The sequence below is a fragment of the Cervus elaphus genome, chromosome 22 (genome assembly GCF_910594005.1).
Source record: "Cervus elaphus chromosome 22, mCerEla1.1, whole genome shotgun sequence".
In the NCBI taxonomy this organism is placed as follows: Eukaryota; Metazoa; Chordata; class Mammalia; order Artiodactyla; family Cervidae; genus Cervus; species Cervus elaphus.
The window spans coordinates 27,224,593-27,296,681 of NC_057836.1; positions in this window are offsets into that span (position 1 = coordinate 27,224,593).

Genomic DNA, 72,089 nt, shown 5'->3' on the forward strand with positions numbered 1-72,089 from the left:
GCTAGTTAGTTCTGCGATCAAGAGATACTTAATTTTTAATTATGTCATAGATGGAGAGTTGATTTTTGAGTCAAGGATAACCGGATAACTCTGGACATGAACTCTGTAATGTGGAGTGTAATTTGTCTGCTGGGAAAGCAGAGACTTTTAGCAGAAAGACAAACTAGATTGCTAGAGTTAAGGTGGGCAATTACTTAGCTGTTAACCTCCATGGTTTTAATGACTTCACTGGTTAAAATAGTTGTCACAAATATAAAGTAAGTGCAATTTGTTTAGTCATATTGTGTTGACAGATCGGTATCAGGATATATTTTATTCTCTCTTCTTTCTTGTGTGTTCCATCCCTCATCTCTCCACAAAATACACACATACATAATACATGCATGCATAAGATGAACAACAGTGTGTGCTGCTAATTTCTTCATTTCCAATTCCATCATAAAAGTTACCCTTACCTACAAGACAACATGTCATAGGTTAGTAGGAAAATAACTTTGTTTAAACAAAGTAAAGCTAGAATCCTCTGTTGGGAAGCACTTTGATGGGAGTTAGTCCCATTTTCCTTTCATTGTGTTTTTTTCTTTTTTCTCAACCTGTAATATTCCACTTGATCACTCCTTCCAATCACTGATATATAACTGAAGTGAATTATTAGTATGAAAATGACAAATGTTTTAGAATTATTTATTTGAAAAGGGAAGTCTCTTCAATATAATAAATTAACCTACAGTCCCATAATAAAGAGTTATTGAGGGCATAAGATGATAACTTCTGAGTTTTACTGGTCTGACAGTCCTAGGCAAATTACTACATCGTATTGGAAACACAGAGCTAGATGAGGGTATAGAAGATTGCCAGATTGTGCAAAATTAATTTATCCAAGCCGTTCCAGACAAATGAAAACCTGTAATATAAAAGAGCACTTTGTTGTTGCTTTGTTTTTTTCTAATGGGATTGGACACTCATGTTTCCTGTCTTCGTTTAAATGGGGATCACTGTTATCTGTGTTGGGTACATGTTGGGTGAATATAGGCAGCAAACAAAAAGTATCGGAATGCTCTACTTACTTTTTCAGGTCTGTGACTTTAACACCTCCCAAGGAATGTATTTTTCACTTGAAGTTGACTGATACCATATCCCAATGCCCTGGAAAGAGCCATACCCTCTTAGCACGATTTGCTGAAACTCACAGGGGATGCAGTGTCTCACTTGCCTGGCAGCCACCGTCTTATATTTGCTAGGGTGTGATGTAGATACACGTTATTCTAAAGAAAGCCTCAACAAAATCTTAAAAGAGCATCATTATCACAATACAAGAGATCTAAAAATTTACATGCAAATGTAAACTTTCCCTTGGACTGCGTGAAAGAAGACTCAAACTTTTGCAAGGAGGAATCTCCTGTGTATTTTCACTTAGAATCCGACTTGACTTTTTCTCTTCTTGGTCCTTCAAACTCACTGCAGCCTCTCTCAAGAGTATCAGTCTGGAGACCACTTGCCTTAAAAACCATCTTAATCTCTCCACAGATTTTCTTCCCTTGATTCCTTCACTAGTTTTTAAAAATTCTAGAGATTCTTTGGGATATAGTGAACATATTTTCATAGCCTTCTTAGGGTCTATAATCTCATACAAAGAATGAAGGTAGGTGTGTCAATTTCTGTTCACTATCCTACTAGTAAGTATGAGTCACTTGTGAAAAATAAATCCACTCTTCCAATCAATAGCAAACATTTCCCTTGGAGACAAAATCTTATAATCCACTAAGAGGTGAATGGTTTTCTCCTTTGAGTTGTAAAGCTCCTCCTCAGTATTAGGGAGAGAATACTTGGCTGTGTTTCCTGGGACATGCTTCATTAGTAGCAACCAGCATTTGTCATTGTGATACTTGGGAACAAGGTACTACTCTGATTATGTTATCTTGATTTTTTAAAAAAAAACTACCTTTAAAAGCATAATGCTAGAAAACTTTTTGGCCATTTCCACTATTAGTGATAACAGTCTAGACTCTGAGTCAAACTGGCTGAACTTAAACCTTTACTCTATTGGTTTGAGCACTCTGACTAGTCTCTCTGGGCTCAGTTTATTCTTCTGTTAAAAATATTACATAACCTATATAAAAACCTTGAAATACTGAGTGAGTACATATTTATATAAAATGTAACTTTTACATTATTTTATACACACACACACACACACACACACATATATGTGTTAGTTGCTCAGTCATTTTGGACTCTTTGTGACCCCATAGACTGTAGCCCACCATGCTCCTCTGTCCATGGGATTCTCCAGGCAAGAATACTGGAGTGGGTTGCCATTTCTTTCCCTATATATACATATAGAGGTGCATATATAACATATATAAAGAAGGAGGAGCACTGAAGAATTGATGCTTTCAAATTGTGGTGCTGGAGAAGACTCTTGAGCGTCCCTTGGACAGCAGGGAGATCAAACCAGTCAGTCCTAAAGGAAATCAACCCTGAATATGCATTGGAAGGACTATTGCTAAAGCTGGGGCTCCAATACTTTGGTCACCTGATGTAAAGAGTTGACTCATTGGAGCAGATCCTGATGCTGGGAAAGACTGAAGGCAAAAGGAGAAGGCAGAGAATGAGATGCTTAGTTAGCATCACTGACTCAATGGACATAAATCCGAGCAAACTCCAGGACAAACTGAAAGACAGGGAGACTGGTGTGGTGCAGTCCATGGGATCACAGGGCCAGGCATGACTTACCAAGTGAACAGCAAAAGCACAACAATGAATACACACACATACAGAAAGAGAGAGAAAGGAGACAGAGAGGTTTCTAGAAAAGTGTCTATATGTAGTAATGATTTTATCAAAGACATGATTGAAGATGCGATGGCTATACAATGTAGTCCTAAATTTACATGACCTTTGCAGACAAAGGCTTGTAACCTCATTCAATAAACACTATGTTTAGTTATACTCATTTCTTCGAATCTAAAAAATAATATGAACAAACAAATTTAAAAATAACTTTTTTCCCTAGCTTTTTCTTCCCATAAACTTTATTCAACATTCTGAAGTTTGTGAAGTTTTTCTACCAGAATTTTCATGACCAATAAATCACTTGGACAAGAATACGTTTAAGTTCAGCCCAATGATGAATTTTTCTCACTACAACATTATATAACAAATTTTGTTCTTAAATAGAGCATCATGATAGCTGAACTACTTCCAGTCTAGTTTTTTAAAATAATCTTTTCATATTAGGATCAAAAATGAAGGTGTTAAAGATCAGTAAGTAATAATAGTCATCAACTGAATTTATGTTTGCTGAAAAAAATGTTAAAGTAACGTTAGCATCACGGCAGACTGAGACACTCCCTTTGTCTCTCAGCCTCAAGCTACAACATATAAAACATCCACAACTCGGCAAAAATGCTTCTGCCCAACACACCAGGATGCTGGAGAATTCCACACATCTGTAGCTGTTAACGGTGGGTGAATTGGAGCACATAAGGCAGTCAGAACTAGAGGAACAGTGAAGGTGGTGCTTGCACTCTGGATATAGCAGCTGAGTCTCTACTAGAAAAAGACAAATAAATGAAGCTCAAAGTAAGTAGAAGAAAGGAAATAATAAAGATCAGAGCAGAAGTAAATGAAATAGAGTCTAAAAACACAATAGAAAAATCAGTGAAACTAAGAGCTAGTTCTTTGAAAAAATGAACAGAATTAAAAAATCTTGGGATTTTCCTCTGGTCCAGTGGTTAAGACTTGGTCTTCCAATGAAGGGGATGTGGGTTCAATGCTTGGTTGGGGAACTAAGATTCCAGTAGATATCTATTTTTGTTTTTTAAAGTCTTTAGCTAGACTCACTGCAAAAAAAGAGAGAAGGCTCTAAATAAAATCAGAATGGAACAAAAGGAAATAACAAATACCACAGAAATGTAAAAGATTATAAGAGATATTATGAATACTTAAATACCAACAAATTTGATAACTTAGACAAAAAGGGAAACTTTCTAGAAACATACAACAGCTCAAAACTGAATCATGAAAAAGACAATCTTAATAGACTAATCATCAATACAGAGATTGAAATAGTAATCATAAAGCTCCCCACTAAAAAAAGGTCCAGGATCGATTGCTTCACAGATGAATTCTACCAAACATTCGAAGGGAATTTTATATCTATCCTTCTCAAATTCTTGTAAAAAACTGAAGAGAAAGAAATACTTCCCTACTAATTTTAAGAGGCCAAATCACACTGATACTGAAATCAGATAAAGACAACATTAAAAAAGCAAATTATAGGGAATATATGTACACCTATGGCTGATTCATGTTGATATATGGCAGAAACCAACACAATATTGTAAAGCAATTATCCTCCAATTACAAATTAAATGAGTTTAAATTAAAAATAAAAATAAAATAAATTTTAAAAAGCAAAGATCTCTGATAAACATAGATGTAAAAGTCTTCAACAAAATATTATCAAACTAAACACAATACATTAAAAGAACTATACACTGTATTAAAGTGGGATTTATTCCAAAGATGCAAGAATAGTTCAACATCTGCGAATCATTTAACATGATATATCACATTAACAAAATGAAAGAAAAAAAGTCACATGATCATCTCAATAGATTCAGAAAAAAGCATTTGACAAGATTTAACACACGTTTATGATAAAGTGGGCATACCTCAACATAATAAAGACCGTATATGACAAAATCATAGCTAACATCAAACTCAATGATAAAAAATCAAAAGTTCCTCCTCTAAAATTAAGAAAATGACAAGAATGCCCACTCTCACTACTGTTATTCAGCATAGTATTGAAAGTCCTAACCAGAGCAATTAGGTAAGTAAAATAAATAAAATACTTGTAATTTGTAAAAGAAAGAACTGTCACTATTCATAGATAGAATAATTATATAGGATGTTCCCTCAATGAATCATCTATGTAGATTTCCCAGTAGTAATACTCAACAATACTACATTTATAAATACACTTTTTTCTGTTTTTATATGTAGCAAGGTATATATGTGACCCCCAAAATGTTCAATAAATGTGTGTGCAATTTTGTGCAATCTTCTAAAATATGTTAAAGTGTGTTCTCTTTATGAATACACTACTAACTTAAACATTGCTTGTCAAATTGAACTGGATAATATCTCTACTTTATCAAAATTTATTAGGGAGCAGGAGAAGTGCGGCAGCAGAGAACCAACTTGGTGATTTGCATTTGTGTTTGAGGGAGGATGACCCTGCAAGACTCAAGAGATACAAAAAATGCAAGAATTTAGCATGAGGGCCTTTCAGAGAAGACTCAGTTTGATACACTCACATGCTAAGCTCCATCACATCAAGTCTCTTCTTTCATTAGCTTTAGTGTTCAGATACTCAAGTGATACATTTCTTTCATATTACAATTAGAAGACATTCTTCTTCCCACTTAATAAAGCTGAAAATAATTTTCTATTTTTTTCCCACTCCTGTTAATGAGTATTTGGAAGCAGACTTATCATTCAAAAATTAAACATTTTTTTCTGTTTTTTCAGTTTTGGGAAATATATGCTAATAATGAGCAAGCATTTAAAATTAGAGAAAAATTCTAAAAGTTTCATTCTCCTTTGCATTATAATAATTAAATTATTAAATATTAAATATTGTGTCCTTATACTTCTTGTGCTTCTTAATGGCATATATATATATATCATATATATAATGGCATTTATATATATATTAATGCCATGATTCTATGCATCTGAAATAATGTACAATATCCATCATTTCTGTACGAGCAGAGATTTTGTTTTCATTTTCTTTCTACTTTGTTCAGCAGACGTTTTTGACTCTGTGGTCACACTTTCTCAGTGTAACTTCCATGAATTTGACCTCAGCCATACATATTGTTGGGCTTTCCTGGTGGCTCAGTTGGTAAAGAATCTGCCTGCAGTGTGAAAGAACTGGGTTCAATCCCTGTGTTGGGAAGATGCCCTGGAGAAGGGAAAGGATACACACTCCAGTATTCTTTCCTAGAGAATTCCATGGACTGTATAGTCCATGGTGTCGCAAAGAGTTGGACATGACAGAGTGATTTTCACTTTCATCAGTTCAGTTCAGTCACTCAGTTGGGTCTCTTTGTGACCCCATGGACTGCAGCACACCAGGCTTCCCTGTCCATCACCAACTCCCAGAGCTTACTCAAATTCATGTCCACCTAGTCGGGGATGCCACCCAACCAACTCATCCTCTGTCATCCCTTTCTCCTCCTGCCTTCAATCTTTCGCGGCATCACGGTCTTTTCCAATGAGTCAGTTCTTCCCATCAGGTGGCCAAAGTATGTAGCTTCAGCATCAGTCCTTTCAATGAATATTCAGCACTGATTTCCTTTAGGACTGAAGGATTGGTTTCCTTCACTTTCATACATATTGCTAAAGCATATGTCAAGTAAAGTAGCTTTACTAAATACCTGCGTGAGTGGTGAGCACTTGCTCAGTCGCTTTGGTTGGGTTGTCTCTGCAACCCCATGGACTGTAGCCCACCAGGCTCCTCTGTCCATGGCATTCCCCAGGCAAGAATACTGGAGTGGCTTGGCATGCCCCCCTCCAAGGGATCTTCCCAAGCCAGGGATCAAACCAGCAGTTCTTATATCTCTTGCATTGGCAGGTGTGTTCTTTACTATGAATGCCACCTGGGAAGCCCAAAACCACATTAATAATAGCTAAATTGTACAATTTCTATACATCAGTGCAGACTAGTTGATCTTCATTACTTCATACAGTCTTTATATTAATAATGTTCCTCTGAGGGGAATATGTTTTAATCTATATTTCTATGATGAGAAAATTATCAGTCATAGAAGCTTAGAAATTTCTTAGAGGTCACTCAGATATAAGTAAGCATTCAAATATAAACAGAGAATCAACAAGATCTGCCTCACCCCAGACAACTGTATCCAAATCAATGAGCATTGACTTTCACTATTGTTGCGCAGAAGAATCATGGAAAAAGGCAGCTGGGGTTGGGAGAATAAAGAGAGAGTAAATGTGAAGGTGGAGAGAGGGAATTAGAAATTTTCTCAAATGGAGATACTACGAGAGCTTGGAGGTTGAAGTTTGAATAAGATTTATGTTGATAATAAATATCATATATTAGCACATATATATGGAATCTAGAAAAATGGTATAGATGAACCAGTTAGCAAGGCAGGAATAGAGATGCAGATGTAGAGAACAGACATGTGAGCACAGAGAGAAAGGGGAGGGTGGGATGAACTGGGATGGTAGGATTAACATATGTACACTTTGTTGCTGTTCAGTCACTAAGTCATGTCCAACTCTCAGACTGCAGCACACCAGGCTCCTCTGTACAATATCATATATAAAATAGATGGCTGGTGGGAAGCTGTTGCAGAGCAGAGGGAGCTCATCCCAGTGCTCTGTGATGACCTAGAGGGGTGTGGTGGGGGGTGGGCGTGGGAGGGAGGCTCAAGAGAGAGGGGATATATGTGATATATGTATACTTATAGCTTATTCACATTATTTTACCTTAGAAACTAACACACTGAGAATGAGAATTTAGTCTTCTATAAATTTACCACTCATCATTAAACCAAGGGCTTAATCATCACCCGAGTCTGTTTTTCTGCTCTGGGAAATAAAGGTCTCTTTTATATTGTGCCACGAAAACCCTTTGACACTGACATTTTTATTTAAATTGTTAATTAGTATATCTGAGTCTGTCATTTTTTCTCTTCAATGAATCAATGATGATTATCAAAGCCACAAATTCCACAGTTCTTATAGGTACCTACTCCTCTTTATCTCCCAGATGCACTAGACCAAGTTTTTTTCTTCTTTTTTTAAAAATTTTATTTTATATTGGAGTATATTTGATTTAAAATGTTGTGTTACCTTCAGGCATACAGCAAATTGATTGGGTTATATATATAGTGTAGTAGTGTTAGTCACTTAGTTGTGTCCTACTCTTTGTGACCTCATGGACTGTAGCTCACCAGACTCCTGTATCCATGGGATTCTCCAGACAAGAATACTGGAGTGAGTAGCAATTCCCTTCTTCAGCAGATCTTCCCGACCCACTGGTCAAATTCTTATGTCTCCTGCATTGGCAGACGGGTTCTTTACCACTAGTGCTGCATGGGAAGACCTGAGCCATAGTACACCTGGATTTTTGACCAATAGAACAATGAGACAATGAATTTGTATTGTGTTAAGCCATTAACCTCATGGTAACTTGTTATAGCAGCAACAGAAACTAATATCAGGGGAAAAACTATCTAAAATACTAAACTCATGTTAATGCAGACTGCATACCATCAAATGATTAGGCTACAACAACAGTATATGAAGCATGAACTTCCAGATGTTCAAGCTGGATTTAGAAAAGGCAGAGGAACCAGAGATCAAATTGCCAATATCCACTGGATCATTGAAAAAGCAAGAGAGTTCCAGAAAAATATCTACTTCTGCTTTATTGACTATGCCAAAGCCTTTGACTATGTGGACCACAACAAACTCTGGAAAATTCTTAAAGAGCTGAGACTACCAAACCACCTGACCTGCTTCTTGAGAAATCTGTATGCAGGTCAGGAGGCAACAGTTTAAACTGGGCATGGAACAATGGACTAGTTCCAAATTGGGAAAGGAGTACATCAAGGCTGTATATTGTCACTCTGCTTATTTAACTTATATGCAGAGTACATCATGAGAAATGCTGGGCTAAATGAAGCACAAACTGGAATCAAGATTGCCAGGAGAAATGTCAATAACCTCAGATATGCAGTTGACACCACCCTTATGGCAGAGAGCGAAGAAGAACTAAAGACCTTCTTGATGAAAGTGAAAGAGGAGAGTGAAAAAGTTAGCTTAAAGCTCAACGTTCAGAAAACTAAGATCATGGCATCCGGTCCCATCACTTCATGGCAAATAGATGGGAAAACAGTGAAAGATTTATTTTGGGGGTCTCCAAAATCACTGCAGATGGTGACTGCAGCCAAGAAATTAAAAGATGCTTGCTCTTTGGAAGAAAAGTTATGACCAACCTAGACAGCATATTAAAAAGCAGAGACATTACTTTGCCAACAAGGTCTGTCTAGTCAAGGCTATGGTTTCTTTCAGTAGTCATATGTGGATGTGAGAGTTGGACTATAAAGAAAGCTGAGCACTGAAGAATTGATGCTTTTGAACTGTGGTGTTGGAGTAGACTCTTGAGAATCCCTTGGACTGCAAGGAAATCCAGCCAGTCCATCCTAAAGGAAATCAGTCCTGCATATTCATTGGAAGGACTAATGTTGAAGCTGAAACTCCAATATTTTGGCCACCTGATGTAAAGAACTGATTCATTTGAAAAGACCCTGATGCTGGGGAAGATTGAAGGCAGGAGGAGAAGGGGATGACAGAGGATGAAATGGTTGGATGTCATCACCGACTCAATGGACATGAGTTTGAGTAAACTCCAGGAGCTAGTGATGGACAGGGAGGCCTGGCGTGCTGCAGTCCATGGGGTCGCAAAGAGTTGGACAGAACTGAGCAACTGAACTGAACCGAACCGAATGTAAACAGATTTACTTCTCAATGCTAGTAACTATGTGTACACAGGTAGTTTCATTTCAGTTCTTACCTCTAAGGTAAAAATCCTGGTTTATTCTCAATTTACAATGAAATCTACTCTATATATTCTGAAGTCTACCTTATTCTGAAGTCTTAATGCAATAAGAAAGTTAATCCCACACTTATCAATGAAAGCTAAATAAGGGCGACTTCAATCAGAACTCTGAGGACCTCATAATTGAGTGTGAGGAATTCCCTTATTTCCACACATGAGAATGTTGTTTGTCAGAGAATCTGATTTCAAGAGATGAAGACTTAATCTATATTACCTCCAGCTCCCCTTATCCACCTTGATATTTTGACAGCGTACTGTTTGACTTTCGTTTCTTGCTGTCACTTTTTTGTCCATAAGCATTTTTCCTAATACTAGAATTCACAAGTGTCTTGGGTTTGAAATGACAGTTAAATTCTTCTTTCAGTTTTGGCTTTCATTGCTATCATATTGATCAGATGATTGGATTCAGAAGTAACTAAGCCACCATGTTACTCTTCAGCGTTCCCACATAGTTATCTTCAGGAAATCCGGATCTATACCCAAACGTGAAACCTTGATCATATGGCATTTTGTTATGTATTCGGCACACACTTCAAAAGCTAACTACTTATCAAATCGTATATCTGTGGTTGCTAAGCATTTTTAGAGAACAAAGAAATTTGGTGAATTTAAATATGCAAAATTTATTTTCAATGGGAGTCTTCAAAGGCTCTTGCTCAGTTTCCAGCATTTTTGTGCCAGTAAGCTTTGGGCTTCCCCAGTTGTTCAGACAATAAAGAATCTGCCCTCAATGCCAGAGACCCAGGTTCAATCCCCAGGTCAGGAAGATCCTTGAAGAAGGGAATGGCTATCCACTCTAGTATTCTTGCCTGGAGAATCCCACGGACAGATGAGCCTGGTGGGCTACAGTCCATGGGGTCCTAAAGAGTTGGAAATGAATGAATCACTAACACTTTCACTTTTCTTTCAAGATTTGCTTCTCCTTGTATTTCTGGTAGAAAATTCTGTTCACATCACAAGAGATTTCCCCATCTCTGGTACAGCACTCTTTAAGAACTTTCACTTTTGTAAAGGAGCATGTTGTGTCTACTAATTTCAAAGCAACAATTTTCAAAGCTGCTTGCTTTTTGTCTCATTGAGACATGCCAGTACCCAGTGGAGATGCTCTCTCCTGGTAACCAAGGCAAAAATCCCTAAAAAAGTGCACTTCCCTATTGCAGTGTGCTCTTTTGCTTGTACAGAGAGTACCACAAATTATTAGGAAATAGAGGGTGACAGAAAATATTTGTATTTTAATGAAGAATTTTTGCACTTCAGTTTTGTGAATTCATAGCTCTATAAATATCTATTACATCCACTAGTCTCTAAGATGGCAATGCTATGACAGAACCATATAGACAATCTCTGACTTGCAGTGATATTTTAAAGAGAATCAGAACTCGTCTTGTCAGATCCCATTTTAGAAAAACATAATTCAATAATTGCTTATGACGTTGTAGTCTTAACTAATCATGTGTTTTTGACAGAATTTTTCAATTCAAATAGAATTGAAAAAAATGTTTAATTCACTTAATTAAAAAATCCAAATTATATTTTTTACTCAAATTATATTATTTATTTAAAGTTTCAGGGTAGATACTCAAAATTTCTCTCTCTCTCTCACTCCTTTTTCTTTCTATATGTCTCTCTGTCTCTGTCTGTTTGTCTTGCTTTCTCTCCCTCTCTTATTCACCTGTCTTTAACACTATTCCAAGCTGTTTTATTATCTCACTCACCCTTTCTCTTTACTCTTCTTGGAAAGAATACAATTGTTTCATATTAAATGTGAAAAATAAATAATATCTACCTCATAATTCTTTGAGGATTATATAAAATAATGATGATAAAACACCCAGAGCTCTGCCTGTATCATTAGTAACATGTGTATATGCATATAATATTACATATTCTAAAAACTATATATAAGGTTGCAATTCAATTAAATGTATATTTTAATTAAATATCCTTACATTATATGTAAATGAATTTGATTTGTATGGGAAACAGCTTTATGAGGAAAATTACTTGAATATATCTCAATATTTCAGTTACAGAACAGTAAAACTTATTTTCTTCCAATCTATACTATTTATGGTATATCTGTTATGCATTAAACATGATGTTGGATAGCATATGTAGATGGAAAAGAGATTAAGTACATGAAAATATGGGGCTTTTGCTCCACTGTGTAAAATAAATTATAAAAATCAATAAGTGAAAAAGGCAATAAGTAAACATAAATTGTTCTGTGATAGGGAACATGAATTTAGAATATTCTTAGACAATGTTAAAGTTGAGAACCAAAAATGGGAAAAAGAAAGGCATACCAAAAAATTTTTTTTAATTCACAATAGTGTAATAGATCTTTGATTCAATTCAGGTCAGTTGCTCATTCGTGTCCAACTCTCTGTGACCCCATTGACTGCCTTCCCAGTCCATCACCAGCTCCTGGAGCTTGCTCAAACTCATGTCTATGGAGCTGGTGATACTATCCAACCATCTCATCTTCTGCTGTCCCCTTATCCTCCTGCCTTCAGTCTTTCTCAGCATTAGGGTTTTTACCAGTGAGTCCATTCTTCTCATCAGGTGGCCAAAGTATTGGAGCTTCAGCTTCAGTATCAGTCCTTCCAATGAATATTCAGGACTGATTTCCTTTAGGATGGACTGGTTTGATCTCCTTGCAGTCTAAAGGACTCGCAAGAGTCTTCTCCAACACCACAGTTCAAAAGCATCAATTCTTCGGCTCTCAGCTTTCTTTATGGTCCAACTCTCCCATCCGTACATGACTACTGGAAAAAACAGCTTTGACTAGATGGACCTTTGTTGGCAAAGTAATGTCTCTGCTTTTTAATATGCTGTTTAAGTTTGTCATAGCTTTTCTTCCAAGGAGAAAGCATCTTTTAATTTCATGGATGCAGTCACCATCCATGGTGATTTTGGAGCCCATGAAAATAAAGTCTATTTGCCATGAAGTGATGGGACCAGATGCCATGATCTTAGTTTTCTGAATGTTGAATTTCAAGCCAGCTTTTTCACTCTCCTCTTTCACTTTCATCAAGAGGCTCTTCAGTTCCTCTTTTCTTTCTGCCATGAAGGTGGTGTCATCTGAATATCTAAAGCTATTGATATTTCTCCCCGCAATCTTGATTCCAGCTTGTGCTTCATCCAGCCCAGCATTTTGCATGATGTACTCGGCACATAAATTAAATAAGCAGGGTGACAATATACAGCCTTGATATACTCCTTTCCCAATTTGGAACCAGTTGTTGCATGTCTGGTTCTAACTGCTGCTTCTTAACCTGAATACAGATTTCTCAGGAAGCAGGTAAGGTGGTCATCTCTTTAAGAATTTTCCACAGTTTAATGTGATCCACACCATCAACAATTAGGCTTCCCTCATGGCTCAGCTGATAAAGAATCTGCCTGCAATGTTGGAGACCTGGGTTTGATCTCTGGGTTGAGAAGACCTGAAGAAGGGAGAGACTACCAACTCCAGTATTCTGGACTGGAGAATTCCACGGACTGTGTAGTCCATGGGGTTGCAAACAGTGAGACACAACTGAGTGACTTTCACTCACTCACTCACACAGTCAAAAGCTTTGGCACGGTCAGTAAAGCAGAAGTAGATGTTTTCCTGGAACTCTCTTGCTATTTCCATGATTCAACAGATGAAACAGATCTTAAATTATCACATATTTTCCAAGGGTTAATATTATATAGTTTATTGTACTAGAAATTATAGTGTAAACCAATACTACCATTAACTTAATGGCCTCAGACACTTTTTTGTTTTATTTTATTTTAAATGAAATTAAACTACTATTCATTACTTGTCTTCACATAATACCTTTAATCACCAAACTCTAAATTTTATTCATAGCACCATCTATAATATATACATATATAATATAGAATTATATGATATACTATATGTGTATATATTATATACATACCAAACATTACCCAAACCTGTGCAATTGTAATTGGGGAGTAAACATAGTCCTCAGAGTTTTGGAGATTTTAAGAACATTTTCATGATAATAGTAAGATGGCTTATTTGGTAAGGGGCCTGAGCTGACCTCTAAAAATAGTTCATTATTCACTTGACCCAGAAAACCCCACAAAATCATGCATATCAAAAGTTCAAATCTTCATGTTCATTTTAAGAACACTAATGAAACTGTCCTGACCATTAAGGATATGCATATCCCAAAAACCACGAAGTATCTGAAGTAGTTGTTGTTCCTAGTTTAGTTGCTAAGGCATATCAGACTCTTGCGACCCCATGGACTGTAGCCCGCCAGTTTCCTCTGTCTATGGAATTCTCCAACCAAGAATACCGGAGTGGGTTGCCATTTCCTTCTCCAGGGGATCTTCCCCACCAAGGGATAGAACCCAGGTCTCCTACATTGCAGGCAATCTCCCATGTTGCAGGCAGATTCTTTACCGACTGAGCCACCAGGGAAGCCGTGTATTTGAAGGATGTCACTTTAAGGAAGCAAAGTGAGCCATTCTGTTGTTTCACTGGTGGAGCTGGTAGGTGTGCACAGGCCAGACAGTGGGGCTGAATGCAGGGTCAATGGTCCATAAAAAATGTTGAATTTGTACGGCACATGCTCAAAAATGCAGAGAGCAATGCTGAACTTAGGGGCTTAGATGTAGATTCTCTGATCATTGAGCACGTCCAGGAGAACAAAGCCCCCAAGATGTGGTGCAGGACTTACAGAGTTTGTAGTTGACTCAACGCATACATGAGTTCTCCTTGCCACACTGAGATGATCCTTAACTGAAAAAGAACAGATTGTTCCTAAACCAGAAGAGGAGGTTGCACAGAGGAAAAAGATATCCTAGAAGAAACAAAAACATATGGCCCTGAAATATATGGCACAAAAAGTAAAAGCAAATAAAGTAAAAAAAAAAAAGAAAGAAAGAAAGTGAGATGGGGCAAATGCTATATTAAAATAAGATTTCTTGACACTTAAATATTTCATATGTAAGGTTACTTTTCCTTTCCCCAGGTGGCTCAGTGGTAAATATTCCACCTGCCAATAGAGGAACTGCAGGAGATGTGGGTTTGATCCCTGGGTCAGGGATCTTCCTGGGTCAGGAAGATTCCTTGAAGAAGGAAATGACAACCTGTTCCAGTATTCTTGCCTGGCAAATTACATGAACAGAGGAGCCTGGTGGGCTACAGTCCACGAGGTCCCAAAGAGTCACACATAACTTAGCAACTAAGCACGTAAGCATGCATAATAAATAAGCTAACAAAAGTTGTTTCATTCCTTCATTGTCATTGTGAAGTTGCTCAGTCATGTCCAACTCTTTGCAACCCCATGGACTGTAGCCCACCAGGCTCCTCCATCCATGGAATTTTCCAGGCAAGAGTACTGGAGTGGGTTGCCATTTCCTTCTCCAGGGGATCTTCCTGACCCAGGGATTGAACCCGCGTCTCCCACATTGCAGGCACTCGCTTTACCATCTGAACAACAAGGGAAGGTTTATTCCTTACTCACATTTTTTTTTCCTGTTTTCCTTGGTCAGTTCATAAAATGCACAACTTTTGGGAATTTCTTTTTGACACCCTTCCAGCCATTTTTTCAAGAACCAGCAGTCAATATTTGATTAGATTTAATTTTAAGAAAATTCAAAAGTTATTAGATATAAGGTATCCTGGACAGAAACTGGTCACTGCACACGGGCTTTCTCTAGTTGTGGTCAGCAGAGGCTACTCTTCATTGCAGTGCACAGGCTTCTCGTTTGCAGTAGCTACTTTTCTTGCAGAGCATAGGCTCTAGATGCATGGGCTTCAGTAGTTGCAGCACCTGGGCTCAGAAGTTGTGGCTAGAGCACTGGCTCAGAAGTTGTGGTGCACATGATTAGTTGCCCCGCATCATGCGGAATCTTTCCAGACCAGGAATTGAGCCACAGACTCCTACCCACTGGGCCACCAGGGAAGTCCTCAACAGTCTTAATAGTTAAGCAGATTAAGACAACAACAGCCATGGAACTCTATGGATGATTAAATGATAATGATCTTATTTCTGCCATCCATTTCTCCTAATAAAAATCTGCTCTTTCTTCCATTAATAGATTAATCCAGTTCCCAGCTAAACCTCTCTTTCTTCTTCTCCAACTAGTTTGATAAAAAAGTAACAGAGATTCTATAACTGCCAGATATGAAAAGAATGAAACCAAATCTTTAAATTTCTGTGACATATATCTAACTTGTTTAGGAATACCAGAAATATTTGTTACCCCAGTTTCCTTTCTTTGAAAAACCAGATAGGATAAACCACATGTCCAAGACACAAATTTTAATATTTCTGTAAAATGCAGCTGTAGATGTCATCATGAGTAGGGACTTTTATAGTGCCATAAAAATTCAGTATCACTATAAATTTATGCTGCTGAAAATGTCGACATTTATTGCAACTTCTACAAGGACATATTTTAAAATGATGCTAAAACTTAATGCAGCAACTTTTATTTAGTTAAAAAGTAAGATTATAGAACAGAAACATTTACTCTAATTTTTGAAACTATCAGTATGGATGATTAATTGTTAAAATTCTCAAATCACATCAAGGTTTGATGGGTACTTAAAACTTAGATCACTCAAAATTAAAAGGCATGAAAGCATGTTCAGGTATTATTATTCAAATTAACAGTTAATTACTGCATATAATTATTATTCATTTACAATGCATTTCATACAGACTTTTAATACCTGATAAAATTATTAATGATATAAGCATATGATGATGCTTATTTAAGTATTAAAGATAATCACAGAATTATATTGGCAATCTATTTTCATTCACTTCATATTGAAGAGCAAGCAAAGTTACTATTTGGATTAATACAAAAGAAGAAAATTCATAATAGAATTATCCAAATTCACCAATTCATGCAGAAGGATTTTTCCCTTTTTAGCTACACAAGTTCCTTTGCAATGAGGAAGAATAGCCTCATTAAATGGTCTATTTTTGGCAACTGCAGAAAAACCAAAGACATTTTACATTCAAATCCAATATTTAAATTACAATAGCTGCTGTAGACTAATAAGGTACATTTGACAGTGCTCATTGGTTAGGTGGAAATCTTTGGCAAAGATTTAGAAATTCAACCAGAATCTCTCTCTCTCTTGTTTTTTTTTTCTTCAGTGCAGGAGACCTGGTTTGATTCCTGGGTTGACAAGATCCCTTAGAATGGCAACACACTCCAGTGTTCTTGCCTAGAGAATCCCATGGACACAGGAGCCTGGCAGGCTACAGTCCGTAGTGTTACAAAGAACCGGACACATCTGAGCAACTAACACTTTCACTTTCATAACTGGGCAAGTTGACAACCCAGGAGGCTTAGCCTTATCTTGAAAAATTCTGTCTTGAAAATTAGGGATTCAGAGAGCTTTTGTCTAACCTTCAGAGACAGAAGTGCTGTTTCTTCGGTTCAGATCCCATGTTATAATTCTTGTAATGGAGAGATTTCTGTGTGAGTGCTTCCTGAGGTAAAGTGCTCACATTTAGCAAAGTTATGTTTACCTGGATAATTTCATTTTTCCTAACTCTCTATGTTGAAAATGTGCTCTTGTGAGGTTTAAGACATGATTCTTATAGATAGAATGCCTGGCCCACAAATCAATATGATGCTATAAATGTTACCGGTATATTTTTACATGATTTGCTCTGTAGTCTCATATCCAAATTAGTTCAGAGATGATCTGTCAGATGACTAAGTATCTTATCTATCCTGAAGGGATAAAAAAGTTTCAAGCTAAAAGACAACTTCTGAGGGTGTAGAGTAGTTCAGACTTCTAGCAAGTAATTGTTTATCTTTGTGATAAAAGTAAATCAGGGACTACTACTTCCAGAAAAATGGAAAAGACATACTTTCATTTCTGTTACTAAGTGTGACTAAAAACCTTGGTTATTGTATACAAGACAAAAATAAGACACTGAAAGATGGAGTGAAGAAAGCAGACCAGCTACAAACTTTAGGACACATTGAATACCATGATGAAGAGTTCTGTGAATTTTCTTTCTGCCCTGTATATTCTTTTTTTCTTTATACTTTTTCTTTCTTTTAATTTTTAAAAATTAATTAATTAAATAATTTTTGGGTTACAGCACATGGCATGTGGGATCCTAGTTTCCCCTACCAGGGATTGAACCTGCACCCCTTGCATTGAAAGAGCAGTCTTAACCACAGGCTGCCAGGGAATTCCCTGACCTATATATTTTAGATTTGGGTTCCCAATCTGGAACTGTTAAGGGTGTAGAAAAATAAAAAAATTTCAGTAAAAGGCTGCTTTCTCTAACCAAAGAAATAGCAAAGGGGCAGGCCAGCAAGACAGAAAACATTCAAACAATGATTACTCTGTTCTTGCCACAACAAAACAAAGAAACAACAAAATCGTGGCCCATTCTCATCCAGGAGAGCAAAGGACAAGTGGCAACCCCCAAATTTTTTTCACTCAGCGGAGGCTGTAAGAGACCATCTCAGTCTTTATGCTAGGTTATGTCAAAGAAAGCCTAGTTGGGAAATGTGACTTTCATTCCTACTAGGTGATTATGAAGCCCCCACTTCATAGGTGAGGAGCTGGACTGCCACCCCCAATCTCTTCTCTGCTGTGTTTGGGTGGTATCAGAAAAGGCCTAATGGAGAGTTGAGAAATGAAAACAAATGCTCAAACAAAAACTTCCACACAAATGTTTACAGGAATAGTATTTGTAATAGAAAAAAAGGTAGATACAACCCAAATAGCCTTTAGCTAATGAGTGGGGAAACAGATTGTGGCATATTAATAAAACGAAATATTCAGCCACAAGAAAGAATGAGGCATTGACACAGGCAAGAATATGAATAAACCTTGAAAACATTATGAAAACAAGAAATCAGGCAAAACTTTCACATATACTATGGTTCCATTTATATTAAATATCCAAAATAGGAAAATGTAAAGATAAGAAAATAAATTAGTGGTTGGCAGAAGAGTCAGACATGACTGAGCATGCACACCACACCACACAGGAGCCATGCAATAGGATGATGGTGAATAATTCCCCAAAGAGTATGGATTTTCCTTTTGAGGTGATAAAAATGTTCTGAAACTTATAGTCATGATGGCTGCACAACATCGTGGATTTACTAAATGGAGCTGATTTATATACTTTAAAATGGTTCAAATGATAACTTTTATATGATTATTTTATCACAATAAAAAAACCCCTAAATACATCAGTAATTACATTAAATTTAAGTCTAAATATAACAATTAATAGACAGATACTGAGATAGCAGATAAAAATTCATGACCCAACTATATGTTGTTTATAAGGAATTCAATTCAAATATAATGATATGAGTAGTTAGTAAGCAAAGACTGAAAATTGTATATTGCAAATATTGATCAAAAGGACGCAAAATTAATGTCAGATAAATTGTACTTAAACGTAAAACATTACTGGAGACAAAGAGGTACATTATATAAGGACTGAAGCACTATTTGTTGAAAAAGCTGCCTTTTGTCATGGAATCACCTTCACATGTGTAAAACATTAACCAATCAAAAACGTCATAACTGTGGATGGACATTTAGGTTGCTTCTGTGTCCTGGTTACTGTCAATACTGCTTCAGTGAACATTAGGGTGCATGTATCTTTTCTACTTCTGATTTTCTCCAGATATACGCCCCTGAGTGGGATTGCTGCATTACATGGTAACTATTTTTAGTTTTTTAAGGTACCTCTATACTGTTCTCTTCCCTGATGTCTCACGGTAAAGCGTCTGCCTCCAGTGCAGGAGACCCGGGTTCAATCCCTGGGCCGGGAAGATCTCCTGGAGAAGGAAATGGCAACCCGCTCCAGTATTCTTGCCTGGAAAATCCCTTGGATGGAGAAACCTGGTAAGCTACAGTCCATGGGGTGGCAAAGAGTCAGACACAACTGAGCGAATTCACTACAACTCAGTACACTGTTCTCTACAATTGGCTATACCAGTTTACATTCCCACTAGCAATTATAAGAGGATTCCCTTTTCTCCATATCCTCTCTAGCATGTATTGTTTGTAGATTTCTTGATGATGGCCATCCTGACCAGTGTGAAGTGGTACCTCATTGTATACTCCAAAAATTTTTTTAATGGAATAACTAATTTTGGACTCTCGGCTTTATTCTATTGGTTTATATGTATACTGTTATCCTAGTTAAGTGAAAGCCTCAGTGCTGTCTGACTCTTTGCGACCCTCTACAGTCCATGGAATTCTCCAGGCCTAGTACAGCATGAAATTGTATGGATATACCATAAGTTTCCATGTGTCTTTTGATGGACATTTAAGTTGTTTTCAGTTTTTGGCTATAACAAATAATAATGCTATGGACATTCATATGCAAGTCTTCAATGTGGATATGAGTTTTTATTTCTCTTGTGTATATATCTAGGAGTAGAGTTATTGGATCAAATGTTTACTCCACTTACTCTTTGAAGGAACAGGCAGATTATTTTCCTAAGTGGCTTGATAGTTTTATATGGAGCTTCCCTGGTGGCTCAGGCAGTGAAGATCTGCCTGCAATGCAGGAGACCCAAGTTTGATCCCTGGGTCAGGAAGATCTCCTGGAGGAGGGCATGGCAACTCACTCCAGTATTCTTGCCTGGAGAGTCTCAGAGACAGAGGAGCCTGGGGTCTACAGTCCATTCGGTCGCAGAGTCAGGCACGACTGAAGTGACTGAGCACGCACTCCTCTGGTTGTGAAGTTTTGTGCGTTCCTTGTATCTTCTACAAAGAAGTCTTTTATTAGATATACTGATTTGAAAACATATTCTCCAAGATTGTAGTTTGTCTTTTGCTTTTATATATTATCTTTGAAGCATATAGATTTTTATCTTTGATTAAATGGAAGTGAAAGTGTTAGTTGCTCAGTGGTGTCCAACTCTTTGCAACCTCACGTACTGCAGCCCGCCAAGCTCCTCTGTCCATGGGATTCTCCAGGTAAGAATACTGAAGTGGGTTGCCATTGCCTTCTCCAGGGGATCTTCCCAACTCAGGGGTTGAACCCAGGTCTCCCACATTGCAGGCAGAGCCACCAGGAAAATAGAGATGATCATTTTTTCTCTTTTTTGTATAATCATTACATGCATTTTGATGTTATATCTAAGAACTCTGCCTGACCCAAGATCAAGAAGATCTCCCACAGTTTTATTCTAAAAGTTGAAAATTTTTGGTTTTTACATGTGTGTCTATGACCCATTATAACTTAATCTTTGTAGATACTTTAAGAGTGTAATTTCACATTTTGTTTGCATACATCCAACTGTAACAGCATCATTTGTTGATAAGGCTGTCTTTTCCTGTGGTGTTACCTTGACATCTTTGTAAAATATCATCCAGTCTTCAACGTAAAAGTTTATTTTAGGGATCTCAATTGTGTCCCATTGGTCTGAAGCCCATTGCTGTCTTAGTACAATACTGTCTTTATAACTGTAGCTCGATATAACATTTTAAAACCAGGAAATGTAGTCCTCTGTTTTTTATTGGATGTTTTCTCTCTATTTTAGGTATTTTGCATTTCTAAATAAGTTTTAGGATTAACTTTGTAATTTCTGTAAAAGGGCTTGCTGGGATTTTGATAGGGATTGTATTAAATAGATAAGTCAATTTGAAAGGAATTATTTTATAATTACTGAGTATTCTAATTCATACAATGTATTCTCTCTTCTTCCGCTTAAATATTCTTTGATATCACTCAACAGTGTATTGAAGTTTTGGTGTGCAAATATTGAACTTACTTTTTAAAATACATTCTGAAGTATTTCATTCTTTTTTATTTTACTCTGAAGGATTTAATTGGTAAAGAATTTCAAATTTTATGAAATGCTTTTGAAAATGAAAAATCCAAGCTAACATTTAGTATTAGACCTACACCCACTAGTTAATAGTCTAAAATAATAGGTTGTAAAGAGTAGGTAATAACCCGAATTTGTGCTTGAAATATTTTAAAGAGATGACAAGCATCACCTTTTTACATCATAGGATGGTAATAATTTAACTTATCAAAGTAGATGACATGAAATATATATATATACACATATAATCAAGAAGGTGTGATCACTCACACTTGCCTAGAGCCAGACATCCTGGAATGTGAAGTCAAGTGGGCCTCAGGGAGCATCACGACGAACAAAGTTAGTGGAGGTGATGGAATTCCAGTTGAGCTATTTCAGATCCTGAAAGATGATGCTGGGAAAGTGCTGCCCTCAATATGTCAGCAAATTTGGAGAACTCTGCAGTGGCCACATGACTAGAAAAGGTCAGTTTTCATTCCAATCCCAAAGAAAGGTAATACCAAAGAATGCTCAAACTACCACACAGTTGCACTCATCTCACACGCTAGTAAAGTAATGCTCAAAATTCTCCAAGCCAGGCTTCAGCGATATGTGAACCGTGAACTTCCAGATGTTCAAGCTGGATTTAGAAAAGGCAGAGGAACCAGAGATCAAATTGCCAACATTCGCTGGATCATTGAAAAAGCAAGAGAGTTCCAGAAAAACATCTATTTCTGCTTTATCGACTATGCCAAAGCCTTTGACTGTGTGGATCACAATAAACTGTGGAAAATTCTGAAAGAGATGGGAATCCCAGGCCACCTGACCTGCCTCCTGAGAAACTGTATACAGGTCAGGAAGCAACGGTTAGAAGTGGACATAGAACAACAGACTGGTTCCAAATAGGAAAAGGAGTATGTCAAGGCTGTATATTGTCACCCTGCTTATTTAACTTATATGCAGAGTACATCATGAGAAACACTGGGCTGGAGGAAGCACAAGCTGGAATCAAGATTGCCAGGAGAAATATCAATAACCTCAGATACACAGATGATACCACCCTTATGACAGAAAGTGAAGAAGAACAAAAGAGCGTCTTGATGAAAGTGAACGAGGAGAATGAAAAAGTTGGCTTAAAGCTCAACATTCAGAAAACTAAAATCATGGCATCTGGTCCCACTTCATGGCAAATAGATGGGGAAACAGTGGAAACAGGGGCTGACTTTATTTTTCTGGGCTCCAAAATCACTGCGGATGGTGATTGCAGCCATGAAATTAAAAGACACTTGCTCCTTGGAGGGAAAGTTATGACCAACCTAGACAGCTTATTAAAAGGCAGAGACATTATTTTGCCAACAAAGGTCCATTTAGTCAATGCTATGGTTTTTCCAATGGTCATGTATGGATGTGAGAGTTGGATTATAAAGAAAGCTGAGAGCTAAAGAATTGATGCTTTTGAACTGTGTGTGGTGTTGGAGAAGACTCTTGAGAGTCCCTTGGACTGCAAGGAGATCCAACCAGTCCATTCTAAAGGAGATCAGTCCTGGGTGTTCATTGGCAGCCTGATGTTGAAGCTGAAACTCCAATACTTTGGCCACCTGATGCGAAGAGCTGACTCATTTGAAAAGACCCTGATGCTGGGAGGGCTTCCCCTGTAGCTCAGTCGGTAAAGAATCTGCCTGCAGTTCAGGACACCCGGGTTCGATCCCTGGATTGGGAAGATCCCCTGGAGAAGGAAATGGCAACCCACTCCAGTATCCTTGCCTGGAAATCTCATGGACAGAGGAGGCTGGTGGGCTGCAGTCCATGGGGTTGCAAAGAGTCGGGCACGACTGAGCGACTAACACTAACACTGATGCTGGGAAAGATTGAGGGCTGGAGGAGAAGGGGACGACAGAGGATGAGATGGTTGGATGGCATCACTGACACAATGGATATGGATTTGGGTGGACCCTGGGAGTTGATGATGGACAGGGAGGTCTGGTGTGCTGAGGTTCATGGGGTCCAAAGAGTCGGACACGACTGAGGACTGAACTGAACTGATATACACATATATATGAAAAGATAGAAAATACTCATTGTTATAACAGAGGAAAGGGTAAATATATCTAAAATGGTCAAGAGGCAAAAACATTGTGAACAGGCACACACAACACATTCATCATAAATAAAGTATACTGAATCAAAGTAAAGGCAAATTAGAATATAAAAATCTTGAAAATGTGTGCAATTTCAGAGAAAAATTAAAAGTAAGATGTGAAAAGCTGTGTAAAAAAAGAAATGAAAAACATTTACAAATAGCTAGTACTTTCCACCTAAAAACTATGGTTCCCAGGTGACTTGGAAGGAGTGAAGCAAATCAAGAGCTGTACCTTAGATCATGTTTTTTTTTATTCCTGGCTCCAGCCATTTATAGTATAATCTAGGTGCATGGGTGCTAAATCGCTTCAGTCATGTCAGACTCTCTGCACCCCAGTGGACTGTAGCCTGCAAGCTCCTCTGTCCATGGGATTCTCCAGATAAGAATCCTGGAGAGGGTTGCCATGCCCTCCTCCAGGGGATCTTCTGGACCCTGGGATTGAACCTGTGTTTCTTATGTCTATCTGCATTGTCAGGCAGGTTCTTTACAACTAGCGCCACCTGGGGAGGCCACTATAATCTACACTTTGCATTTTGCCTTTGACAGAGCAGGGTTAAACAAGCAAGGATTCAGCAGGGCAGGGTTCAGCAAGCAGAGAAGGAGAACCCAGGGAAGTGGCACTAGAGGCAAGCTTTCCTACCCAGAGATCTATCACGAAGACTGCCTGGTCTTCAGCCAGATAAGTGTTTCCACCCACTAACTAGATGTTCTGAGGAGACATTAAAGCCAGATTGGCTATGTTCCATTTAGCAACCACCGGGGCAGCAGCATCTTCTTAGCTCAGACATCGGCTGTAGAACTGAGTCCTAGTATTATACATTAAGTAGATATGTGACTTTAGATGAGTTATAGGATCTTTTAAGTCTGTTTTTTTTTTTTAGCCGTAAAAGCATAAAATAGTTTTTAAAACTATTGATATATTCAGAAAAGAAAAGGAATTTTGACAACTCAGTTGCCTTCTCAAAATCAGAGCCATATAAATACATGATTTCTCAAGGCACCCATTTTAAGTTTCCAGCCCTATCAGAGAAGGAGAAACAATTTTTTGTAATCATTTTGATTACGTGTACATTTGTATTAGAATTTCTCAGGTTTTTGTTTAAAATCAAAACTGAAAAACAGCTATTAGTAAAGAAGGTTATATTCATCTCCAATTCTGCAGCATTTTCCTCATTTCCCTGCTTACTGATTCTGAACAGTCCCTTTCATCTCATTGAAGGACTTATTTACAGTATGATGATTTTAACATTTTAGTTTGTATTTAAAAACTTTAAAATGTATCAGTTTTATCTTATTTTCAATGTAGTTATTTGTATGGTTATGGTTATAGTAAGTGATACTAGATTTCTATGCATGGTAGTGACCCACTTGTGATTTAAAATAAATATGTATTGGCACATTTCTGAACAGATGTAAAGAAAACTTGAGGGAAAAAATAGGTGCATTTTGTCAAGGAGATGGTGATGGGTATGGCAAAGTTTTCAAGGATCGTATGCCAAATGACCTAAGTCTGGGGAGCAATGACTAAGTGTGGAAAATTCCATGGACAGAGGAGCCTGGTGGACTATAGTCCACGGGGTTGCGAAAGAGTCGGACACAGCTTAATGACTAAAACAGTAACAAAAAAGGACTCTCTTAGGCTAACATTCCCTGTATTTGATGCTTTATGGTATAAAGCACACAGGATGAAGTCCTTTTGCAACCCCATGGACTGTAGTCCACCAGGCTCCTCTGTCCATTTCCATGCAGGAATACGGGAGTGGGTTGCCTTTTCCTACCCCAGGGGATCTTCCAGACCCAGGATAGAACTCACATCTCCTGCTTCACAGACAGAATCTTTACAACTTCAGATAAATTGTTTTATTGAAAATACGTTTCTCTCAACATCATTTAACATTATGACTATTTATCAAATTTCAAGGCCACCACCAACTTTTTTTTTTTTTTTTTTTTTTCTCTTGCACTTAGACATTGCTCCCCAGACTTAGGCCATTTGGCATACCATCTTTGAAAACTTTGCCATATCCATCACCACCTCCTTGACAAAATGCACTTTTTTTCCCTCATGTTTTCTTTACAACTATTCAGACATGACTTAGAGACTGTGCTCACATACACACATGCTTCCATCTACTGTGTGTATCTGTGTCTATGTGTGTGTTAACCCAAGGATCATGTAAAGATAAGGGTTAACCTACATCTCCTGCTTGGCAGGCAGAATCTTCACTTATCAGCCATCAGGGAAGCCCAACAGAATATTTTTCTGTATCCAAACACATAAAATCATACACTTGTTTGCCTTTTCTAGACCTCAGGTGCAGATTGCTGAGTTAATCACATTCATCAGTTCATGGTGTGAGATCATCAGCATCAAGCCTTTTACATTTTTAAATATTTTACCCATATCTTCAGTTTTTCACAGAATCACTAACACTTCCCCCAAGTAATACTTATTTAATATATTTTAAGTACACCCTTGGATATGTATATAATCATGTGAGAAAAATAGCCTTATGTGTTGTGTGTGGTTATTTAATTTACAAAGACTATATTTGCTGTAAATCACATGCTGCTCTTTAAAAATCAACTGCTACTTGTAGTATTTTTTTCTCAAAAAAAATAAAGAAACATGATTAAAGTCTTTGCACAAAGTCACTTGTCTCAATGTAAAATCAATTTTATCTTAAAAAATTTTAGAAGTCAAGTCAGATTTTTACACTTCAGTAGCATTGTCTCAGTTTCAATTAGTTAATTAATTAGAGGTTGTCTTGAATATTACAAACCTTAAAATTACTAAGTTTTGAAAAATATTTGATCCAAACATTTGCCTGTATTACCCAGCCTGGTAACATATAAATAAATTTCTTTAATGTATCACTTTCTACATAATTTATCAGTAGAAATTATATGTCTTCATCAAACCTGCTTGATATCTATTTAGACTTTGAAGACTTCTGTTGCAACTGGAGCAACATTTATGTGTCTGTCTCCATGTAATACTGTTTACTTTGAAGTCAATTAAGTTAGCAAAACCACAGAGTTTTAACGCATATTTTATTTGCCTTAAGTAAAAACATTTAACGAATACAATTCAAAACAGTGTTTTAAAACAAATTGAAAAAATATAGACTAGTATAGGCAGTAAATTTTATTTTTTTTCTAAAAATTAGCCTTTATTTATTTACACACATTAATTATATATTGCTTATTTGAAAATTTAGCATAGAGAGCCTGTTTGCATTTTACATTATAACATAAACTGGATTTTTATTAGCATTACTGTTTAATATAAGCAAATTATTAACTCAGTTTTTAAAATACTGTATCTTTTTTCTTTAATAAGTTATTGGTTCTGTAGTGTAGGTTTTAGAGCATGGATCACAAATGTAAACCTGCTGTAAGTTGGTCTAAGGAAATGATTATTCCTTATCAGATGTTCAAACTGGGAAAAGCCCCCTACCATCTCTCTATACTAACTTTCCATCTAGAAAATAGGGGAGGCAAGAATATGGTCCTAATAGGGCTGCAAAAATGTTATAATGATGCCAACACTTAGTATAAGCAGAGAAAACTAATAATAAGTATTGTTCAAATTGTGAAGAGTGTGTGGATATACCCATAAAATGTGCAAATATTGTGTTTATTATTTTTCTTTATCTTTTCACACTGAATAAGGGAGATTATGGCCAATGAAAGACTAAAATTTTCCTCAGTTTTTATTTTACCTCATTCACATGTAAGAAACTCATTCATCTAATTCCTACTTTCCTATAAGAACTTAACCATTCAGGAATTTTAGCTTTAAACTACATATGAAGAAAATTCTTTCCAATATTTTTAAATTACAAGTTATTTATTCAATCATTATAAAACATAAAAGTTTAGGTTAATCTGGGTCAAAGATGAGATTAAAGAAGAATCATAGTGTGAAACTATCCCAGATAGAAAACTAATAATTATCCAAATAGTTTAATTATAATTATAATTAATGCCTCAAATTTGAATGCTTATTTTTCATTAATATTTTATTCTTTATTTATAAGCTAGACATTATTCTGAAAATAAGATTATTCCAGGTTAAACCAGGGATGAAGTTTGTAGGAAGCAGGATATGCAAAAAAAAAAAAAAAACCACACTAGCTTATGTCCTCAATATCATGTGGGTCAGACATAAAAACCCACAGCCTATGCTGTTTCTATTATATGCAAGAAGTTGTGGCCACATGAGTGATTATGTAGGACTGGCACAGAAATATTCCCTAACATCAATGAACAAGACTCTGCAACACTTATCTCAGAGTTGTCTTTACATGAGAGAGGGGGTATTTTCCTCATCAAAACTTGGTAGCAACATATAATAGAAATTTCCAAGTAGAAAATTTTGTCTGTTAAAATTGCTTATGACATTTTGACAGAATGTCTAATAAATGTAATTAATTGACCCAGGACCTCACCTCTGATCTAGGGCTCAAATGAGTCAAACATTCTCACTAGATTGACCAGATATTCAAAACACATATACAGTCCCTTTCTTTTTAATAAAGGCCCATAGACTCTACTTCTAGCAATAGTGGGTCCCATGTCAACACTTCTTCTGAGAATAATAAAATTTGTTAAATTTTATATATACGTGTGTATGCTTAGTCTCTCAATCATGTCCGACTCTTTGTGACCCTGTGGACTGTAGCCCACCAGGCTCCTCTGTCCATGGAATTCTCCAGGCAAGAATTCTGGAGTGGGTTGCTATTCCCTTCTCCAGGGCATTCTTCCTGACCCAGGGATCAAACGTGGGTCTCCTGCATTGCTGGCAGATTCTTTACCATCTGAGCCACCAGGGATGCAGGTATGACAGAAACCATCACAATATTATAAAGGAATTATCCTCTAATTAAAAAAAATAAATAAAAGAGGAACAATTAAAAAAAAAAAAAAAGGAACTCAAGATAGGCATTCCCCAAGGAGAAATCTCTTATATTGCAGGTATAGGAAGCTATCTTGTTTATTCTTATTTATACTCCTCTCAAAACCAGAGGACACCCTCTCTCAGGGTTTATATGTCTAAACAACAATGGATTATAAATGAAAGGAAGAATTTCAGAAAGAAGAGATTTTGGAAGATAAAGAGCTTATGCTACAACCCCAATAGAAACTGTCACTTCAAATATTTTTCTACTCTGTCAAAAAAAAAATTTTTTTTTTTTTGCTATTTATTTTCAAGAATGTAAACCTGATCAGTTTTCTTAGCTGTAAATTTGAACACTCAACCAGATAGGAGAATGAAACAGACTGAAGAGTTGCCCATAGTCTCTGTTTTCTTGTTAGTATTACATTTCATACTGAGGATTTCCCAATGCAAGAGATCCAGTTTCGATCCCTGTGTTGGGAAGATCCCCTGGAAAAGAGAATGGTTACCCACTCCAGCATTCTTGCCTGGAAAATTCCATGGACAGAGGAGCCTGGAGGACTATAGTTCATGGGGTCGCAAAGAGTTGGACACAACAGAGAGACTAACACTTTTTCTGTCTTATGATGGACATTGTGTTTATGGATTATGAAGGCTCTTTACTGCCACATTTTATTTCCATACTTCTAGATATTCACCAAAGTAAATATGTAATACATGGGCTTCCCTGGTGGCTCAGAGGTTAAAGAGTCTGCCTGCAATGCAGGAGACCTGGGTTCGATCCCTGAGTTGGGAAGATCCCCTGGAGAAGGAAATGGCAACCCACTCCAGTATTCTTCCCTGGGAAATCCCATGGACGGAGGAGCCTGGTGGCCTACAGTCCACGGGTTGCAAAGAGCTGGACACGACTGAGCGATTTCACTTCACTTCACTTCACTAAATATACAAGATGCAGTGAAATAAATAATTTAGTTAAAAAAAAACCTCCCTTGTGCTCTAGTGGTTAGGACTGTGTTTCAAATGCAAGGGCATAGGTTTTGATCTTTATTTGGAGAATTAGGATTTCACATGCCAAGTGGTATGGCCAAAAAAATTTTTTTTAAGATAACATCCTTGCAATAATATTCTATCTTCTCTGTACTCTGACCCCTTTTTAGTCCTTAATATGGCTGAGGATTTCAAGAGTTCTAAAATCTCCTGTGAAAACTGAGCTGTTTGCACTTCTTTTTTATTCACTTTGGAACTTAATTTTCCTACTTTGGGGCTTTTCAATTTTGATATCCTTTTTCCATTGGCTCTTTCTGCATATTTTTGAATGCTTGGAAGAATGATTACTTTAATTTGGATAAAGGACTTCTTAACACTTGTTTTCTATATCAAATATAGATAATTAGTCATATATGTAAATTCTGACATCATGCAATATGATCAATGTCATTAAGCTTAAGTATGGCAAAATGCTTATTTTAAAGATTCAAATGAGAGTTATGGTCTTTAATTTTACTTACATGTAAATTAAATATGGTCCTTACTTCAAAATGAGTCAAGAAATAGTGAAAAAGCCTGGAAAGAAAAATAGCATTCCAGGTCCTGTCAGAGATAATGGAAGCTGTATCCATCCAAGTATAGAGAAACTATACTTGAGAGACAAAAAGAAAGGGATTTGGTGAAGGTGCCAACTCCAGACCTGTGTCCCAAATTGTGATGCTTATGTAAAGTAAGGCTATTTTGAGTTTTCTCTATTATTATAGTCAAGTAATTGTGACATAGTCTCTCCAGTAAAAAGCAGTTTTGAGTACAGTAAACCTATTTTACACATCAGCGCATTAAAGTGCATACCTCTATAAAATATGATTGTCATGGTTGTCATCATATCAGTGGAAAAGAGTGGAGAAAACCATAAAGGAGAGTTTACTGAGCATATCACAAGGGGTGGGGGAAGGGGAAAACCTTTCCTACTACTGAAGGTATATCCTATAGTTGATCCCTTCATGGGACTTACCTTATGCAATTCTGTTTAACCAGCTAATTTGAAGCAAACAAATGAACCTCCCAAGAAGTCCCTACCATTCTGTGGCGTATATCCTGATATCGACAACTATTAGAGAGCTTTATAACCTGGGGACTCCTGAGCGACTGATGAAACAATGATTTATACATTTACTAACTCTTAAAAGGTAGAAATATAATGTCCCTACAGTATATACTCACTGAAGTTTGTAATTTTAGACTCTAATTCCCTTTTCTTCTGAATCTCTTATCCCCAGCTCAACATTTATTTGAAGGAATGAGAGGTATATGAAACATTTGACATTAAAAAGATTCCCTTGTAATTTTCAGGCCATATGCGTTGTCTTCACTGTGCATTATGAATTTATTTCAATGGGTAAGGATAGTTTGCATAATGAGGCAAAGCTTTTAAACGAGATAGTCCTGTGTATAAGGCATTGTTCTCTTTTTTGAAAGCTTAGCTCTATCTTAGTTACACAAAATGCAAGATTTAGAAGCATGTAAACCAATAATAGTTATTCAATCCAAGCTGTAAGGGTAACTTACTATGGGCACTGGAGGTTGAGATGGGATATTGTATTTGCATATATACAGTATATGGAAAACTATTCTACCATTTTATGGAGCAGCAATCATATTTAGTTTAATGTCTTTTAAGTCCCATAAAAATGATATTAGGAAATTTTGCTATTTGGATGGTGAGCAATCAAAGCTGTGGTGTTAACTCATCATAACACTACTAGTTTGACTCTTCAAGCTTCATTAAATTGGGGATATAAATATGCCAGATCAACCAAATGAAATTAGAATGCTCCTATTTCGGGGTTTAGAGTAGGCTGAATCAGCTTGGTACCTGTTTTATATTTGTGGTTAGGTACTATACTTGCTTACCTGTGATTGCATGGCTATTTCAAAAAGAATCGAGATTAATGTATATCAATAATTCCCAACTTTATACCATGACGCTCTTGAGTAGCCTGTAAAATAGAAATCCCGAAATCATTTCTTTCACGGATTTTCTCATCTTTTGTTGTTGCTGTTTTTTTCCCTTGTGCACCTAACACAAGCCCAAAATGTGTTTTGTGGCTATTCCAAGTAATAGCATTTTCAAACTAAACTATGACTGCATTATGGGGAACTCTGAAATTTTCTAAGAAAAACAATAGGTTGAATCAGCCAATTCTTACCATCTATATTTTGCCAATGGAATATTTGGAGTTTGGAAGTTCTCTGTCATTTCTCTTGGAAGTCACTAATTGGCCCTCAAAATAAGGAAGAGAAAGCTACAATGAAGTTAAAAATACTCAAATAAAAGTAAATTTTCTTTTATAGTTTTAGTGAGTTTAAAAATACTTCTCAAATTTATAAAAATGGGAAATATTTCCACATATTCTGGGGTTAATATATAATTTTAATTTTCTTTATTTTAGGTAAGAAATGGATTTATTTAGAGAGAAACACACTATATAGTGTGGACCATTGCTGAAGGTGGCATGCCTTAATTTTCTATATTTATATGTAACAGGGGAAATTTTGAAATTATATTTCAAAATGTTGAAATTATATTTCTTCCTTATTTAAAAAAATTTTTTTGAGATTTTTGTCTTATTTTGTCCTAACAGAAAAGTCTCTTAGAGGCAACCACAAGACTTATACATGACACCTAAATATTTAAAAATAAGGGCATTAGGACTCTACTTGCTTGTCTTAGGCATCTGTGAAATAATGTGAAGGATATAATTGAACATGAAATGTAAATCCTTATTCATTGTTAAGAATGTTGAGTGAAATTCATGCAATCCCTGAATCCAAAATGGAAATATACACATTAAGAATAAATAAATAAGTAAAGGTCACTAATGCCATAGTATAATGTGTACATTGTTTCATAGTATACACACATTGTTTCATAGTAACAATGTATTTATTGTTACAATATTGTTACAATAAATGTTGCAGTAACATTTATTGCTATGTTTTTATTGTAAATACACACTTGCTCAATTTTATATTAAAAAATTAGGCAACCTAGAAAACTAATGGTTGTTAGCCTAGAAACCTAACTGATATTTGTAATTCAATGAAAAACTGGATTATGAATTCCAAATAATGTACTTATAAATCCCATTCAACGCATGGGTTCCATAATCCTAATTGATCTAAGTAAATTATTTTTATGTTTTTAAAATATTTTCAAATATCTAATAATGCCAAACTGCAGTCAAAGGATACTGATCATACCATTGAATAATAGCAATATGACAGAATTTTTAGAAATATTTTTGATTCTTTACAAATATTTTGAGTTCTTTTCCAAGTAGTTATAATTAAGAAACATAGACATCAGATGAGGAAGTAAATAGTCAAATGCTTTGGTAGAAAACCAACAGCAATTAAAAGTTATGAATAAAAATATATTAGCTTCATTCACTGAAAAATTTTTAGCAATCCCTGGATTATTTTAAATTATGAAATAAGTTTTTCAGAATCCAAAATTTATTTTCCTCTTGCATAGTTCAGATTAGGATTAGCTGTCAAATTGCTGCTTCACTTTTTAAACTAGAATTTATTTCAGTATAAATGATTCAAAGTTACATGCAATTACTGAGAATTAAAAATAAACAATTAAACTACAGTGATTTAATATCAAGTTGGACTTTTTATCAGATTTTTTCTTTTATAGTTAAGTAGAAGACATTCTAAAGAATATTACCACCTCTTTCTTCAGTGTATAGGGCGTTCAAAACCACATATGGTAGAAAATACATTTTACTCTTATTTGCTTACTAGGATCATTTTTAGATGCTTTTCACAGCTCAGATCCATTATGTCCTGGAATGTCAATTGAAAGTTGTTCGCTTGGTTTCCAGTAGAGAGTTGGTTATTGTGTATCTGTCTGCACTATTCTCATTGTGAGTGACAATCATAGGCTATTCGGCTGAATACCACCCCTGTCATTGTTGGTGTTTGCTACTTGACTATTTTGTCTTTTTTTACTCTTTACTCTTTACAAGCGGATAGAAAAATCAAGTAATTCCTTTGAAGAAATACAAAGTTACTCAGCTTTCAAAACCCTGCCTGCTGTCATTTTCTATAGTTAAGATTTTTACCTGAAGAATTGACTGTCTCACCCTGACATCAGACTGTAGTAATTAATCATTAAATAGTGATTGAGGCAGTGGACCTCAGAAAATATCTCCATATACTACCATATGCTGCAGCCAGCTGCAAGCTAGGACTTAGAAGAAGCCTCACAGAGGAGACAGCGTCTGACAGTTTCCTGCTGTGAAGTCCAAGTACAGTGTGCTTCTAACTAAGGGCCAAAAACAGAATGCTTGCTTGTGTTGACCTTCACTACCTGACACCATTTAAAAGATAAAATGTCAGTGTTAATGCACTGGAAGTTTAAACGTTTAATCACATTCTAATGAGTACACCAGCATTTTTCACACTTTACCATTTTTTTTTTCATTTTGTTTCCATAACAACATTAACAAATCACTTTAGCAACACATACCTGTTCTTTAAAAAGTAGAAAGGAAGTTTAAAACTGATCCCTCACTAGTAAACCAAATAAAGCAAATTTAAGATATTTAATTTTTTTTTAATTAAGGAATAACTGGTGGGTGACAAAGATGTTGGCTTCAAATTCCTAGAGGACTAGTTGTATAGAAAACAAAGCAAAAGTCTATTATCCACTTCTGCACAAGCAGTTGATAGAAATTGTGAGTGCAAGTTATTAAAAGATATATTTGAACTCAATTTAATTTTTTATTGACAATTAGAGCTGTCTAACAATGTCACTGCCTCTGTCAAGAGGTAATGAGTTTCTTATCACATTTGGGAACTCAACATTTGATAAAAATGCAGTGATAGTGTTATAAGAATCCCTTGAGAATGTGATTTGGTAGATCACACGATCATACAAAATATTAAGTTTATAAGCAATGTTGACCAACTACTATATACTTGTCATTGTTTTAGATATTTTACAGACTTTCTCAATTTTAAAATTAGTCCAAAATTTAAAATATCAACCTTTCTTGTTTACTGAGTATAGAGGAATATTCATTTGCAATAGGACTTTTATTTTAGTTTTTTTTATTTTATTTTTTCTGAAATGAAAATGAAAAATTTGCTCTGCTTGCATTAGATACATTTTATATACTGTTTCTATTCTTACAACTGTGTGTACCAGCTCAGTTATTAAGTTGTGTCTGACCCTTTGTGACCCCATGAACTGTAGCCCACCAGGCTCCTCTATCCAGGGGATTCTCCAAGCAAGACCATGGTAGCAAGTTGCCATTTCCTCCTCCAGGGGATCTTCCCAACGCAGAGTTTGAACCCTTGTCTCCCGCGTCTCTTGCACTGGCAGGTGGATTCTTTACCACTGAGCCACCTGAGAATCATTCTTACCACATGCAAATAGCATTCATAGATTTTCTTTTGAGCACAGTCCATCAAAGTTGATTGCCAAATTCACACCTGGAGAAAGTTTCTAGATAGGTTTTTGCTATAACTGTGGATTATATTTTTAAAAAACAGAGCTAGAAATCTTAAGCTGGGAAAGATATAAAAAATTGCATGATTCAGGGGGCTTCCCTGGGGGCTCAGTGGTAAAGAATCCACCTGCCAATGCAGGAGACGTGGGTTCGATCCCTGATCCGGGAAGATCCCACAAGTCACGGATCAACTAAGCCTGTGTGCCACAGCTACTGAGCCTGTGCTGCAGAGTCTGAGGACCACAACTGCGGAGCCGCGCGTTGCAACTATTGAAGCCCATGCACTCTAGAGCCCATGCTCCACAAGAGAAGCCGCTGCAATGGGAAGCCTGTGCACCACCACTAGAGAGAAGTCCCTGTTCGCCACAACTAGAGAAAAACCTGCACAGTGACAAACACTCAGCACAGCCAAAAATAAATATATATATTTTTAAATTGCATGATTCAAACCCTCTGATTTGGGGTATTATTATTTCATTCCCATCACATAAATGAAACAACTCATAGGATGGTTAAATAATGGTCCCCAGGATAGTGGATAGAGTGTCTGAATATAGAGTTGAAATATTTGGTGGTAAGAAATTTCCCAGACTTCAGTTGATGAAATTTTCTTGCCAGCTCTTTTAGATATTGTAATGTAGAGGTCAAGCTTTGCTCCTTTCAGATATAAAAAGATGCATAAGAAGATATAGAAAGGTCTGCAATAAGGAGTATATATATATATATATATATTTAAAGGAGTTAATATGTTAAATCATAAAATATTCATTTGATTTCTTTCTCTTTCATCTAGAAATTGTTGCTGTTGCTCCTTTGTTTATTTGATACTGATACCAGAAATGTTTAAATAATGAAAAACATATTCATTAGTTTCCCTCATGGATGACATTGCTTTGTGTTTAGTGGTACTTTTAATTAATGTGTCTATACTCTCATTTCAGGGTATAATTCCTTCAAGTAAGAAATGAAGTATTTAGCTGAGATATTTGAAGTTACTTTTGACTTGCTAAAATTTTATCATCTTCCTTTCTATTGCATTCGAGAATGATTCACAAATGGAAATTCTCTGGTAAGGTGTCAATACAAGTTTTTGTTAGTTAAAGGTTCTAGTCATTATGACCATTAATATATATTTTCCTTTTCTTAAGGATTTAAATATGTTAATTCCTTATGCACAATTTTAGATCTTTACTCCATTTGAGACACTAATTCTCTTCCTCTTACCTCCACTTTTTAAAATAACAGTTGCTTACCTGAGGACTAGGGCTTCCCTAGTAGCTCAGCTGGTAAAGAATCTGCCTGCAATGCAGGAGACCCTGGTTCCATCCCTGGGTCAGGAAGATCCCCTGGAGAGGGGATAAGGCTACCCACTCCAGTTTTCTTGGGCTTCCCTGGTGGCTCAGATTGTAAAGAATCCACCTGCAATGCGGGAGACCTGGTTTGATCCCTGGGTGGGGAAGATTCCCTGGGGAAGGCAATTCTCCAGGTTCTATGGACAGAGGAGCCTGGCAGCCTACAGTCCATGGGGTCCCAAAGAGTTGGACGCGACTGAGTGACTTTCACTTTCACCTGTGGACTAAAGTTAATTTGCTAATTACTGATGTCTGGCTTTACTATTGGGTCAGCCAAAAAGTTCATTTCGTTTTTCCATAACATCTTATGTAAAAACCCAGACGAACTTTTTGGCCAGCCCAACGTATAGCTTCTGTGCCTCTCTTGTTGGGCAGTTGTCTCTAGTTTCCTCATTATTTTTTCTTCAAAATTCAGTTGTTTTTTTGGTCCAACATCAAAAATCAAAAATAATTAAAGGATATTTCTAAAAGCTTAGATTTCCTAGTGCATAATTAATTGCTTATATTTTTCACAAATTTGATTCAGTTTGATATTTCACTTTTATGTATCGAATTTTAGGTTACTCTTTCCGGTCATATAACCTGAAATGTGAATATTTTGACAGAGCTTATTGAAAAAGATATCTTCTAAACTAATGGTAAGCACTAATCTATATTCTTTTTCTAGAGGAATTAATCCTTCTGTCAAGAATAAGTATAGTAAAATTACTCGAGTTAAGAGGGAAACATCTATTTATTTTCGCCATTCTAAACAAAATTTCCTTGAAGTTAGCATTGTGAGTAGCAGCAGGTCTCCTTTTAAAACTGCTTTTGCTGTTTATTTATAATATTTAGTTGAAATTATACATGGGTACGTAGCTAAAAAGACAAAAACAAAAATCAGAATTGTAGAGGATCTCTTTTAGAAAATGCAGTTTGAACAAATTTGGAAAATCATATATTAATGCTTTGAATGAGGTATCATAGGAGGGAAAAACAAAATAAGAAAATGACATCTTGTTTCTGTATCAGCTCCTTTGGCAAACTCTTGAAATAATATGGAAAATGTACCTTTTACAAACATTAACTAAGACATATGTCCTAAAGTGGGCTTATGCCACTAATGGACACAGAGAAAACCAAGCCCTTTCTTTCTCATAAATCCAAATAAATATCAGAAAAAAATATTTTTAATTCCAACAGAATGAAATGAAGCTACTGTACATCTATCTAACTTAATTGTATGTGAAGAATTTTTTTCTTTGGTGGGGGACATCATATGTCTTTCTCAGTATAAAAGTGAAGTGATCAAAATCACTTTTAATTAAGCTCTTTCTCAGTTCACTAAGGAATACTGAGAGAATGCCAAAGGATATTAATGTACTCCAGTATGACTTTGACTATATTTTACAACTTGAAAAATTTTCATTTTTATGGTGCCATCAGCCTGCTACTTAATAGAAAATGTTTTATTGACATTTATGTTCTTTATCTAATGATGTGTATTTAAATGATGGCTGCCATCTTCATTAGAAGTGAGTGTTGAAAGAGTAGTATGAGAATAGGGAAAACTGGTTTCATTCTAATTGTGCAAACGGAATATAACCCTGGGCAGAACAGTTTACCAATCTGGCTACAGAGTTTAGTTAAGAGTACCATCAAGCTCCAACACTGTATGATTGTTTTAACTATGAATTATTATTTTTGCTAATCATTGAAAAAAATGTCCATATTGTCTATTTGTTCTTAAAAATAAATATACTAGTTAATTATTTAAAAATTCTTTTTGTTAAAAAAAATCCAAATTCCTTAATATGGCTAATGATCATCAGAAAAGTATCAGGTCTGGGATAGTAGAAGTCATCTCAAAGATAAAATCCACCAATATGCCAGTATTGATGAGCATATGTAAGTGGAGGTCATTTAGACTTTTATTTGATATTCACATAAATCCTCATTCTTCAAACAATTGGTTAATTATGTTATCTTTATCATTGATTTAGTCAACTTTTATTAGAATTAATTATGGCTCATTTCAACCACTATTTTATCTCCTGTTAACTTATAATTCTTTTTTTTCCTTTTAAAGATTGTTCAGAATCATATTCTTAAATAAAAATTTGTCAGTGAAGTTTTCATTATTCAGAACAAAAAATCTGAAGAACAAACTTATTTAAACATAATCAAAATACATAGCATAGCTTAGCTCATTTTTCTAATGAAGTATAATCTTCCACCTCACTGAAAATACAAACTTGGACATTTGTAATATATTAAATGGTAAACAAGCAATATTTAGTTCTAAACACTAACCATTTATATATACTCTATTTCACTTTGTTGAGGAATTTTATCAGTTTTCCAACATAATTCCAAACTGGAATTTGTATTATTTCTTCAAATAAAATTATGACTTTATTATTCATTTCTGGACTATGTATTTACCATATATATATATATAATATTACTGTCTAATATATATATTAATACATATATATATTACTGTCTATATATATATATATTACTGTCTAATCAGTACAGTTTTTTTGTAATGATTTGTTTTAATTCCTATTGTAGGCAGCCTCCAAGATGGCCATGATGGTTCTTGTCTCTTGTGTAGCTGGTTATTCTTGCATAATAAAATGAATACAAAGCAATTGATGTGTTTGACTTCCTAGGATAGTTCATAAAAGCCAATACAGCATCAGCATTGTTTTCTTCAATTACTCACTATGGGAAAAAGTGACTGTCATGCCATGTCAAGCAGCCCAGTAGCAAGGTCTAGATGGAAAGGAAGTCAAACTCCCAGTCACGAGCCATCACTCACTTCCATGTGAGTGCATTCTCTCAGTCACTATAGGGGGTCCTCTCAGTCGCTCTGACCATGAGTTTACAGGACACCCTGAGTCAGATCCACCTAGTGTAGCTACCATTGACTTCCTGACACACAAAACCCTTGAGATATAATACATGAATACTGTTATTTTAAGTCATTGCATTTTTGGAATCAGTTGTTAAGCAGTCATTTGTTGTGGTTCAGTTGTTCAGTCGTGTCCAACTCTATGTGACCCCACGGACTGCAGCATGCCAGGCTTCCCTGTCCTTAACCATCTCCTGGAGTTTGCTCAAACTCATGTCCATTGAGTCAATGATGCCATCCAAGCATCTCATCCTCTGTTGTCCCCTTCTCCTTCTGTCTTCAATCTTACCCAGCATCAGGGTCTTAGCAGTCATAGGCAATTAATATAAAATTTTCACATCCTGTAGGAAATTTCTTGACTATTTGGGCTGTGATTTTCCCCCCATCTATATTTCAGATACTTAGCACAATGCATGTCACACAGTTGGCTGATTATAAATTAACGGATTTAAATGTGATCCTCCTCTGATGTCATAAGTTCAGAAAGAGCTTAAAAGGCCTGAACATTTGTTATTCAAATATTGTGAGGAAGAAGAGATCAACATCAACTTGGTCAAAGAAACAAAATATTATTTTAGGCAGATATAATATTAAATAATTTGATTCATCAGAGCTATTCATCTAGTTACCCTGAGTGAGAATCTGTTAACTTATCTCAACAATCTAGCCATAGAAAGGTTTCTTCAAAATTATACATTTTCAAAGAATCGTCTGGGCGCCCCTGGTGGCTCAGTAGTGAAGAATCCAACTGCCAAGCAGGAGACATGGGTTGGATCCCTGGGTCGGGAAGATTCCCTGGAGAAGGAAATGGTAATCCATTCCGGTATTCTTGCCTGGGAAAGCCCATGGACAGAGGAGCCTGGTGGGCTAGTCCATGAGGTCACAAAGAGTTGGAAATGACTTATTGACTAAACAACAACAAGAATCATCTGAAATCTGTAGATGGTCAAATATCTTATATTGTAATACATATATTTCTACTTTTCTAGGTTCATATGTTTTTCCTATATTCTATGGCACAGTAGTTTTGTATCTCAACTTTCCAGGTGCACTGACAGAAACAAAGTATCCCTCACCCGTGAAAAAAAGCAAAAACTACAACACATTTTGCTAAGATCACTTTAGTTCTGTCTAATGTGACACTTGAATATGCAAAATGGAATCCTACCTAGCCTTTGGTCTCAGAACTATGGTTTGGATTAATTCTGCCCAGCTGTCGGGTCTTTTTATGCATCATTACAGCTGCTGCTGCAGCTAAGTCGCGTCAGTCGTGTCCGACTCTGCGCGACCCCATGGACGGCAGCCCACCAGGCTCTGCTGTCCCTGGGATTCTCCAGACAAGAACACTGGAGTGGGTTGCCATTTCCTTCTCCGTTATGCATCATTAGCTCCTCAGAAAACTGGATCAGATTAATTTCATTTACCAAAACCACCTTTTCATTAGTTATAGCTTTAGAATACTTTCTTGTCTTTTATTGAGGGATGACATAAGAATTAGTCATATGTGGAATGCTTCCATTTTATAAATCATTTTTGGATAGAGAGGTTTACTGAAGTATCTCAAATGATCAGAAAGGATTCTAAAAGCTAAGGCATTAGGGATCAAAGAAAAGACAAAGTAAAGATTTCTCCAGGTTTAGATTGAAACAAGATTTTTTTAAAATGATATGAACAAGGGCCAGTATTAGACCCAGAATCTGAACATTATTATAAGAATTTTTGAAAAGGCTTTATTAATAAACTAGTGAAAATTAATTGGGGTTTAATATCACAATGCTTAACATATCACATTTTTATTAATTATTTAAATCACAAAAAAATCTTTAATGTTGCTTAACTCTGAAGAGATACTTTTTATTGTCTTTCTAAGTGCTCATGTTATAAAATGATTTTGAGTATTTTTAGAAGGAGACCCCTAAACTTCAATGAACTCTAGCCATGTGTGTCACTCTAGTAATTCTCTAGTAAGAATACGTCTGAGGAGGGCATGGCAACCACTCTAGTATTCTTGCCTGGAGAATCCTATGGACAGAAGAGCCTGGAGGGCTACAAAAAGTCAGACACAACTGATTTAGCCCTGAAGAACAAGTCCAGATTAGGCATAAGACTTACATAATCAATGGTCTAGCATGGACAAACCTGTTTCAGTCAACTTTACATAAATATAACATTGATTTGCAGATTTACTAATTATAGTTTCTCATTTTGAACATGTCTGAGGCCATTTTTACAAATTAAATTTTGTCCATTTGATACCATAATTTGATTATTTCATGATCAATATAAATAGGAATAAAGCAATAAAGTAATGGTTTTTGTGAAGGAGTAATCTGCCTAATGCCTGTATAGAAGAAAAAACCATGAGGGCAATGAATTAAAAGCAATATGACTTACCAATTCGTTTTATTGACTAGAAGTAGTTGTGGTCATGGCCAAGTGGAGAATAAAAAAAGAAATCAAGATAGATTATATTGAGCAAAGAAATCATTTTCTTAAAAAGTAGAGAAACTAAGAATATGATCTATATTGGGGATGTTTCCTAACTTTCCCTAAAACCAGATATTAGCCTCACTAGTTTCAAAGATACCATTTTCTTCTTTGCCTTTTCTCAGTCACTATAAAGAATGAGAAATTGTAAGAATGACAAATTATCTGAAAGATTTTGTTCACAATTCATTGTGAATTAAATTCTTCCTTTTGGTTTTTTTATTGATCAGGTGGCAATATACAAACTCATCAATGACCAACTCAGCAAATTAAAGAATTAACCCTTGTCTCTAAAACATTGTCTCACTCAATTTTTTTTTCAATTAGTACAGAACAGACTTTTGAACTCTGTGGTAGAAGGTGAGGGTGGGATGTTTCGAAAGAACAGCATGTATATTATCTATGGTGAAACAGATCACCAGCCCAGGTGGGATGCATGAGACAAGTGCTCGGGTCTGGTGCACTGGGAAGACCCAGAGGAATCGGATGGAGAGGGAGGTGGGAGGGGGATCGGGATGGGGAATACGTGTAAATCCATGGCTGATTCATATCAATGTATGACAAAACCCACTGAAATGTTGTGAAGTAATTAGCCTCCAACTAATAAAAAATAAAATAAAATAAACTATAAGAGGTGAAAAAAAAAAAAAGAAAAAATGTTTTCTGTTTGTTCCATGGGCTGAGGCATGGATCACAAATAATCAGATAGGACTTTGCAACTGAGCACACACACATCATTAATGTTAGAATATTGGCAATGCTAATAATTTTTCGAATGGCTAACACTGGTACAAAAAAATAAACAAGAGATGAAAAGTGTTGGCAAGGATGTGAAGCAATTAGAACCCTTATGCACCGTTGGTAAGAATGTACAATGTTTTTGTCATATATTGACATGAATCAGCCATGGATTTACATGTATTCCCCATCCCGATCCCCACTCCCACCTCCTTCTCTACCCTCCAACTAATAAAAATAAATGAAGAAAAAAAGAAGAATGTACAATGTTGTAGACAGTATGGGAAACAATGTTCCAGTTTGTCAAAATATTTAAAATAAGGATTATCATACGATCTGCCCATCTTGCTTCCAGCTCTATATTTAAAAGAATTGAAATCAGGATCTCAAAGAGATACATGAATTGCCATGTTCATTGCAGCATTATTCACAGTAGACAAGGTATGGAAAAAACCTTAACTGTATATTGATAGATGAACTGATAAAGAAAATACTGTTTATAGTAGCTGGACTTCCCTGGTGGCTCAGCAGTCAAGAATCGCCTGCCAATGCAGGAGATGCTGATTCAGTCCTAGGGTCAGGAAGATCCTTTGGAGTAAGAAATGGCAAGCCACTTCAGTATTCTTGCCTGGAAAGTTCCATGGACAGAGGATCCTGGTGGGCTACAATCCATGGGTTGCAAAGAGTCAGACACAACTCAGCACAGTTGAGCAACAACAAAAAAGAAAATCATGCCATATGTGACAACATGAATAAACCTGGAAGACATTACGCTGACGGAAACGTCAGCTAACAGAAGGACTGATGCTGCCTAAGTCCAGCCATTAGAGGTATCTAGTGTAGTCAGACTCATGAAACAGACAATGTTGATCATCAGGGGCTGGGGGGAGAGGGGCATGGGGAGTTGCTGTTCAAAGGATATCTGGTTTCAGTTATGCAAGATGAATGAGTTCTAGATCTCTGGGGTTCAGCATTGTACCTATAGCTTATAAGACTGTACAGGACAGCACTAAAATGTTTTAAAAGGGTAGACCTCATGTTATGTGTTCTTACCTTGATAAAATGTAAAAAGAAATTAATAAAAAAAAGGGATGAAAGGCAACATAGATAGGAGGGAGAGGCATAGAAAGGCATAAGTGAAAACATGTGACATGTGAAGGACTCCAGGAATAGTTGCTTATGGTGAAAGCCTGGGTTGTAAGGTGCAAGTACAACACCAGAGGGCAAAGAAAGATAACAAAAGTTGCCAGTGAAGCAGTTAAATATTTTTTCACTATCATCAAATGTAACTTTCTGGGCTTTAAGTTATTGGAGGGAGATTTTGTTTGAAAGATTCTCAGTGTTTAGAATACAGACCTGTAGGTAATGGTTATTCAGTAAAGCTTGAGTTCATACCTGAATGCACGGATTAGTGGGCACATACACACACACACACACATGTATATGTAAAGAGAGATAGAAATGAAACTCCATCACTCTTTCTGTAGATTACTTTAAAAACTCTTAGAGTATAAGAAGGGTCCATGTTTGAAAGAGAGCAGGGTAAAAGACAAATCTTATTAGTGAGTGTATATGAAAACTATATAAGCAGTGTATTGTATTTACTAGGGAAAATGTTTAAATATATTGTTCTGGGTGTGTGTTAGTCACTCTGAAATCCCATGGACTGCAGCCCACCAGGCTCCTCTGCCCATGGGATTCTCCAGGCAAGAATACTGGAGTGGCTTGCCATTTCCTCCTCCAGGGGATCTTCCTGACCCAGGGACCGAACCTGGGTCTCCTGCACTGCGAACAGATTCTTTACTGTCTGAGCCAGCAGGGAAGCCACTATTGATTTTAAGGCATACAGAAAGCTGTAAGGGAACCAGAAGTACTGACAATGCTGAGGGAGCCGTTAAATAACCCTTCTTCTAGAATGGCTGGTGCTGAGTTGTGAATTGAGCTGCTTTGTTCAAGTAGGATTTGAGTTTTTTTCTTACTGTCTGCACTCTGCTGAAGACATAGAGTGCCAATGGAGAATTAATCATATGTTCTGATACATAACATTGAAACCTTTATTTTTTTAATTAAAATTCAAGTAGCTAAAAGTGGATACAGTAGACAGTTGGACAGCTTATTTGGCAGAGAAGCTATGTTTGAGAAAAAAAGAGAGAAACAATTTCCTTACATGACTGCTTTGGATCTCTGTTCTCTCAGCCCTTCTTGGTGCATGAAGTGAAACTTTACCCCAAATGCATACTATTTGGAAACAAAACAAAAAAATAGCTTTTTTTTGTTGAAGGGTACAATGGAAACTGCATAAATCAACCTTCCCTATTCGGATGACTTTGATAATTTGCATTCATCTGTTTAAAGAAAGATGTCTTTAGAGACTTCCTATTTTTACATAAAAATTACACTCAGCATCTCCCAGTCTCTTTTGTTCACTAAAATTAGATTTGCTCACTTATACAATTCAGAAGGACTAATTTGTTCAGAGGGAAGTTACATGCCATTTACAGTATGCCCTCTTCTCACCTACCTCCTTCAAAAAAAAAAAATATGTATATATAGACTGCACCCCTCCACCACCCTTCCAGAGAAATGGACATGCTCTAGTGATTCAATGGAGTACACTCCTGTGGGTGAAAGGCCACCTGTCTATTACAAACTGGAAAAGAAAAATTAGCAAAATGTAAAATTTGCAATACCATGAGATTTTGCAAGAGTAATTACCCAGGCCTTCAGTATCAATGAGCAGTTAGTGGACCATCCAAGAAGCAGTCCACTGAACCTGCAGCTTCAACAGGTCTAGTCTTGTGGTTTGCCAATGAACACTGTGCCATGGACTTAGCCATGTCCAACCCTTTGCAACCCCATGGACTGCAGCCCACCTGGCTCCTCGGTTCATGGGATTCTCCAGGCAAGAACACTGGAGTGGGTTGCCGTTTCCTCCTCCAGGGGATCTTCCCGACCCAGGAATCGAACCTGTGTCTCCTGTATCTCCTGCATTACAGGCAGATTCTTTACCTGGTGAGCCATCGAGGAATGGAGGCTTGACTCTATACCGATGCTGAAAGCTCTGAGATTTCTGTGGTTATTGTGGCTGTATTGTAGACTTCTCCCACTGGATGTGTAATCTCACTCTAATTTGGAAACCTATTAGCAGGGTAGTTGTAGAGAGAAATGTACTATATAGTAACAGCAAGGAGACGTTTTATGAGACAGTGAAAAATAAAGAGCACATAGACATTTAAATATAATTTTGTAAATGGTGTGTATAATATTGCTACTTGTGCTCTGTAAGACTGTAAACAAGTCACAAAGAGTTAGGCATTTAGTCATACATACATATGTATATATCCATCTTTGTTCTTTATAAGGTATGTACACTTGGGCAAACCAGCTAAACCTTGTGAAGCCTGGGTTTTCTAGTTGTGGAATAGGGATAATTGTACGTAACATTCTTGAGACCTCCAATGTCAAGTTATCAAAGCCAGATTCGCAGATATATGGGCAGTTACCAGGGCCCTGTGCTCAGAAATGCCCACAGTTGGTTTAAGGCTCTGCTGTTGCTCTATTGAAATTCTTAATGATTTTTAAATAGGGGTCTCCTTTATTTTCCTTTTGTGCTGGGTCCCACTAATTATATAGTTCATCCTGTGAATGAATGAATCATCCGGCCCAGTGATTGCCATAGGTTAGGTGCTCACTATGTTTGTCTCTTCTTGTCCTCCTCCTTCTCCTAAAAATGCAGAGAAAGGGACCATCAGAGGGTCTACTACTTCATATTGGCTTCCCCCACATAACACTCTCAGGCACTGCAGACCTGCTCATTTATTATCAGTGGCTGCCTTTCCCACTGTATCCGGCTACCCATTACCTAACAGATCCCTGGTTCCGTGTGCCACCTCCTCCTTACTTACAAAGGGTGTCATCAAAAGCCTTAGGAAACAGTTACTTGGTCCCTTTTCATGGTAGAGAGTGACCCCTAATTAATAGATTAAGACAGGAGGGTGGGGAAATGGTAATGGTGCTTTGAAATTGAAGTTTGGTTTTGGTGTTCAGCTCGGAACTACCCTTTGCTTTTGACTTTGGCATCAGGTCCAGGTTTTAGAAGACCAAATTACAGAAGATCTACTTAAGGTCAGTTCTAACCTCTAGGGGCTAGGTTTCATCACTGACCTTGTAATCTCATGCTAATTCAGTGTAATGGTGTCAGTAATACAAACTAGTCTGGTATTTGAATAGTTAATATCAGGATAAGTATATTTAAATACAGGCAAAAATTCCAGATGTGATTTGGAATGTTTGCCTGTCTTTGATGCAATTTGGAGTAAAACTAGCTCTGAGGTGCTTTATATGTTGAAATTCTAGCTCTTAGTGACTGTACATATTCACTATCTATTGGGGGCTTTCCTGGTGACTCAGTCATAAAGAATCCGTCTGTCAATGCAGGAGACAGGGGTTTGATCCCTTGGTTGAGAAGATTCCCCTGAAGAAGGAAATGGCAACCCACTCTAGTATTCTCGACTTGGAAATTCCGTGAACAGAGGAACCTGGTAGGCTACTGTCCATGGGGTTGCAAAGAGTCAGACAGGACTTAGCAACTAAACAACGATTTATCACGAGGGGGAAAATTGCAAGTCCTATGTAGTAATTGCCATTTTATTACCTGTTTTCCAGTTGTTTTTGTAATTCTTCTCTGTTCATTTATTTCTTCTTTTTTAAAAATTTCTTTCCTTGTCGTTTGATGATTTTCTTTAGAACTGTGTTTATGTTCTCTTAGCTGAGGCTGGGATGCGGGTCGTGGCAGTTGCAGAAAACTGGGCAGCCCCTGAAAGACTCCTCAATCTGCCCTCTCCACCCTGCCATATAAGTAAGCCAACACTTGCCTGCTCCTCACAGTTGGAGTCCAGGCTTCCCACAGCCCTCCTGTTAGTCCCAGTGGCCCACCAACCAGCCAAGGGAGCTGGTCTTCCCTGTATTGGACCTCAGGGCTGAGGCCCCAGTGTGTGGCTCGAACCTCTCACTCGGGGTGAATCTCTGCTCATGTATTGAATCTTTCCCTCGGATACCCCTCACAGGGTCACAGGTCCCAACCTAATCACTTCTCTTCCCTTCCTGCCCAGTTCTGTGTGGATATTTCTTACAGCCCTGGTTGTACTAGAGTCTCTCTGCCAATTTCAAGTTAGTTTCAGTGAGAACTATTCCACTTATATTAATAAATGTATGCTTGATGTGTTCATGTGGATAGGTGAGTTCCATATCCTCCTACTCTACCATCTTGCTCAATCACTCTCCCTTTGTGGTTTTTACTGACTATTTACTATGATTCTATTTTTTCCTTAGCTTAAAGTTATATATATACATATGTGTGTGTGTGTGTGTGGTGTATATATATACATGTGTGCTAAGTTGCTTCAGTAGTCATGTCTGGCTCTTTGCAACCACATGGACTGTAGGCCACCAGGCTCCTCTGTCCATAGCATTCTCCAGGCAAGAATACTGGAGTGGGTTGCCATGTCCTCCTCTAGGGAGCCATCCTGACCCAGGGATCAAAGCTGCTTCTTTTATATCTCCTGCGCTGGCCAGCTAGTTTACCAGTAGTGTGTCACTAGCGTGCCACCTGGGAAGCCCATATATATATATTTTTATTTAGTGGTTGCCCTGGAGTTGCAATATACATTTACAACTAACCCAGGTCCACTTTTACATAACACATCACTCAGCCTTCCCTTGTAGCTCAGTCAGCAAAAACTCTGCCTGCAATGCAGGAGACCTGGGTTTGATTCCTGGATCAGGAAGTTCCCCTGGAGAAGGAAATGGCACCCAGTTCCAGTATTCTTGCCTGAAGAATCCCATGGACAGAGGAGCCTGGTGGCCTATAGTCCATGTGGTTGCAAAGAGCCAGACATGACTTAGCAACTAAACCACCATACCACTTCACAGATAGTATGAGTATCTTATAATAATAAAATAACCCTAGTTCTTGCCCTGCTTCCTTTGTATCAATACTGTCATTTCTTTCACTCATATATAAGCATATATGTGTATGCATACGATAGATAGATAAGCATACATAATTGAAAGCATTGTTGTTATTGTTATAAATGAAATATGTGTTAAAGAATTTTTTTAAGTTCTAATTTTATCTTTTTTTAAAGTTTTAATTTTACCTTACTTTAGTTTTAATTTTTAAAAAAAATTTAATCCCTCATTCTCTTTTTTTTAACTTTTTATTTTGTATTGGAGTATAGCTGTTTAACAGTATTGTTGTAGTTTCAAGGGGACAGCAAAAGGACTCAGTCATACACATACACGGATCCATTCTCCCCCAAATTCCCCTCTTCTTTATGTAGACCTGAGTTTCCAACCTATATTATAATCTTTTTAATAAATCTTTTAACATTTAAAGAACTCAGACTTACTAACAGCAAATTTTCTCAATTTTGTTTGTCTGAGAAAATCTTTATTGCTCCCTCACTTTTAATGAATAATGTCACAGATAGAAGTCATAAGAAAGAACCAAAACGAAAGGCTAGATATAAAAAGCACTGTAAAGACACATAAAAGACGTCTTTAGAATTTTACCGGCTGGCTCAAGCAATAAATGTTAACAGACTAAACAACTTCTTCCTTCATTTAGAAATAATAACCCTAATAATATTTTTTAATTGGAAATAAAAGGTGAAAATAGTGCAAAACATTTTTAACCAAGGAAATCCTTCTTTGTCTCTAGGATTTTCTTACTGAATATTGCAATTAAAATAACAATTTTTATGTTTGATGAAAAAAAAAAAAAAAGCACTGTAACAGAAGTGAAGAATGCCTTTTACAGACCAAGCTGATGACATTTTTGGTCAGCACTCACTTATTGCTTGCATTGTTTCAGAGGCTTTGTCGGATATAATTTTAATCTTTGTTCCTTAATAGGTTAGGTGTTTTTATCCTCTGAGTCCTTTCAGGATTTTTAATTCATCTGTGATTTTCTGTAGTTTAAAAATTATTGTGGAGAGGTGGAGAGAAGGCAGGCATTTTTTTCTGTTAGTTGATCTTTGAGCCTTTGGATCTGTGATTTGGTGTCTGATGTTAATTTGCTAAAATTCTCAGTCATTTCTGTTTCAAAATTTTCTTCTGTTCTTTTTTCTTTTTTTTCCCTCCTTTTGGTAATGCCATCATGAGTATGTTACGTCTTTTGTAATTGTCATACATTGCTTGGATATTCTGTCCTATACTTACCTATCAGTTCTATACTCATCTTTCTTTTTTTCATTTTTTGAGGCGTCTATCGATATATCTTCTAGCTCATAGATTCTTTCCTAAATTGTGTCCAGTCTGCTAATAAGTCTATCAAAGGATTTCTTCAATTCTGTTACAGTTCTTTTTTTTTACATGTAGCCTTTCTTTTTGATTCTTATGATTTCCATTTTTAAGCTTACATTGCTCATCTGTTCTTGCATGCTGTTTAACTTATCTATAGAACCCTTAGCATATTTACCATAGTTGTTTTTTAAATTCCTGTTCTGATAATTCTAACCTCACTGTCACATCCAGTTCTGATGTTGGCTCTATCTCTTAAAATTATGAGAATTTTTGCCTTTATACCATTATTGATAGATGAACAAGATGTAATATGTAAAAGGAACTGCTGAATTAGACTTATGTCAATTTGTGGTGGTGGGATGTATTTGTTAGGGGGTACATATATACAATGATTAGGTCTCAGTCTGTTAATGAGAAAATGTCTCTGAATTTTGAACTTCACAAGTGTTTCTGCTTTCTTCCTTCCTCCTTAGGTGTTATAAGTTAGTCAAAATGGACAGTAGCTGGGTATTCCCAATCCTCAGAATCGGTTAAGTTCTGATAATGCCCTAGCAGATTAGGATCTGGTTAGCTAGTTTTCCCTTAGATGCGGTGTTGTTAGGAGGTATAGAGTGCTTTGGTGCATTTTAAAGTGATTCTTTCTCTTTTTCTGCTATTAGTATCCAAGGGAATTTTCTCCATTATTTACTGTAAGAATCTGGTCAAGCTTCTGAAAGTAAATCTCACAATATTGTGGAAGCCCAATTAATACTGGGTTCTTTGATTTTCTTTTTTTTTTTTTTAACTCAGAGTTATCCACATTGAACTTACAAAGACTTGTCAATTACAGCTCAGATTGTCCTGCCCCAGCACTGGTTTCTGCAGCAGGACTTGTGAATCTCTACCTGGGTAGCCATAGCTCTGTTTATCTACAGACTTCCCAGGTGGTGCTGGTTGTAAAGAACCCACCTGCCCATGCGGGAGACATAAGAGATGCAGGTTGCATCCCTGGGTCAGGAAGACCCCCTGGAGGAGAGCATCGCAACCCACTGCAGTATTCTTGCCTGAAAAACGCCATAGACAGAGGAACCTGGAGGGCTACAGTCCATGGGGTCGCAAGGAGTCAGACACGACTGAAACAACTTAGCATGCAGCACACACACACGCACATGTGTGTGTAGCCTTGAGAAAGAAGAAAATCTGATCATTTTGAACAGCATGGATGAACCCAGAAGATATCATTATAAGCAGAATAAGTCTGACAGAGAAATACAGTATGATCTCACTTATATGTGAAATCTGCAAAAGAAATCAAATTCATAGAAACAATGAGTAGAATGGTGGTTATCAGGAATGAGGCATGGTCAGTGAGTAGAAGCCTTCAGTTATAAGAGGAATAAGTTCTGGGGTTCTAAGATACAGCATGGTGACTCTAGTTAATCATGCTGTGCTGTATCCCTGAAGCACCCACTGGGGTGATCTTTCCCATGCTATGTTTCAAGCAAAGCAAGTTCCTTTGGGGATATTCTTGAAAGTCTCTCTTCATTTGGATGACTTTTTCTTCTGGGCAAAATCTCTGAGCCATTGCTGCAGAATCATGAGCATGTCAATGACCTGCTTCCGTTGGATTAATACTTCTGATAATGAGAAAAATGTTCAGTGAACACAGCAACCTCTGCTTTTGTAAATTTACTTCTGCCAGAGTGAAACCTGTGGTCATGAGTGAACTGATGCAGGGACCACACAGGCCCCAGTATCTTCATCTGCCATGCCTAGAGCTGGGCATCTCATCTATGAGCAGAGTTCAAGAGTAGGAAATCAATACTGGTTTCTAGGCTGTACTTGCAGGAATTTATTCTTTAGAACTTGGAGCTGGTGGGAACAGAGGAATGCTTCTGGCTTACTCTTCTTAATAAGAAACATATCCCATGACTATGAGCTCATGGGGCTATTGATAGTTACTATAGCATAATAACTCTGCGTCACATTCCCGTATCTTACTTATTTTGTATCTGGAAGTTTGTTCCTCTTGATCACCTTCAACCTAAATGGCTAAGATTTTTAAAAAATAATTTTCTCTGTATTCATCCAACTCTCTCCCTTCCTCCCTCTGTCTACAAGTCCACTCTCTACGTCTGTGTCTCTATTGCTGCCCTGCTAATAGGTTCATAAGTACCATCTTAAAAAAAAAAAAAAATATATATATATATATATATATACACACACACACATTAATATATGTGTGAAACAGACAGTGGGAAGCTGCTATGTAACACAGGGAGCTTAGCCCACTGCTCTGTGTTGACCTAGAGGGCTGGGATGGGGGTAGGGGTAGGATGGAGGCTCAAGAGGGAGTATATATACACATAAGTATATATACACATACTTATGGCTGATTTGTGTTGTATGGCAGAAACCAACACAACGTTGTAAAGCAGTTATAGACCAATTAAAAAATATTTAAGGGAAAATAAAAAATAATTTTTAGGAGCTATAGCAGTTTTCTGGGTAGCAAGTTCATGCAGCATCTCATACATTTTTAACATGGATTTGGGCAAGTTTGGGAAAAAACTTGAAATGGCTTCTTCTACTTGCAAAATTGCTACCAAAACTAAGGTTCCAGATTTTCAATCATAGAAGATTTATTTCAGAGTGAAGGACCATTAGAAAAGAAACCAACAGTGAGAAAACATCATATCTATCATTCTAAATGTGTCTACATAGGTTGAGGCTATTCAAATCGTGCCTGTTTTTATTTGTGATTTTGAATAATTGCAGTAATGATGTGAAAAGCAATTAAATTTATTTCAGAGACCACCTTGGACTAGACAAGGAAAAACATGGAAATGGAATTCAGAAATGAAAGTGAAAATAAATATGTTACATCAATAAGTATTCTTGGATAAACTTTAACATTGTATAGTAAAAAAAAATATATGATGCCCTCTTTATGCTAAATTCAAATTATATAAGCTATAACCCAACTTTGTACTGTTCCAAGCTATGCAATTTTAAATGATCTGATTGTGTTATATTTTGCAGAATGTATACTATTGTCAATGACCCACGTGACACCACTCCACAGAATCATTTTGATCTCCTGCTAGAAAGTTGCTCTTTGCTATCATAAAGAATTTTAATTGAGTTTATTTTTCTTTATTTAAACATGTGATGCATTTTTCTCTTTATTTTATTAAACTCTTTTACCTCTGAAGCAGAGATATTTCTAAATTTATAAATCTACTCATTAGCTACCGTTTTCCTGTACTCTATAGTGCCAGATAGTTAAACTAGATAATAAACCATAAATAATGCCTCCATGTCACCCCATCTATTTAACCTGACTATCTTTGACCTGAAAAGGATCAATTATGTTCCAAATGCTCGAAAACTTGAACTAACAACTAATGGTTAAAAACATTGTTTTTGTAACATGATGCTCAAATTGATTATTTTTCAAATGAGGCATGAAATGCCCTATGTCAGATTAAATTTTAAAAATGAATGACATCATCTACTTGATAACGACTTATCCTTTGCCAAAGTTTATGTGCAATATAGCTAGCTGCTATTTTAGGATATATAAAAGTTGGAATGAGGAAGGTATGTCAAAATGCAAGTCTTACAACGAAAGTACATCTATTTCTGCCTACAGGCTGTGATTCTTTTTCAATAAAGAATGTTTGAACAACTTTCACTGGTAGCGTGCTGTTGCTCTCTGTTCAAGGATTAATTAAAACATGTTCCAATAAAAACCTCCAGCATGAATACATGGAACCAGAGCATGTTCTGTGAGCTGCACCTTCTTGTGTGATAAGCTATACTTTCCTTCAATGGATACACATTGCTTTCGTTTTTAGAACTATTAAGCCGGGATAATTATGGAACAATCTAGGCAATGTTCAATAGCCCATGCAGATGCCTGACAGGGCATGTTGTCTCTTAATTAGGAATTTGAATGCCTAGCGCTTGTATATTAACTGAAATAATTGAATAGATGTTTTACATTTCTTTCACTTTCACTGACATCAAAGCCAGACTAGCTAGAGTCATGTGTTTCAAAAAGAAAAAACTATAGTTTTCTATGTTACATAAGAACAAAGGATATTGTTGAATATTATATTTAGCAGATATTGTCTTAATAATTTTGTTTACATATTTTAGCCAAATATTCAATATGGTATTTTACAGGTTCTGATATAGCCTGTATCACCTTTTATTGCTACTGGAAATTGAAGTTAGATGTTTCACTTTTTTTCCCCTACATATCTGTTCTAATTAGGTTGTGTAAACACTGCATTTGTGTGAGAAGTGTGTCGCTGATATAGTATAAACATCCGTATTGCTTATATTTAAAATGCTTGATAATTTAGTGTTTATTCACAACTATTAATACAAAAGCTGTTTTTAAACATAACAAATTGCTCTCTATTAGGAATACACATAATGACCTATTTCCATAAACATTTTTCATAAGAGATATCTTGATGTGCAAAACCCTGCAGACATTTTATGGAAATTAGACAATATTGTGCAGGAGTACATCAGAGCCATATTGTTTTTGCTTAATATTCTGAGAGGTGGATTATTTTTGCTTGATATATAATGCAAATAAAGGACCCTAGGTAGAGGTGAATATGAGCCTTTGTATGTTTCAATATATTTATCCCTTTATTTTACTCATGCACCTGGTTTATTTCCAAGATTTTATGCATAAAACAAAAAAGATATTATTTGGGAACTATGTGCTTGATATACTCTCAAATGCACAAGCAGATTAATGTTGATTATAAACAATAAGAATTGCCTTCATGAGCTCAAAGAGTCTTAAGAGGTATGAGTTTTGGTAAAAAGAAAAAAAGAATATTTAGCCATCCAAATGGCCTATATTATTTAACTCAATTTTTTGAAGAAAAAATATGAATTTTGTCTTACACTGGAGAGTTGTGGGATTTAGAAATGCTTAATGTGAAACAAAGATATGCATATCAGCTTTTCTCCTATATAATATGAATTATTTCACATTAGATTAATGTGATAGTCATGCAAAAGCATAGGGAGTAGAAGCTACACAGAAAAACAAAGCTATAATTCAGAAGAAGATGAACTCTCCTTGCAAGAAAAGAGTTGAACATCATAAACTATCCTAATTTTGTGTTATAATTCAGAAATGCTGACATTCTTTCCATTTTTAAGCAGCCCTTCAGCATCTCCTATTTTTTGCAGTTTATTTTGCCATTTTAAAATCAGAAAACCCATATGAATATATTAGGTTGACTTAAATAATATATCAACTCTTCTCTTGTCTTTTTTGTAAGAATATATATAATAAATAAATAATAAACGTACCAGCCCATGTTTGATAGGAAAAGATATATACCATAATGCAAAGATAATAGCAATATTATTAATAGAACAGGAAATGCTCAATGCCCAACAGTCATTCCCTCTAAATAACAACAACAACAAATTGAGTCGCATTAATGTATTCAACAAAGCCTTGGTGACATATCAGATGCCATCTGTCATTACATGCTTATTATGTTGTTGGAATAGAATTATAAGGTTTTGCTGACAATTGCTACAGAACATAGTATGTCACATTCTTCTCTTTTTGTTTGGGGGGGGTAGGCTGTATTTCATTTCCATTTAGTCTACAGACAGCCTAAAGAAAAAAATATATATATGAATCATACTAAAATTGAACTAAGAAACCACATTCTGTGACTCCTTATATATATAAAACTAGAAATAGAAACATTCCCCTCTTTGATCCCTTGTTCCTTTCACTACCTCCTTTTTGATGGATATAATTTTATTTATATAAATTTAGGAAAATATATTTTTAATTCAAAATGTCCTTTGTTTCCAAGCAATAAATCCTTTTTGAATGGAAATTTACAGAAAGAATTATTTACAGGAATCAACTATAATTACATATAATTCATGCTGCAGCTGCTTATAATTGTAGTTTTCCCCAGGACCTTTCTTTACTTATAATCACCCGAGAATTGCTTCTTTCTAAATGGTTAATCGGAATAATAATTTTTCTATAACTAGATGCAATGGTATTAAATGATTAGTGAGACACTTTCTTCCCTATAATCAGATGGAAAAAAATTTGATTTGACAGAAAAAGTTTGATGAACACATACTATGTGTAGAAAACTGGCCAAGGTGATGCAAGTTAAGATGCAAGACATTTGGAAATGATAAGTCTCTATCTGAGAAAAAATTTTAAATCTTGCCTGAGGATCAAAAACATAATCATATATAAAAACAGTGTGAAAATACTTGTAATAGATAGCATTAAAGAAGTACAAAATATAGAATGTTCTTATTTTCCTATGTACAAGACCCACTCTTTCATAAAAAGGTAAAAGTTTAAAATGCCTTCAAATAAACTTGCCTAAGAGACTACTGTAATGCTAGCTCATTGCTATGTATACTTATGTTGTTGGAGTTCCAAAGATCATGTAATCCCATGAAAATATATGAAGTTTGGAGTTAATCAGAATGAAATTCACATCTAGCACTGACACTTCATGATTAGACAAACTACTTATTTGAGGCAAATTATTTACACTTTCTCAGGTGTCCCCTAATTAAAAAAGATAATTATCTATCTCTTAATTATTAGAAAGATCAGACACTGTACATGAAAGCCCAACTTATAGCACATCCAGGAATAATAGGCTGTTTCAATGGCAAAATCCCATAAAGCCACTGTGGATAGTGTTTTGTGTCTTTTAAGCACTAGAATCTTTTATTATAATAATAATCATAGGATTAATATTCTCTATTTATATGCAATACCTAGAGGTGCCTTTCATTCAGGAATTCATGAAGAAAACAAAAGTATTTCCTGAGAGCGACTGAATGCATATTATACAGTAAAATATATGTACATTCTAACACATACACAGACACATACGTATTTGCTTCTATATAACAAACATAAAAGATTATTCAAAGATGTTTTGTTCTTCCGTCTTTAGAAAAATAATGATATCCTTTAGAATCTATTCAGTCTAGGCGATCTTCTGCGTGTCTGTTAGAGAATTGTTAAAGTTTCTGAATATACTCGAAGTACGGACTCTCTAACTGAGGACTATCTGAGTTGAGTCTCTCAAAACAGTATGCCTCTTGATGTTCACATCCAATGTAATTCCCATCTTTTTGTTTATGGCTTTACCCTATGACTCATTTTGAATAATAGAGTCCAATGAAGTGATTCCATGAGACTTCCAAGAATAGGTCATTTAAAAAGCCTCACAGTTTCCTCCAGGGTCTCAAGAAAACCTTGCTCTTTGAGTGGCTGGACAACTATGTAAGGGACCCAACTACCTTGGGACAAATAAAGGTACCCCAGATGTGGCCCTGATTGTCAAGGAGAGATTTTCATACCTGCTATGTGACTGGATCAGTTTATGAAAATTCTGGCTTTCCCAGCAATTGCTAGAAGGTTCTGACATCCATTTCTCATGGGCAGTAAAGTTACTTTCTCATGACCCTTATGTTGACGAATGAGAGACAGGAAACAGTAAGAACAAGTGATAAACTGCTTGCTCTTCTCTCCTCTTGATGGGATATTCCAAGGTTCTCCAGTTTCACATGGTCTCCAGGGATATATCCCAAGAAACTCGGAAATTAGCTGCGGTTATGGAGAATGGATGGCTCACTCAGTAATAAACTTTCTGTCACTCCTCTTGCCTACTCCTATTTTCTCACTTCTCTTTTTCACTCACTGTTCTCTCTCTGATTGTCCCTTCCAATAAAACGCTAATAGGAAAGCTTTGTGAGCTTCCCCAAAGGCTCAGTCCCTGGGTTGGGAAGCTTCCCTGGAGGAGGAAATGCCAACTCACTCCAGTATTCTTGCCTGGGAAATCCCATGAACAGAGGACCCTAACGGGCTATAGTTCATGGGATTGCAAAGAGTCAGACATGACTGAGCATTCAAACAAAATATATTAAAAAAAAAAAAAAAAAATAGGGCAAGGTTTGGCCACAGCCTCCATTTTCTAGAGAACCTAGGTATGATCGCCGGAAAGGGACATTATAAAATATTTAAACTGACCTGTGTAAGGATAGATTAGAGTACAAAAGACTGAAATCTCAGACTTTAGTGAGTTTAAAATTTTATTTTGAAAGTTTTACATTTCCCAAAATATTTTGGAAGTCTAACATTTTCTAAGCTTAAATGTTTTAGCTTGGTTTTTTTAGTAGCCACTAGGTCCCTGTTCTGCCACGTGAATAAAATTGCAGTCCATTCCGGGTTTGGTTTGAGATACAAGAGGCAAAATGCTTTTTCTTGTAAGTATGCTCAGTTTCAACCCTGCTTTTATATTTAGGATGAATTCAAATTTAAATATGAGTAGTATTAAAGCCATCTAAAAAAGAGTGGACCTACATATATGTGTTAATATAACTGATTCACTTTGCTATACAACAGGAACAAACACAACATTGTAAATCAACTAGACTCTAATAAAAATTAATAAAAAAATATAAAGTAAGTTCTCATTTGAAAATGACTGTCAGCACCATAATGAGCTCTCACGACTTATATTAAAGGGAATGTGATATTGCATGAGAGAGGTCATTTTCTTCCATAAATGTAAACATTTTATGAGGCAGAAAAAGTGCCACTCCAGAGTCTATACCTCAGCACATCCAAGACCAGGGCTGAAAGTCAGGAGAATTAGCTGCTGGTGCTTAGGGTTTAGAAAGTGCTGAAGGGACGAAAGGCCGATGTGTTGGCTCCAGGTTAGTTCTTATGATCAACTATTCTTTTTATCTTTCCCTAAGACCACCTCTCTCGTTTGCTGCAGAGGATGGGAGGGCTAAGGGGAGGGGGCCAAGAAGGAGTTAGAATGTTTGATTTCAAATAGGAAATGGAATTCTTCAGATGATGGCCCTGTAGCAATGAGAAAAAGCACATTAGCTTAAGTAGACTGGGGAGGGAGGCAGAGGATAGGGGCACCAGAATTATTCCCATAATTTAAAGCATTAAAAGTAAATCAAGACAATGGCCTGTTCCATGTTTAGACCTGTGCGATTTCTGGCCCCCTTTCCACACATTTTTCTTTTGTTTATCTCCTGAGAGATGCCCACATGTGTACAATACAAAGAACTGAGTCATAAAAGCAGAGGCCTCTTAGCCTCCCCGAGGACCAATTAATGATGCTCCAAGTCTTATGGGCAGGCAGATAAAAAGGATAGAGAGAGTGAAGGGAAAGAGGATGAATACTCAACTAGAGTAGGGCAGGATTTCTTTTTTCAGATGTTGGAAGGGACTTACTTCTTTAGCTATTCTTATCTAACTTCTTTGGGGTTTGTGGGTGTTTTTTTCTTTCCTATTTTTTTCCCCTCTCTCCACTGCTTCTGTAGTCCCCCTACTTGTAATATGAACAGAGAGAAAAGTCATACTTCAAAATATCAATTAGACTTTCATCCAAACTGATGACAGCACGAGCCTAGTTGGAGAAAAAAATTTTTTAAAAAAGGCCATTTAGAATGTTTCTGTTGCTCCTTTCATATATTGGCAGTTTTATTGATAGGTGCTTGAGTTTGTATTACCATTTGTATCTCCAAGCTGGATATTACTGTGAATTGCAAGGAGCTTTGTAGTTCAACCTTTAACTCCAGTCTCACCCCCTACGAGTCCACAGGCCTTTGAACAGCCACAGAGTGGCACTTTGAAATCAGGAGTTGAAAGTGTTTGACATGGAAAGGGGAGCTTGAAAGTCTTGCTCTTTGAACCTTTTCTTTTCAAAGTCCCACAGAAAGTACAGGCGGGACAATAATAGGCAGTCTAGGGGGCTCTCTGAAGAGGGGCTCTGTGGTAATTAGGTTTTAAGTGTTTCCCTGGCTCCATCCCATTCTATTTCCTCTGTATGAGGGAATTAAAGCTGTCTTAAAGATAACACAGTCACCTTTGGGTGGCAGTAGTTGGATTTCTTAAAAAAAAAATATGTTAATTCATTGCTCAATGACATTGTGAGAAACATCCAGCCAGCCAGTGAAGATGACAAAGTGGACATCAGAATTCTCTCTGGCCCAGGGAAGTTGGAAGAATGTAGCATGATGTTTCAAAACTTTCCAGTGACCAGGGAGAGGCTGTAAAAGGGAAGAGCAAATCTGACTCAGTATTGGATTTTCTTTTCACTCTAACTTTTGTATTCCATTGCGTTTACTACAAGTTAAAAATGTTCCTCTAGTTCGAAACATATAGGATACCCCATTCTCAAGGCACTGACCTTTAAAGGTATAACACTTTTCCATTCATGTAGTGAAAAAGTTGCAGAAAGAGAATAACTTTTGTCTTGTTGAAGCCTCATAGGAATATCTTGACTAGACCCACCTGGGCAGCTGCAGCAATGAAGGATTACGACACCAAGAAATTTGCCACAACTAGCTACATTCCTCCCCTGTTAGTGTAAAAGTAGCCTGAATTCTAATTCTGGTAAAATGGTGCTTAGGGACATTAGTCCACCATCTTTTCAGTCTGCTGGCTTTTCTAACAAAGTCATTATTCCTTGCTCCAATTATTCCATTATTCCTTGCTCATCTTCAGTTTATAGGCCTGTCCTGATTTGGTAACAAGGTGATTTATGAAGCTAGTCTACTGAAGGGAAGACGTGCTGCTTACCTTTACTTGAAAAGGGATTTAGTCATTACTGTGGCATCACCAGCTTTACTGCTTGGCTGAGAACTGGATTCAATTCCAAACCCACCATTGGTTTTAAAACCAAATTCAGATCTTTGATGAGTATGGTGAGGTAAGATTGTGCCTTAAACTTTGGGACAATTTAACTCAATGTCAACCGAATGAAAAGGTAAAGTTGCAAGGAAAACAGTTCTACATGTATTTTTTGTCTTATTCGACATCCTTTGAGGATGAAGATGCTTCCATCACGTCCGATTTTTCATGAAGTCCTCCTTTCCACCAGTGTACACTCCCTTGGTACCAAATCCATTATGTGATGGAATGCAGAAAGCAAAACAGATTGCAAAGCAAAGCAATGGATGACATTAAATTTGATGTATTAAAAATAACAGTTTATCAATACATTTGGTCTGGTGGCTAAGATAATCAACAGATAATCATATCAGATGGAAATTTAATCGGTGTTAAATTTGAAAAAGGAAAAAGCGACAAGAATATTTATTAAGCACCTAATATGTGACTGACACAGTATGCTCCAATGTGCTTTACAGATGTTTTCCTATTAGCCTTCTTTATAACCTAGAGATAGGTATGATTATCCCTAGTTTATGGATGACCTTGAGAGTTATAGAGAGTAAGTAGCTAAAACATGATTACAAAGCTAAAAAGTAAAAAAAAAAAAAAAAAAAAAGCTAAAAAGTAGTGAAATCAAAAATTTACATCCAATCATTCTGATTTCAAAATTCATGATTTTTGAATTGTATGGCAAATGGGTGGTGTGTACTCAGTCACTTCAGTCACGCGCAACTCTTTTCAACGCCATGAACGGTAGCTCGCCAGTCTCCTCCCATGGCATTTTCCCAGCAAGAATACTGGAGTGGGTTGCCATGACCTCTTCCAGGGGATCTTCCCGACCCAGGGATCAGACTCCTGCCTCCTGCATCTCCTGCATTACAGGCAGATTCTTTACCTCTGAGCCACTGAGGAATCCCTATGGCAAATGAATATCAGGAATTAATTCGTAACAAAGACATATTTTGAGTAAATTATCTAGATCATTTATTATAACAATGACTATTAATACCATTTTGGTATCATTGCTTTCTTAAATAAGGAGATATTAAACATTTTTAGCATAGTTTTAAAGATTTGGGAGATTAAGAGTATATCCCAAGTCCTAAGTGAAAACTCTTTCCAAACATTCTCATTAACCAACAATAATACTTAATGCAGTTGTTGAAAATGATTGAAATGCACAGTCTGGAAATAGCTACCTGAATCCTTTATATAAATACCTTTTAATTATCTCTATGATTACTATGAATCTAAAAACAAGTTTTCATTAGAGCATGACATCTTGTTGTGTTCCAATACCAAAGTAATTTATGCTATTTTTGTGGCCATTCCTGAAGGATGAAAAAAACTTGGACTAAAATATAAGAAACCTCTGGGTTGCTATGGTTTATTAATTGAATAAATAGTACCTTTTTTTACCCTGTGCTTTGAAATCCAGAAACATGTATTTATTTTCTGTCATGAAATGGTGTTTTCTTTGCATAGCTAACATTCACTATACTGTGACTACATTAGAGTGAGTTAAAAATAATGATGGTTACTCTAATAAGCATAGACCCTTGTGAAATCCCTTCTGGCAGGAGATTGTTTTATTCCCTCCACAGTTTCTTTTATAACTAATTTGTGGTTCAGTGTTTTCTATGTTCTACCTATTTGAAATACAAACACTTTGTTATAATAAAAGAAAAAAAATTAGTTTGAGCACAAATATTTACAAACATATATACATAAATATATTGTTATTTATACATACATATATATATATACACCTATGCACCATATTGAATTAGCAAGGGTCTTGGACACCAGACTGCTTAGACACTGGGTCCTGGCTAAGATATTTCTTAACTATGCAACTTTGGACAAGTTATTTAAACTCTCTGTGTCTCTCTTTACTCAATCGCAAAATGGCGATAGTACAGCAAATTCACAGAGAAGTTGTGAAAATAAATGAGAAAACAAAAATAGTGCCAATGAAAACTAGCTGCTATTGTTATTAAAGGTACCATGTCTTTATTTGTTCTAGTAACCATAGATACCAAAACTTTAAATATAGCCATAAATAATATGACTGTCATACATCTCATTTTTCTAAATCTGGGAAACACTGATTATAACTATGCTATTTTTAATCCATTATTATCATTATAGTTGTTACTACTGGTAAACTAAGTAACTAAGACAGAAAGCTTAGATAGTCAACCCAAGGGCAATTATACAAGTTTAATTATTATTAGGACATTTTTTCTAACTAAATTTTATTTTACTACAATACAGATGCAAAGAATAACAAGCAAACAATATTTGGGTCAATTCTAGGATGGGTGATGGGTATGCAACATCTCAAGAAGACCCTTGATTAGGATTTTGTTTTGCAATATAACTAAAATGTGTGTGGGTGTTTATTCAAGAGTCTACTTTAGAAATATACAGACTATTTACACACGAAAAATCACATTTTTTTCTTCCCAAATCATGAGATTTGCATAAAAATGTGTTAAAGCAGAGGTGCAAGGAGGTGCAAGTTTGGAAAACAGAGGAGAGAAAGCTGTAAGAAGTTCATGTGGGTGAATATATCAAAATAACTCCTAGGGCAATATTTTTAAAAATTAACTAAAATCAGTATGTTTCTCTTTATAAAAAGGTTATTTCAGTTTATTTGAAGTCTTAGAAGACTAATACTAATACATTAATTTCTTCATTTACCATTAACTCATAGCAATTATATGTGTTGACAGTGGCAGTTCTTTACACATCATTCCATTATCTGAATTCCAGACACAAAACACTTTAAACAGTCAGTACTCAATCAAAATTTCTTCCTAGGATCTTGTCATTTTTACACAACATAAAATCACTTATTTTATAGGATAGTCAGTTCTGATAGATGTTGGAAAGTTTATGAAGTTTAAAAATATTTTATTTAATTAGAAAATGCAACATCTTCATCATGTTTTTACCATTTTCCTATCACTGAAGGGTTTCATACTTTGCTTTAATTGAAAAACTAATTATATAACCTAGTATATGTTGCACATATAAAATAGATATAGATAAAATATTAACATAGGTATTGATGTGCAAAGTTGTTGTTATACTAAGCATTTTTGATTCTAGAATATTTCTTTTCCTGATAGACTTGGTGAACTATTTAATTGATGACTATGTTTCTTCCTGATGACTCAGTAACATTGTAGTTTCAAAATAAACAATTTTTCTTACAAAACAATCAACCATCTTCATAACAGAAACTAAAAGGCCTAATTCTTATAATCCAAAAGGATTAAATGTTATTTAGAAAACAGCACACAAAATTCACATCATATGCAAATTTTCTTCTCCCATATTTAATTGTTTTTAAAACCACATAATAAGAAAAGTCTAAGTAATTATGGATTAATTGTACTCCATGTGCCAGACTGAATCTTTTCAGAGTGAGCTGGGAAGTCTGAGTGTGACTTTCACAGGATCTCAACTTTTATGTAGGTAAGATAAGGCTTCCTAAAATTATGGTTTAGAAAATGCTTTTAAAATTTATGAAACAAATAGTCACAGGTGTTCAACATGATTCCCAGATTTTCAAAATGGTAACCTTCCTACCAAGTTTTTAAAATAATCAGGTATGACCCATAAAGCTTGATAATAATAAAAACTCCCTGATCCAACCCTGTAGTTTCTGACTCTTTCCGTCTTCAGTTCAGTTGTTCAGTCACGTCTGACTCTAGGCGACCCCATGGACTGCAGCATGCCAGGCCTCCCTGTCCATCACCAACTCCCGGAGCCTACCCAAACTCATGCTCATTGAGTTGGTGATGCCATCCAACCATCTCATCTTCTGTCGTCCCCTTATCCTCCTGCCTTCAATCTTTCCCAGTATCAGGGTTTTTTCCAATGAGTCAGTTCTTCGCAACAGGTGGCCAAAGTATTGGAGTTTCAGCTTCAGCATCAGTCGTTCTAATGAACACCCAAGACTGATTTCCTTTAGGATGGACTGGTTGGATCTCCTTGCTGTCCAAGGGACTCTCAAGAGTTTTCTCCAAAACCACAGTTCTTGGATATAAACAAAAACTCTGCAGAGCCAATCATCTTACAATTTGAATGTGTTGCTAGATTTGTGAAACATAAGTCTCAAAACTTTTTCTTCTAAAATATTACTATTATGTCTATATTATAAATTACTTTCAAATGACAAACATTAGAGAATTTGTTTTCATTGAGAATAACCTATTTTTCAACCTTCCTGCTTTACTTACTGTTGATTAGACTGGAAAACAAACTAAAAATAATGGCAAATCAGATTGAGTAAGTCTTCATCCAAAGAATTTTTAGCATAAATTGAAATAACATTATTAGGTGGATGGAGTTGAAAGATCCCTCAGAACTCTTGGGTTTCCTAAATGAGTTGAGATGGATGAACTCTGGAATGAGTATTTTAAGTATATTGAGAGATTTAACCATTAATATATATTCTTTTCATTCCTTTGTTGTTGTCGTTGCTGTAATATGGATTAGCACTTCACAATAGCCATTATTACCATGCTCAGCAGCAATTGCAAAGGATCATAATTCAAAAGATTAATGGCAAATGCCCTGAAGATAGACTTCTTAGTTTCAAATCTTGGCTGTACTGCAAAATTGCTCTGTGACTTTGGGTAAGTTGAATCATGATTTCTAGTTTGAAAATATCGGTATAAAATCATTATCTACCTCATAGAGTCCTGGCAAAGATCACCTGGAATAATACACATGAAGTTCATATTTTATTGCTTGGCATGAAAAATTTTAATATACATTATCTCTCTGATTATTATTATCATATTTATGAAATGAGTCACATTAAAAGAAACCTCAAAACAAAACTGAAGTACATTCTGTGACACTACTGAATAACTAATACATACATTCTTTGACTGAGAAAGTATTGCTTACAGAAGAGTCAATCTTCTCTGTTGTCCCAAGAGTATATTACATTAGCATTTCATTATAATTGTTTACAATAGTTTTGTATATTTTTTTTCTCATTTGGACTTTGTTATCAAAAGTATGCATACTACTAAAAGAATCACTTGTAACAAACAACAGCAGTCCTATCCCCCTTTTGCTGCCTAATATCACCATTTCTAGACAGAATAATTTTCAGCTACAGGCTGTCCACATATAGCATGACACTACTGGGCAATAAACAGCATGTGCAAGGTGGCATTATTCAAAATCATCTTCCTAAACAATGGGAAGGTTATAATTTTTCTGTGGTCTTTAAAACTGTCTGTCAAAACACTGAAAACTTAGTGTCAGTTATAACTATATAGGAAAATGAAAAAAAAAGGCAAAAGTAATATTTAATTACAACATTGCAGTTTAAAACAGTAGAAACATTGAAACCAGAATTTTGCCTAAATAAATTTTGCTGATTCGTTTTTTATTTTGGCTGTGCTGGATCGTCGTTGCAACATGTGGGTTCTCCTTGTGGTATACAGGCTTTCTCTAGTTGTGGAGCACAGGGTCTAGAGCATGTGGACTCAGTAGTTACAGCACACACGCTTAGTTGTCCTGCAGTAGGTGAGATTTTAATTCTCTATCAGGGTTTGAACCCATGTCGCCTGCATTGGAAGGTGAATTCTTAACCACAGGACCACCAGCCAAAGTCCCTCACCAACAGTATTTTGAACAGTGCTGGTTACCTCCTTGTAAAACATACAACATAGAGCAAGCATCTTTTCAATGCTTTTCTGAGTTGTCCTTCTTTTACAAGCATCACTTCCTCTGAGTGATCCATTTTGTCACAACCACATTCCTATTTATGTCAAGAAATTATCTTCAGCTAAATTCCAATGAATGCATATCTTGAGACTCTTAAAGAGTAGCAGTATTAAAACATTAACACTGCTATTTTTTCTATAATCCATTTACGCAGATTCAAAGTTCACCTCCAGCCTTATAACTCTCTGTTTACTTGTGCACGTTCATCTTGTGCACCATTTACCTGTTCGATTATTCACTCCTGTAAAATGTCACATGGGTTTGTCATTGGTAGACAAGGAGGTAAAGCATCTCCACTTTTCTGTGTTGTTTAACAGGTCTGCAGTAACCAATCACCAGCAGAGTTTGAAAGTTGTGATACAACCAGTCACAGACCATGATGGACGGCTAATATTTACTTTATTGTTTGCATACTAAAGAGCAAGCAGTGGAGTTTTTACATTATGCTATTACTCACAATTATTAATAGTATATACGATAACAAATTTGAACCAGGCCTTAGGGAACTGGTGTCATTAAACTGTGCTTACTGAAATTTGTGTTAGAAAACTGCAAAATGAGGACACATATTAATATTTTGACTAGATCTTTTGGAACTTACTTCCATGTATCTAAATAGCATGGTTATATTTGTGCTTTTTTGTTTAATTTTTAACCATTTTCTTTTAACTTTCCACTATGGAAGAGGATATACAATGTTCTATTACCACCATTTCATTATTGCTCCCCCATGCATGCCCATGCAAGCATGTGTGCCCATATACACAAACACACACATATTCTGTCCCCATGTATATACATATTTATATCATAATTTGGAGTTTTCCAGTTAAATTAGACTAGATTATGCTGCAATAATAAACAATCCCAGTATCTTCATGGCTTAAAATAAAAGGTTTCATTTTTATGTTGTTGTTCTAGCAAAACCCAATGCTGATTCAGGACACTCTCCAAGACAATTGTCATGAAGGCGATAACTCAACAATTAAGACTGAAGTAGGCTCCATAATTTAATGGTTGATTCCTTTGGAAATTGTGTCTTCTTCAGCTAATTCAGCCAGGAAACAGAGCGCTAAAGGGACCCACACAGGCAATTAAAGTCTTCAAACGGGAAGGGACATAGGTAACCTGTTTCCATAGCCTCCTAGCTAGAACTTATGATAAGGCTTCACCTAACTTCAAGGAGCTAGGAAAATGTAATTCTCCTTGACTGCAGAGAAAGAGGAAGATTGGTTACAGCTGAGTAATGGAAGCTTCCTACTAGTTAGGCAATAATCAGCATTCATATTATTTGAACTCTATGAACACTATTCTTACCAAAGAAAAATACTATCGATAAAACATTTTCTCTCTTGAAGCGTTTTCTCCCCCACTTCAGAATTGAAAATGGTCTTTACCCCCTTATTTTCCTAGGTATTTTTATTAATTCAATGCTTCACACCTTTTATTCGTCTAAATCTCAATACATTAATACTCAGCAGCTATTCTTAAAACATAATCCCATTTGTGAAATCTCTCTCAGATGTGTCTAAACTGCTCTTATATGTACTGATCTTGCTTTACAACTATTGCACAATTCCATATTATGGAATCTCCCTACTTCATCTTCTGTGTGTGTCTGTTAGTCAGTCAGTTGTGTCTGACTCTTTGCGACCCCACAGACTGCAGCTCCCCAGGCTCCTCTGTCCACAGAATTTTCCAGGCAATAATACTGGAGTAGGTTGCCATGCTCTCCTCCACGGGATTTTCCTGACCCAGGGACTGAACCCAGGTCTCCCACATTGCAGGCAGATTCTTTACCATCTGAGCCACCAGGGAAGTCTTCATTCTTCACACCATTATTTTAATTTTCTCTTGAGTTATGTCTCTGTTTTCTGTACCCTATGTTTTTTATTCTTTGATTATATTATCTTACTTAGGTTGGTAGGCTGTTTTTTGTTTTGTTTATGGTTTCCTTTCCTGTGCAAAGGTTTTTAAGTTTGATGAAGTCTCATTTGTTTATTTTTGCTTTTATTTCCATTGCATTGGGAGACTGACTAAGGAAATACTGGTACAATTTTTGTCAGAGAATGCTTTGCCTATGTTCTCTTCTAGGAGTTTTATGGTGTCATGCCTTATATTTAAGTCTTTAAGCCATTTTGAGTTTATTTTTGTGTATGGTGTGGGGTGTGTCTGAGTTCTTTGATTTACGTGTGGCTGTCCAACTTTTTCAGCACCGGTTGCTGAAGAGACTGTCTTTTCTCCATTGTATATTCCTGACTTCTTTGTCAAAGATTAATTGTTTACAAGTGAGTGGGTTTATGTTTTGACATGAGTTTTTTGTGTGTTCAGAGCATCTTTCTTTTCTCCCACTCTTCTGAAATTCTGCAATATTTTCCTTGGAGTTGTCCAATTTTCAACAATTGCTCTGTGCCTCTAGTAGGCCCTCTAATTTAGAAACTTGTGTTTTTTATTCTACTAACATTTTTTAGTTTCATACATTTCTTCCCCTCCAGTACTTTACTTTCTTCTCCAGAACTGCAATTACAAAATATTGGATGCTTTTAATAGTACTCTAATTTCTCCTCTCAGTTCAGTTCAGTCACTCAGTCATGTCCAACTCTTTGCGACCCCATGAAACGCAGCACACCAGGCCTCCCTGTCCATCACAAACTCCCGGAGTTTACTCAAACTCATGCCCATCAAGTCAGTGATGCCATCCAGCCATCTCATCCTCTGTTGTCCCCTTCTCCTCCTGCCCCCAATCCCTCCCAGCACCAGGGTCTTTTCCAATGAGTCAACTCTTCACATGAGGGGCCAAAATATTGGAGTTCAGCTTCAGCATCAGTCCTTCCAATGAACACCCAGGACTGATTTCCTTTAGGATGGACTGGTTGGATCTCCTTGCAGTCCAAGGGACTCTCAAGAGTCTTCTCCAACACCACAGTTCAAAGCATCAACTCTTCATCATTCAACTTTCTTTATAGTCCAACTCTCACATCCATACATGACCACTGGAAAAATCATAGCCTTGACCAGATGGACCTTTGTTGGCAAAGTAATGTCTCTGCTTTTTAATATGCTGTCTAGGTTGCTCATGACTTTTCTTCCAAGGAGTAAGCATCTTTTAATTTCATGGCTGCAATCACCATCTACAGTGATTTTGGAGCCCCCCAAAATGAAGTCAGCGACTGTTTCTACTGTTTCCCCATCTATTTGCCATGAAGTGATGGGAACAGATGCCAAGATCTTAGTTTCCTGAATGTTGAGTTTTAAGCCAACTTTTTCACTCTCCTCTTTCACTTTCATCAAGAGGCTCTTGAGTTCTTCTTCACTTTCTGCCATAAGGTGGTGTCATCGGCATATGTGAGATTATTGATATTTCTCCCTGCAATCTTTATTCCAGCTTGTGTTTCATCCAGTTCAGCATTTCTCATGACATACTCTGCATATAAGTTAAATAAGCAGGGTGACAATATACAGCCTTGACATACTCCTTTTCCTATTTGGAACCAGTCTGTTGTTCCATGTCCAGTTCTAACTGTTGCTTCCTGACCTTCAGGTCAGGTGGTCTGGTATTCCCACCTCTTCGAGAATTTTCCACAATTGGTGGTGATCCACATAGTCAAGGGCTTTGGCATAGTCAATAAAGCAAAAATAGATGTTTTTCTGAAACTCTTTTGCTTTATTGATGATCCAGTGGATGTTGGCAATTTGATCTCTGGTTCCTCTGCCTTTTCTAAAACCATCTTGAAAATCTGGAAGTTCACGGTTCATGTACTGTTGAAGCCTGGCTTGGAGAATTTTGAGCATTACTTTACTAGTGCGTGAGATGAGTGCAATTGTGTGGTAGTTTGAGCATTCTTTGGCATTGCCTTTCTTTGGGATTGGAATGAAAACTGACTTTTTCCAGTCCTGTGGCCACTGCTCAGTATTAATACCTTTAGCCTTTTCCTTGTAGCTGTATGCATTCCACAGGGGGAAACCCTCAAATGTCCTGCCTGGAGGATAAAAACATGGTGGAGGAACCAAATGGGTGAGAATAAGGTTTCCAAACAGTATATAAATATTAATCATTTGATTTCTGTTTGGGACTCTGGCCTTTGTGGCTCCCATGCTCCACTGATGATCCTTCTGTTTCACCCTGTTAAGTAATTGAGACTCTAATGTTCTAAGAGACGGAAGTGACTAGAAAATCTAACTTCTTAAACAGATTTCAAGAAACCCTCTTCCTTTAGCTTGGTTTCCGCCTCTTTGAAGTGCTGTCTGCTGCTACCAGGATTTAAGCGTCTGTGCATTCTGTGGTTTATCAGGTCAGTGGTCAGTTTTCTGCTCTACCAGCTTATCACTTAGCTCTCACGGGTCTCTCAAAGTTGTTACCATCCAACACTTGCTTTTCACAACCAAAATTTTATTTTTTCTCACATTCCTCATAGTGTCCTTATTAGTTAATGTCTTTGAAAATTTCCTTTACTGTTATTTAGTGGACTTTTAGTAGAAAGAAAAATATATGTGTATTATTTCGAGTCTATTTTCAATTTTTTGTCTTTGCCTAGAAGCTGCTTTATAATTTTTTAATATTAAATAAAAATCAGCAATTCCCTAAGGTATTTTAATCCTCTTGATGTACATCCCTAGAAATCCTTTTGGTGAGTGTGTGAAAGAACCTTGAAGTTTAACCTTCCAGTCAGGTATAAGTGGCCCTCAACCACTTTTTGGAGAATTTCCTTCTCTCGCGTGAGCACCAGCTCACTTGGGCTGGGTGCATCAAAGAAATGTTGATTTTCCTCCTCACGATCTATCCCATCCATTCTTATTGACTGTAGACAAATGGGTCTTAGGAATGCAGACCTTGATCAGCAGCAGAATCATTATATGGAAACATGTTAGAAATAAGACCTTGGCCTACTGAATCAGCAGAGAAGGCAATGGCACCCCACTCCAGTACTCTTGCCTGGAAAATCCCATGGACAGAGGAGCCTGGTAGGCTGCGGTCCATGGGGTCGCTAAGAGTCGGACACGACTGAATGACTTCACTTTCACTTTTCACTTTCATGCTTTGGAGAAGAAAATGGCAACCCACTCCCGTGTTCTTGCCTGGAGAATCCCAGGAGCCTGGTGGGCTGCCGTCTATGGGGTCGCACAGAGTTGGACATGACTGAAGTGACTTAGCAGCAGCAGCAGCTACTGAATCAGACACTCTGTAAGAGGCCTACCAACCTATTTATCAAGTCCCCCAGGAGGTTTTGGTTCGTGCTAAAGTTTGAGAAACACAGCTCTAGACAAATAACTAGGATCGGGTCTTATCATAACACCAATGTAAAATTATGGAACCATGCTATAGAAAACAATGTTTATTCATCACAAGGACAGTAAAATGATTCAATAAATATTGGTTGCAAAATGGGGATGGGTCTTAAAAGTGTTAGAAGAAGGGCAGAATTTAAGGTTGGGGAGAAATAGTTCATTGAAATAGGGCCACTCAGGATCTAATATCTGGCAAGAGCACCTAGAGTGAGTCCTAATAAGCCTGCTAATTGAAACATAAGCATGACAATGAAGTGGGGATGTCATATTCCCTTGACGAAGTATTGAGGAAAAGGTCACTTGGGCATTACAACTGGGCATGCAAAACAGAATATGACTCTGTCTGACTCTATTCCCAAGAGGGCTTACAAAGCCTTCTACTTACGCAAGTAAAATAACTATCTTGTGAGATGAGCAGCAGCATCAGTAAATAAGCTAATGAAAAATTGATTAATTAATTAAAAAGCCTCAGTGGTGTCTATCTTTTGCAAGCAAGTGATCATGGTAGCTCATTG